Below are 72,089 nucleotides of genomic sequence, written 5' to 3'. Positions count from 1 at the left end.
AACATTGATTTTAAGTTTATTTCCTAAAGGTGCCTGCCAGGCCTTTACAGAATTGTTCTTGCAATGGTTGATTTTTGTACTATGAGGACTTCTTTTATTGGACCAGAAGGCAATGTGTCCCTGTATTTCTTGAGATAGAAATCTAGCTGAAGTTGATTTGTTTTAAAAAACTTTTTTGCATCTCTCCTTCCAAATAAACCACATCTTTGTTAGCATAAGCTCTAAAGATATTTCACTTCTAGGGTTATTGATCCAGTTTTGCTAAAGAGATAAGAAGGTACTTGAAGTGTCTATGTTAAGGGAAATTGGATTTGGATCTAGGTTCCATACTTCTGTGGCAAAAGGGTAGTGAAAAACAAGATGTTCAGTAGTTTCAGTTGCATTTCCACACATTGTACATTGTAGCTCTACATCTCTTACCTTCCCATACAGTTTAAAATTAGTATCTAAAGCATTTTGCAAACATTTCCATAAGAACAATTTAATTCTTTGTGATATATCTAGGTTCCATATTGCTTTCCAAAAGGATTTTGGTAGGTCTAGACTAACTATTTTAGTATTGATTTCATTCAACTTATCATATAAGGATTTTACTGTGTAATCTCCTGACTTTGTTAGAGTCCATCTTAGTTGGTCTTTCCTAAGAGTATGCAGTGAGTCTTTGAAGAGAGGAATAATATTAATTTTATTAGCTATATCTTCAGGTAAGATAGAGTTAATAATATCCATATCCCATGTGTTGAGGATTTGATCAATCAGTTGAGATATTAAGTTGATGTGTGTATATTGAAATGTGCAAATGTTCTCTAATATGTCTGGTAATCCTGGGATCCATTTGTCCTTCAAAATATTGATATCCTGACCATTACCCACTTTCCAAAAACTATACTTATATATAAGTTCTAAAACTTTACTAATGCAGTTCCAGGTCCAAGATCCATTGGTTTTAGCTTTGGCTCTAAGTGCAGAGGCTTTTCTAAAATATTTAGATCCCATTGTTTTTACCCAAAGAACATCAGGTTCCTTAATTAATCTCCATGCTAGTTTAGCATTCATTGCTAGGTTAAACTTCCTAGCATCCTTGAAACCTAAACCTCCTTTTTGAATTGGTTTTCAAAGGCTTGGCCAAGTTTTGGGGTAAAAACCCTTTTTCCCTACTTCTTTGCCCCACCAAAAGTCTCTCTCATTAACATTAATTTTGTTTGTTATTTTTTTGGAAGGATAAAGCATCCCATCTTGTAGGTGGGGATACTGGCTAAAACAACTCTGTTTAGGACAGACCTACTAGGTTGTGAGAGAATTATGCCTTTCCATCCTTTTGCCTTAGATTCCATTCTTTCTAAGATAGGAGAAAAAGTTTTTATTTTGGATTTATCTATAAATAAAGGAGTTCCTAAATAGGGATCTTTCAGACTTATGTGTTTTATTTTTAATAGTTTGGACATCATTCTTTGATGTTTTAGGGCTACTTTTTTCCCCAAAGAAGACTCCAGATTTTTCAAAGTTAAAGTCGGCCAGAAGCTTTACTATAGATTGCTATAGTGTCCAGCAGGTTCCTACATTCTACTAAATCAGCTTTGACAAATAGTGGACAATCATCTGCAAAGAAGAGATGAGATATTGGTTCAGGGTTATCTTTACTCCGAATAATTTTCTTATGTTCTTAATGAATAAGAAGCCTAGAGAAGATTTCCATGCAGATAATAAAGAGATAAGGTGAGAGGGGATCACTGTAAGGACCCTCAAGCTCGTCAACGCTATTAGACTAGTCAAGACACGTTTTTGCTGTTAATAACTCGATTAGTTTAACATGAACATTAATTATTAGAAATTAATATAACAACGATCTAGATACGAAACTAGTATCGTTAGATAGAACTCGAGAATGTTGCGAAATGGACTACTCGAATATGTCAATCGGATACCAGATGAAGGAGATATCATCAGATTGATTTGAAGGGAAAAATGGTATTTTCACAAGTAGACCGACCTGGGCTTCCCTTAGAAGAGTGAGTGGGTGCAATAGTTTTACCTTTGGTCATATCTACCTAACCGAGAGGATAAACTTGCTCTTATTCTCTTTCTTATTCTTCATTCTCCATTCTTCTTTCTTTTCCGTTTTTCTTCTCTTCTCTCTTGTTCTTCTTTCTCTGACGAAATTGTGAAATCAAATGGAAGCTCTGAGATTGATAAAAGGTGGACAAGATCATACTGTAGTCAGTAGTGATGGTGATGGTGTCCATTGTGATTCAGACTTGAAGGAGGAATGAGAAATCGAAGTTAGGGTTGAATCCGAGAAGATCAAATTAGGGTTTTTAGATTAAGACTCGAGTTTCTATGAAGTTGATAGGTAATTAAGTTGTAGATGGACGAATATCAAAAGGGTTTTCGTTCAATTGGTAATCTGAAGTGGTATTGATGAAGATTGAAGAATTAGGGTTTCATAAGATGAACTCCGAAGAGGATTGGGAGATGATATTAATGTTTTAGGAAGGGATTAGAGATGGGTTTGGTTGAATTGAGGAGTTAGAATTATGTATTGAACTCGAATCAGAAAACAGGGGATTAAGAGTTACTTTCAGGGTTTTTATGAGAATCAATATTTAAGATGAAGATTGGAGATAAAGGCTAGGGGGCGATTCTGTTAATAAGAAGGTGGTGAAGATACGGTTGGTGTTGCTTCAGAATTGAATCAAGCTCAGAGATTTTCGAAAGAGGTAAAAATAGTGTTCTTAAATGATGTTTATTTAATTGTATGGAATTGATGGATTGTTTCATGGGGTTATATTGAGATTGAGTTAGATAATGATAAGAGACCTTGTTATAGTTTCTTTGTGAGATGAAGTTGAAGTAGTGGCTGAATTGATGAGTTTGTGTTGAGTTCTCAATTGATATTGAAGTCAGTGTGGAACATGGTTGTGGTTATGAAGTTTTGTAATTGAGTTTGGAAGTGGTGTGGGTATGTTGAGTTGGAGTTATATGTGTAGGTGGAGTTGATAACAAGAGATTGGTGTTGGTGGTTTTGTTTGTATGGCAGTGGTGATGCTAAGGGATTGGTTGTGGTATTGTTGTGTTTCAGATTTTGTGGAAATGGAACTGAGTATTACCGACTTTCGATAAAACCTGCATTGTCTTCGAATCAAATTAATTTTTACTTGAAAGATAGTTGTTATTCCTAGCTGACTTAGTCCATCTGATTAATGATTTTTCGTGGGTTGTAGTAATGAGGTTCAAACTCTCGGACTTGTGAAGATTAAATTTAAAGATTTAATAAAATCATATACAAAATTATTAACAATGGGTGCGAGAGGTAACCAAGACACTAGATTCCACTATTATGCACAATTGAAAGATAAATATTTCAAAACTCCATTCAATTCTTAAGTCCTCTTTTATCTTTAATTCACTATCAATCATACAGATTCTCAAACATTATTTGTAAACCTTAAGCATAGATTATCAAGAGATTAAACCAACAATAACCTATCAAACTGAATAACAAATAATTAAGACAATCATTCAAACAATTTAAAACTCTGCAAAAGCAGCGATTAGGTGAATTATATAATTAAATGAAATAGTTACCCATTTATGTTGCGTGAATAGCTTCCTCCATTGCCTTGGTTACGAGGGAATTAGCTCATCATAGTATAAATGCTCTCAAAATAATTTATTATGTCTCAAAAATGGTTTACAAATGATGAGAAGAAGAGAAAATGGTGTAAACAGCTAATGTGCGACCCACAGGAAGCGTCACACAAGAACGATACATATGAAATGTTGTAGACTTTGGGAAACTACGACCCACACTCCACTGTCGCTGTCACTGTTGAAGAACGACAGTCTCTTACAGTCTATTGTTCTTCGTGTTCATCTTCATGTAGTAGCAGAAACAGAGTTTTGTTAAACTCTGATTTCGTCTTCTCTAGCTCTCCCTAGCTCCCAAAACTATCGACACCCTCTCTAGTAGACCCAAAGAGCCTATTTATACCCAACAACAGCTCCAAATCTCGCCAATAACTCCAATATAATTCTTCATTATGCGGGCGGTGAATAACAATATTTTCCGAATATTTTCTTACCAAACTTGGAATTTCTTGCGTAAACTTCCTCCCTCCACACTTGGTGGGCCCGGGGAAGCGTATAAAATTAAACGTAATAAAAACGGGCCTAGAGTAATACCGCAAGTGCACGGTCGTCGGTTGTAGCTCGTGCAAGTACGGGTCGATCCACCGAGACTGGGTGTGTTTGGAGTTTCTAGCTATTTTGGGTTCTAATTTGCTGTTGGGCTTTTGAGTGGTCAATGGGCTTTGAGTACCCTTCTGTTTTGGACTATGGGCTTAATGAAGTGATCTGGGCCTTGATATGAACTTGGGTTCAATGGAGTGAACTAAGCCTTGAGCTCAGTTGGATGAGCCTCAGGTTAAGCTAGGCTTTTCTTGTTCTGAACCTATTTCTGGGCCTTTGGTTGTGAACTAAGCCTTGGCCTTTGGTTAAGTTCAGTGGACTGATAGGCTTTGGGTTGAGCTGGGCTTTCACAGTGAACTTTCACAGTAAAAGTGAACTGGGCCTTAGCTTGAGCTGGGCTTCTGAATTGATTTGAATTGCACTGAGCCTTTGGTAACAGTGAGCAAGATAGTGAGAAGAAAGGAGCAGAACAGAAAAGAAACTAAAGACACAAAGAACAGGAACAAGAGTGATAAAGAAACAGTTGCATACCAAGGCCTAAGCCAAGGGCAGTGATGTGAAGAAAATAGCAAATGAAAGAAAGAAAACAGTAAACAATGGAATGAGTCTAAACATGAAAAAGAGCAAAACAAAACAGTGAAGACAAGAGGATGAACTCAACTGATCATGCCAATTCTTCCTTACAGCAGGTAAAGGTAAAGGTTCAAGCCTGCCTTTTACCTAAGGTGTTTCACCAATGGACAGTTGAATCACAACTAAAGTGTCAATCCTAAGCACTAAATGTCTGACTAAAGCACAATTAGTCAGAGAATTTGACAATGTCAATAAGGTATGAGTTGTGGTAATATCACATAGTTTTATCCTAACTACAAAGCATACATGATATGCACTGTGAGAGTAAAATGTGGTTTACCTTGATTCAATTCTATCCTAGAACATTTCACACATCTAAGAATGACATGAACAACATGAGAACATTACAAGACAGAACAGAACATACACATTAACAGAGAGCATACACAGAACAGAACATAATATGAACAGCAAAAAAGTGAACATTAACATAACAAAGTTCTGGACACTGGCTAGTCCAGCATGAGTCTTTACATCACACCCACAGTCCCAATTTATACCCACAGACCCCATTTCCCCAAAATACAAAATTAGGGTTCTTCATCCAAATCCCAAAATCAAACAACACAGAAATTAGGTATTTGATTCTACATAATTTGATAGTACAATTTGAACCCATGTTTATCTCTATTCGTCTCCAGGCTTTCCCTAACAGAAATTAGGGTTTTCTATAAAAATCCCCAAAAACCTAATTTGGACAGTTGAAATTAGGGTTTCGAATTTTACTCACCAAACATGTGATTTGACACTTCAATCGTCGACCCGTTATTTTCCTTGTTCACCTGCTCCATCCCATGCTTCAATTGCATCTTTCCAACTCGTCCTATTTTATTGATTTCTTCCCTAGGTTTTTAGAGAGAAATTAGGGAAGAAAACTATATAATAGAAGGTTAGAACAAGGGGGTAATGATGGAGAAAGATAGGGGTGATGATGGGGGAGGTGTGGTGGTGGCAGTGGAGGTGAAGAAGGTGGTGAAGTTGCAGAGAGGGATGGGGTTGCAGAGCAGCTCTCTGCAGACGGAGTGGAGGAGAAGAACTCGATGTTTTTGGGAGAAGGGGGTGTTTGGGTAGCTGGTATAGGGTTTGGTGCTCCAGTGTGTGGCGGCTTCATCAAATTTTGATGTTTTGTGACTCTGAGCTGCGGGATGCGAAGATGGTTGGTAGATCTAACGGTGAGATAAGAGATGAATCGATGCAACCGTTGGATTTTGAAACACAACGAAGTCAACGGTGTTAGATGATGTTAGGTACTGTAGTGTTAAGCGGAAGTATCGAGATTTGATGCGCAGGCAAAGGAGAGACCGTAGGATCTAAATGTGATCTAATCTGAAGGCTTGGAATTTAAGCGCTGTGGTGTTTGGCAGAGACTTCAGATTTTTATGCTCTATGAATGAGCGACCGTAGGATGACGAGTTGGATCCAATCTAACGGTTGAGAATGGAGGCGGGTATGGATATAGAAAATGGGTTTGGGTAAGGGTTTTGGTCCTTGGGTATGCCAAGCCCATATCTTCTTTAAGAACAATTCTTCCTTCTTGAGCCCATTCCTAACTTTTTGGTCTTGTGCTCCATTCTTTGCGGCTTCCTCGCGTAATTTCTTCCGGATTTTCACCACTCTTCAGCTCTTTTCCGCTCCGCAAGTCATCCAGACTTTATTTATTACCTAAAAATGCAAAATTAAGTAAGAAAAATATTTATTCTTGAAAACAATGAAAATACAGAATATGAGATAAAATGTAGAATTAATGCACAAAAGATGAGTTAAATGCCAAGAAAAATATATAGAAATATGCACTTTTTAGCACTCATCAAATACCCCCAAACCTGAATTTTACTTGTCCTCAAGTAAAACAAAACTAAGGAAATCCTACCTATACCACTGTCGCTGGTCTCTCGAATGCATTTAGCGTATGCACTAAGCCTTTTAAACCACTAAGTGTCCTTAGTGGACGAGTTGAAGTCTCGTGAAGGTTTGCTTAGAACGTACCTACAAAGTTCTAGGTCAAAATATAAGCTCAGATTCCATCAAATGTGACATGTGCAAGTCAGTTAAGCTCACGGCAAAATGGAGATGTCAATCTAGCTATCAAAGGCACAATCCTAGCACTGATAACAAAAAAAAGACATGTGATAAGAGTGTAAAGTGTATCTACACATGTGTAAAGAAAGATCTGAAGTTATGACTACTAATCACCAAGAGATAGTTTCTCAGGCTAAGAACTGAGGTCGAAATCTAGCTAGCTGTCCGGACTTTACGAGAATTGTGAATGAGTTGGAGGTATTTCACAATTACTCGCGTTGTACATCAATGGCATACACCCTCCTTGCTTATTACAATGAAACAACAAAAGATGACTCTTTACATGACTCTTATTTACATTGACTATTCTCTTTTTATTTTTGGAACAAGAGATGATGAAATTGATAAATACTTGATTTTTTTGTATTTTTCTGATATATTTTTTTTTTTTTTTTTTTTTTTTTTTTTTTTTTTTTTTTTTTTTTGCAAAAGAAAACACTTTTGATACAAATACAAAAGGAAACAAAAATTACATGACACTTTGCAAGAGGTAGCCCTTTTTGATGCACCCAGTTAAATTCGATGGTTGTCTTTCTTAATGTAACCTCCACCTTCTATCCCAACCAACCAAAGAACAAGCTAGTCAAGTTTCGTTCAGTATTCTAAAGTGATTGGCAATCGTAACTTCCTATCAAACACCTTGAAGATCGAGGCCATACATGTATTGGTAGATCGTGCGCGTGCAAATTTCTTATCACTATGTGAATTGTGCTAGAATCAGGGTGCCTAAATATCTAGACTAAGACTCCTAATAAAAATACATATTTGCACAAGAGTCAACATTTCAAGGTAAATGAGCTCCATTTTTTATAATTTTTTAATTTTTTTGAATTTTGATTTTTCAATTTTTTTTTGGAATTTTTCAATTTTTTCAAAAAGAAGAAGGAGTTCGTTTTCAATTATGGCAAATTATCGTGGTATCTACTCTATACCCCCAAACCTAAACTAAACATTGTCCTCAATGTTTCAAAATATGGAAAGAATTAAAATGCAACATATGGAAAGGGACATGCTGAGTAGAGTAAAAGGAGAGAGAATACCCGATTTCGGCGAAAGCAGAATTAAAACTCCGTTATTCAAGGCAAAAAAAATCCAACATATTTCAGCCGAGATCATATTGGATTAGAAAAATATATACAAAAGGAACAAAAGGGTTTTTAAGAAATTTTATCTACTGGATTATATACAAAAATTCACCATACACTAACAATCTAAAGAGTTGAGGATCAACCCAAAAGACAAAGTGTAAAGGTTTCAACAGCTTCACATAATAATAATATGGTAGGCATGCAAGTGAAGCTGTGAAACAAAATGAGCTACCCCCAAACCTGGATTTTACAGAAGATATAATTTTGAAAACAAAATCGCGCAGTTTCGGGGGTTCATCATGCAAAAGGTCTAGCTCAAAGTGAACTGTGCTAGGGACGGGCAAACATGCAATTTCCAACTGTGGTTCCTCAAATGTATTATACTTAGAAGCAAAATAGTCCAAGAGGACTTGGGAAGCACACAGTTCCAAACCTAGATTAGGGACTCTCAGAAAAGTCGGTTTGACAATATGGGTACAAACCAAATCTAGGTTGGGTGGAAGGCCATCAGATTGTGACTTATGTAGGACGATAGGCACATCATTATTAATCAAATCAAAATCTCCTAAATCATCTACACATGTCACATCATGCTCACAATCATCAATCAAATTAACAAGTTCACACTTAAAATCATCAACATCATCAACAGATTCATTCTCATGCATCGGCAAATCAGGAGAAATATCACAATGTGACCTAGGTAGAGAATCAGACACATCAAATATATTTTCATGCATATTAGTGTCTACAGAAGATTCAACTATTCCTATGTCATGCTCATCTTCACAGAATAATTGTACGAACCCCATGTCAATATCAAAATCATATGAATTACAATGAGTATTAGAAAAAACAACATTCATGAAGGTAGAGGGCGAGAAGCCATATGTTATTGAACCAACAGGTTCCACAATATTTTCATGTTCTTCTAACACATCATCATAATCATCATAATCATCATCATGGTAGCATGCATATTGGTCCTCATTAAAAGTGGTGGTGTCGTTAGTCGATTCATGTTCCTCTAAATTAGGTTCATATTCAACATCATTTACATGAATGGGACTAGACACTTCATTAGGGACAACATACATCTCCTCATGAATTTCATCCTTTTGTAGGTGAAGCAAAATCTGATCTAAATATGCCTGAATTCGTGATGTAGATCTATCGAAGTTTTCCTCACTGAGTCTGAAAGCTTCTGTGGTGGAGTCTAAATTCATGGGAGTACAAAATTCTTCATGTTCAAATTGTGGTGATTGGTACATGTGTGCATGGTCATTAGGGTTTATAAAAGATTGATCGCAACCCTCAGAGGATTGATTATGGTCCCAATGACTACCATTCTCACAATTTATGGGCATTTCATACCTTGGATTTTCTCTAGATTGCCTAAAATTATGCAAAATATGACAATTCTCAACAGGGTGGTCTAAACTACCACATGCGGGACATGCATAGATTTCAGGTTGCCTAAGAAAATTAGATGTGACAGATTCCTCATGTGATTGCATTTCTAAAGCTGCGATTCGAGCGTCTAATTGATCCATAAGAGATGATTGTGTGAGTGAGGCACTAGCAAAATGTTCATTTTCACGTTGTGGCAAACGATGAATGTGCGAATAGTCAGTAGGGTTCATGTATTGAAGCTCGGGACTTTGAAAATGTCCATAATAATTCCTATAACTATTGACATCATGGTCTGTGGGAGGTTCATAACGTGAAGTTTGTCCATACGCAAGTTCTCTAAGGGATTCGTTGTATTCCCCAACTGTAGAAAAAGATCTAGACATGATTGGGCTCAAAGGCTAAGTAAAGAGTTTACAAAGCTCAAAATTTGGTTTTTAAGGGATTGGACTTTTTGGAAAAATTTGGTTTTGTTGGGAAAATTTTGGTTTTGGCGGGAGACATTTGGTTTTGATGGGAAAAAGAAAAATTTTGGTTTTTAGGGAAAGATTTGGAAAACTTTTTGGTTTTTATGGGAGAATTTTGGTTTTGTCGGGATAAGGAGGAAGAAGAAAAATTTGGTTGTTAATGTGGGAGCAATATAAAATTTGGTTTTAGAATTTGGGAGCAAGTAAAGTAATTTTTTTTTTTTTTTTTTTTTTTTTTTTTTTTTTTTGAACTTATCCTAGCATAAATTAGCACAACCCATAAAAGAAAATAAAAACAACAATAATAATTACAAACCCATAAAAGAAAGAAAAAGAAGAAAAAGAAAAATTATTACAAGCCCAAATAAAAAATAAAGAAAAAAAAAATTATTACAAGCCCACAAATTAAAAATGGAAGCCCACAGGTTGGGTTCTCTTAATGGGTTTAGGCTTACTTGCTTAAGCACAGCCCAGCTGCTCAGTTAGGTTGCAAAAGCCCAGTTGGGCTTTGGATCATCCTAAGCTTTTGTCTTTGTTGAGGCCCAGTTGGGCTTGGCTCAACTTGTTAAGCTTGGCAGCAACTTCAGCAGGCCCAGTTGGGCTTGTGATTTGCTAGTGATTGGCTTGTGATTTTCTCCTCAGCAGCACAGTCCTGTTGGGCTTGGTCTTCAGCAGGCTCACCAGCTCAGGGCTTTGCAGCAGGAGCAGATCAACAGCAACAGGTGCAGAAGGCAGCAGCAGACAGCAACAGGGAGAGTAACAGCCTTAGTTCCACCAGTTCACCAGCAACATCAGAGGTAGTGCAAATGGGCTAAGCAGTTCACAGCAGTGCACTAAAGCAACATGCAAGAAGATGCTCTGATGTTGTGCAAGAACAACAAGCCAACAACTAGATGAAGATGTAAACAGCAAGAGATGCACGTGCAGCTGCAAGTTAAAAGCAGCAGCAAGCAAATGAGCAAGGAAAGAAAAACAACTTATGCGCCGCAACCGAGTCCCCGGCAGCGGCGCCAAAAACTTGGTGGGCCCGGGGAAGCGTATAAAATTAAACGTAATAAAAACGGGCCTACAGTAATACCGCAAGTGCACGGTCGTCGGTTGTAGCTCGTGCAAGTACGGGTCTATCCACCGAGACTGGGTGTGTTTGGAGTTTCTAGCTATTTTGGGTTCTAATTTGCTGTTGGGCTTTTGAGTGGTCAATGGGCTTTGAGTACCCTTCTGTTTTGGACTATGGGCTTAATGAAGTGATCTGGGCCTTGATATGAACTTAGGTTCAATGGAGTGAACTAAGCCTTGAGCTCAGTTGGATGAGCCTCAGGTTAAGCTAGGCTTTTCTTGTTCTGAACCTATTTCTGGGCCTTTGGTTGTGAACTAAGCCTTGGCCTTTGGTTAAGTTCAGTGGACTGATGGGCTTTGGGTTGAGCTGGGCTTTCACAGTGAACTTTCACAGTAAAAGTGAACTGGGCCTTAGCTTGAGCTGGGCTTCTGAATTGATTTGAATTGCACTGAGCCTTTGGTAACAGTGAGCAAGATAGTGAGAAGAAAGGAGCAGAACAGAAAAGAAACTAAAGACACAAAGAACAGGAACAAGAGTGATAAAGAAACAGTTGCATACCAAGGCCTAAGCCAAGGGCAGTGATGTGAAGAAAATAGCAAATGAAAGAAAGAAAACAGTAAACAATGGAATGAGTCTAAACATGAAAAAGAGCAAAACAAAACAGTGAAGACAAGAGGATGAACTCAACTGATCATGCCAATTCTTCCTTACAGCAGGTAAAGGTAAAGGTTCAAGCCTGCCTTTTACCTAAGGTGTTTCACCAATGGACAGTTGAATCACAACTAAAGTGTCAATCCTAAGCACTAAATGTCTGACTAAAGCACAATTAGTCAGAGAATTTGACAATGTCAATAAGGTATGAGTTGTGGTAATATCACATAGTTTTATCCTAACTACAAAGCATACATGATATGCACTGTGAGAGTAAAATGTGGTTTACCTTGATTCAATTGTATCCTAGAACATTTCACACATCTAAGAATGACATGAACAACATGAGAACATTACAAGACAGAACAGAACATACACATTAACAGAGAGCATACACAGAACAGAACATAATATGAACAGCAAAAAAGTGAACATTAACAGAACAAAGTTCTGGACACTGGCTAGTCCAGCATGAGTCTTTACATCACACCCACAGTCCCAATTTATACCCACAGACCCCATTTCCCCAAAATACAAAATTAGGGTTCTTCACCCAAATCCCAAAATCAAACAACACAGAAATTAGGTATTTGATTCTACATAATTTGATAGTACAATTTGAACCCATGTTTATCTCTATTCGTCTCCAGGCTTTCCCTAACAGAAATTAGGGTTTTCTATAAAAATCCCCAAAAACCTAATTTGGACAGTTGAAATTAGGGTTTCGAATTTTACTCACCAAACATGTGATTTGACACTTCAATCGTCGACCCGTTATTTTCCTTGTTCACCTGCTCCATCCCATGCTTCAATTGCATCTTTCCAACTCGTCCTATTTTATTGATTTCTTCCCTAGGTTTTTAGAGAGAAATTAGGGAAGAAAACTATATAATAGAAGGTTAGAACAAGGGGGTAATGATGGAGAAAGATAGGGGTGATGATGGGGGAGGTGTGGTGGTGGCAGTGGAGGTGAAGAAGGTGGTGAAGTTGCAGAGAGGGATGGGGTTGCAGAGCAGCTCTCTGCAGACGGAGTGGAGGAGAAGAACTCGATGTTTTTGGGAGAAGGGGGTGTTTGGGTAGCTGGTATAGGGTTTGGTGCTCCAGTGTGTGGCGGCTTCATCAAATTTTGATGTTTTGTGACTCTGAGCTGCGGGATGCGAAGATGGTTGGTAGATCTAACGGTGAGATAAGAGATGAATCGATGCAACCGTTGGATTTTGAAACACAACGAAGTCAACGGTGTTAGATGATGTTAGGTACTGTAGTGTTAAGCGGAAGTATCGAGATTTGATGCGCAGGCAAAGGAGCGACCGTAGGATCTAAATGTGATCTAATCTGAAGGCTTGGAATTTAAGCGCTGTGGTGTTTGGCAGAGACTTCAGATTTTGATGCTCTATGAATGAGCGACCGTAGGATGATGAGTTGGATCCAATCTAACGGTTGAGAATGGAGGCGGGCGGGTATGATATAGAAAATGGGTTTGGGTAAGGGTTTTGGGCCTTGGGTATGCCAAGCCCATATCTTCTTTAAGAACAATTCTTCCTTCTTGAGCCCATTCCTAACTTTTTGGTCTTGTGCTCCATTCTTTGCGGCTTCCTCGCGTAATTTCTTCCGGCTTTTCACCACTCTTCAGCTCTTTTCCGCTCCGCAAGTCATCCAGACTTTATTTATTACCTAAAAATGCAAAATTAAGTAAGAAAAATATTTATTTTTGAAAACAATGAAAATACAGAATATGGGATAAAATGTAGAATTAATGCACAAAAGATGAGTTAAATGCCAAGAAAAATATATAGAAATATGCACTTTTTAGCACTCATCAACACTCCAAATCGATTCTTCACGACCCAAAGTGATGCTCGAGCCATTCCACATCATCAGAACACGTCCATAACTCTCCATGACGCGTGATTATCATCCTCCAGTGCATGCTTGCCCTATTTTGAACTCGAGAATCAAAACACATATTCCAGCCAAATTTGATCGAAACCACTACCCAAACTTTGTTCCTTATGCAAAATCACATCTTTATGCCAATTTTCACCGATTGAATCACACTCTAACCCATTCATTATGACAATCAAAATTCTGCCAGTTGAAAACACAAATTCAAATTGTGAAGAAGGTGCCCCTTATCCAGAGTGCTGGGGTGCGAATATCAATTGGGGTGGAAATAGTAATTTTTCTGGGTTCCTCCGGGACATTTCTGGGACGCTTCCGTTGCATTTCTGGGGTGCCTACAGTACATTTCTCCGGGGTGTAAAACACTGCTTTTTGAGCCCATTTCGCCGCAAGGGCTTATTTCTCTAAAATTTCCTACAAGAACACAAAATAACACAATAAGTACTTAATCGAGTCTAACAATACAGAACATTGAGAACAAAATAGACACATAAATGCGTCTATCAAATACCCCCAAAATTATTATTTGGTAGTCCTCGAGCAAATTTATTCTAGAAAGGAAAATCATTTGAACCCCTAGGTGGCCCTAGTGGCAGAGTGTTGTCTCCGGAGGGTTTACCAGAGGTGTACCCACAAAACCTTTACTCCATACCCTAGCTATCTACGCAGAACCTTGGAAGGCACTAAAGAACCTCATTGGTTGGCATACTAATTGCTTATGGGAGGAAGAACCCTGATGCGAAATTCCAATTGTTGTACACGAGTTTGCACTCAAGCATACTAAAATTCATATAAAGTGACAGAGCTCTACTCATATAGTTGCACTATGGACATCATATTCAGAGTCAAACTAATCATATGGATAGAAAAAGGAGATGAAAATAAAAAAATGTAGATGGTTTTGATGTTAACCAAATGATCGATGTTTCACATATCTGTCCGAAGGCCACTGCCAGAATGAACCTATCCTAATGGACTGAGATACCGGTCTGACTAATATCAACACAACTGGAATATACAAGGGAACCAGTGGTCAATAACTTAAATCTAGATCAACAAACTGGCAAATACAAGGGAACCAGCAGTTGACTACACAGAACAATAACCATTTTATATATATATTTTTTAACTTAATGGCATGAATAGATCTTTTTGATCCAAGCACATGCTTCTTGTCAGCAGATTACACGATAGTTCCCACGAGTCCTGCATTCCATGCTTGCTTAGGCGACGGAAATAGGGAGAACACACGCATATTGCTATCCAAGTGTTAATACTTATTCCGATTGGTCTAACTGGTCCGGTCTTTTTTTTTTTAGTAACTCAGTCACTCTAATTCACCCTAGCAGTGGTAACAACTTGAATCATGTGCCCCACCTAATCACTTAGAGAAACATAGTTTAAAATGAAAAAATAAAAAAAAGAAATGAAAAGGACTCAACGAGATATGGTTCAACTATCATGTTATTTCTAACACCTGAGCTCTGTGCTTTTATGAATAGACTCTTTCGATGTTTCCATCTAATCAGATTGGTTCCTCAACTCCTATAACCAAGATGTTCCCATCCACTTAGATTGGTTAGTGAAAACCTTAATAGGCATAAATTTCTAGGCTCTGGAGTTTACTAATTGTAACTAAAAAGTTTCTCCCATACCCCCAAACTTAAATCTAACATTGTCCTCAATGTTCTAAAGATGAAATTAAAAGCATGAACAAGGAGAAACGGTTACTATTTGAAGCAAAAGAGTTAAGGAAGGATATTATCGTGTTGCACGAGATTGGGTTACCTCCCAAGAAGTGCTAAGTTTAAAGTCTTCAGCCAGACTAAGCAGGGATTAGTCACCACGTAGAATCATATAGAAGTAGTCGGAATAACTGTGGGTTATCTGGATCAAAAAGTATTACCCACAAGAAGAGGAAACTACAACAGATCAAAAATATGCCGAACATACCCTTGTTTAAGACAACTGCATCTAGTTGTGGCTCAGGTTCAGGTTCTATAACTGGGTCTAGATAACAGGTTTTCATCGGTTGGATTTCCTCAAAGCTAAGATCCGGTTCAGGTATTAAAGTCTGAAAAAACTCAACTAAGAACTTATAAGCAAACAACAACCTGAATAACTGGGGATCCTCTAAGTCAGTCAGATTTGACTCACACAGCTGACCACAATGAAAGAGGTGGTCTTCCTTAAGAAAATGTGTTGACCCTAATATCCTAAAGTGATTAGGTTTAGTCTCAAAACTTAATAACCGACACATCTTAAAATCAAAATTTCCCACAATTGGTTGAAAAGTTTTTGGTGGGAAAACAAAGTCAATCTTGGTATCATATCCTGGGTTAACCACATCAACCAGAGGATGGGTTTCTAACAACTGAGCTTCTTTCTGGACATCATTAGGTTCGGGAAAACGTGTATGAAGATAATCTTATAAGATGGTTGAGGCACAAATGTCAAGTCCTACAGGAGGGTACTTTCTAAGAGTTAAAGCACACGGAGAATGATAATCACCCCCAAACTTAGAGTTTTCTGTGTCTCTAGAAAGACTAGTCACAACTTCCCTAATTTCTAGGTCATCAGATTCCTGGAAATGGTCAATAGATTCTTCTAAGTTGGGTTCATCCTCACTCATTTCTACGAGTTTATCATCTTCTAAGACTAGTGTTTCTAAATCGCTAGATTCTAAAACAGTATTCTCAGGGTAAACTCTTTCCTCTAAACCATCATCACAATCATATAAAGGATTATCAGAGAAAGGCTCATAAACTAAGGTTTTAATCATAGTTACCTCCTCCGATTCATTGATAGGCACATCAAATAATGGATTATCCAACATACTGCAGGCTAAAGGATCATGAACTACATCGTATAAAACGGTGGTATCTCTAGTCAAATCCACATCCTTTTGAATAGGTGCATAATTATTAAAATTATTTGGATTTGTATTAGAAACAACACTATCATTATAAATCTCAATCAGAGTAACAAATTCCTGATCACTATGCCTACATATTTCATGTTCTTCATCAATACTATCCTCATCATAATCATCACTATAATAACATGAAAATGATCGAACCTTATAAAAATAAGTAGTGTCTTTTATTATAGCCTCGTCCTCTAAATTAGGCAAATATTCACTATTGATATCAAGGGTAGAATTAGAAACCCTATTTTGGAAATTTAGATTATTTCGAGCAGCATTAGCCAACTGTTCATTTTCTGCCTCTAGACGTGCCTGAATTTCACTGAGCATAACATTTATACGTTCACCACTCTCGTTTATCATCTCAGAATATCGTGTACACTCTTCTTTTGAACTATTCATTGCAACTAAACGTTTATACGTCCTTTCAATCCGTTGTTGGGTCTCTTCTAGAGATGGAACAGGTGCAGAAATATCATAATCAGGACTAGTTTCCAAAAACGAGTAATTAGTACTACAGTGTTCCTGATTTTCTTGCTCGTAAGACCAATTCGCGTGTGGATAGTAATTGGGCTCACTGTATGAACCATAACCTTGAAAAGGTTGGCGTTCCCAACTACTATTCCCACCATGGTCATAAAACTGATGATGTCCATATTCAAATTCAGGTCGATACTCATTGTATTGGCTTCTATCATACCAGTTCGACATTCTTAATTGCAAGGGAATTCTACACAACCACAAACAAGGCCGACTCGACTCTACCAAAAAAAACCTAAAGATTTCTAGCAAACAAAAAGCATGATGGATTCACTTAGATTGTCTTCTAGACCAGCTTCTATTCCTTCGAAAAGGAATTCGTTACAATTTGAGCACGCCCCTCTGGAATCAATCCGAGCTAATGTAAGTTGAATCGAGGCGAGGGAATCTTAGTAGAACTTTGATACCCAAGGCCTCACCGCATTAGAAGGCGGCGCAGTCACGCATTCAACTCACAGAAACCATCATGAACTTTGAAGGGTGCTTAAAGAGCAACCAATATTTTTCGAACGAGTTTCCTATTAAGCTCGTTACCCTATCGGTCTCGTTCTATTCCAAATTTTAAGCTTGGGTTCGCGGTAGGTTTCGTTTTCCTAAGGCGGGCAAGAAGGGAGCAGTGATGAAATCCGATCCCTTATCTTGTATTGGCCAGGCCTTGCCCTTTACTAGGAATTTAAAAACAGTCCAAATTCGTCCTCAATTAATGAATCACCTTAAGGAACACAGTAAACCCGCTGACAGGAGATTCGCGAGTGTTTCGATGGAATTACTTCCCGTACCATACGGGGGATGAACCGTTGAAGTCGACTCGGGACACGACTCCTATGTCATGTACGAACCCGAGGGGCCGAGACGATATAGTAATCGTCGTCCTTCCCAGCACACAGTTTATATAATTTTTTTTTAATAATACCCTTCCGTAGGGTTAAAAAAAGAATAAAGTCCAATTGTCCAGAATAAAGTCCAAATAAAAAGTCCAAAAATTACAAAAATTATGAAAAATAAAGCCTATTTACAAATCCTAAAAAAAAAATTATGTCTTTTTTTTTTTCTTCTCTTTTAGCTTTTAGGTTTAAGCTTTTTGTTCCCAAGTCCTTAATATTCCACTTCGAACCTGTAAATCAAAGACACAAAAAGAAACTTAAATTATGAACAAATAATAGTAAAAAAAATAATAAAAACCTAAAAATTCTACCTAAGCACAAATCCGCGTCGGCGCCAAAATGATTAATGATTTTTCGTGGGTTGTAGTAATGAGGTTCAAACTCTCGGAATTGTGAAGATTAATTTTAAAGATTTAATAAAATTATATACAAAATTATTAACAATGGGTGCGAGAGATAACCAAGACACTAGATTCCACTATTATGCAAAATTGAATGATAAATATTTCAAAACTCCATTCAATTCTTAAGTCCTCTTTTATCTTTAATTCACTATCAATCATACAGATTCTCAAACATTATTTGTAAACCTTAAGCATAGATTATCAAGAGATTAAACCAAGCATAACCTATCAAACTGAATATCAAATAATTAAGACAATCATTCAAACAATTTAAAACTCTGCAAAAGCAGCGATTAGGTGAATTATATAATTAAATGAAATAGTTACCCATTTATGTTGCGTGAATAGCTTCCTCCATTTCCTTGGTTACGAGGGAATTAGCTCATCATAGTACAAATGCTCTCAAAATAATTTATTATGGCTCAAAAATGGTTTACAAATGATGAGAAGAAGAGAAAATGGTGTAAACAGCTAATGTGCGACCCACAGGAAGCGTCACACAAGAACGATACATATGAAATGTTGTAGACTTTGGGAAACCAAGACCCACACTCCACTGTCGATGTCACTGTTGAAGAACGACAGTCTCTTACAGTCTATTTTTCTTCGTGTTCATCTTCATGCAGCAGAAGAAACAGAGTTTTGTTAAACTCTGATTTCGTCTTCTCTAGCTCTCCCTAGCTCCCAAAACTCTCGACACCCTCTCTAGTAGACCCAAAGAGCCTATTTATACCCAACAACAGCTCCAAATCTCGCTAATAACTCCAATATAATTCTTTATTATGCGGGCAGTGAATAACAATATTTTTCGAATATTTTCTTACCAAACTTGGAATTTCTTGCGTAAACTTCCTCCCTCCACGCTCCAAAACGATTCTTCACGACCCAAAGTGATGCTCGAGCCATTCCACATCATCAGAACACGTCCATAACTCTCCATGACGCGCGATTATCATCCTCCAGTGCATGCTTTCCCTGTTTTGAACTCGAGAATCAAAACACGTATTCCAGCCAAATTTGATTGAAACCACAACCCAAACTTTGTTCCTTATGCCAAATCACATCTTTCTGCCAATTTTCAGCGAATTGAATCGCACTCTAACCCATTCATTTTGACAATCAAAATTCTGCCAGTTGAAAACTTCATTTCCCGCCAAAAACACAAATTCAAATTGTGAAGAAGGTGCCCCTTATCCAGAGTGCTGGGGTGCGAATATCGATTGGGGTGGAAATAGTATTTTTTCTAGGTTCCTCCGGGACATTTCTGGGATGCTTCCGGTGCATTTCTGGGGTGCCTACGGTACATTTCTCTGGGGTGTAAAACACTGCTTTTTGAGCCCATTTCGCCGCAAGGGCTTATTTCTCTAAAATTTCCTACAAGAACACAAAATAACACAATAAGTACTTAATCGAGTCTAACAATATAGAACATTGAGAACAAAATAGACACATAAATGCGTCTATCACCATTTGACTGAGTCGGATCAGTTTGAGTCAATGAGTCACTAGACGTGAGTTAATGACCAGTTGTCTCCTTTGACCTTGGACCTTGACCAGTTGGTCGAGTTTGACCATTGACCAGGACTTGACCTTGACTGGACGTTTACCGTTAGTTGAACCCTTTGACCGTCAGTGACAGTTAACTGAGCCAGTTGGCCCAGGCTTTGGGTATTGGGCTTATTGAGTAGATTTGGGCTTAGGACTAGTTTTGCTAGTTTGATGAATTGGACCTCTTATGGTCCGAATTAGCATTTAGTTCCTTCTACAAAGTTGTAGATGTTCGTAAGACTTAGCTTATGGATTGTAGAATCAATCTAATTGAATTAGTAAACCTTAGCGATGCTAAAGATAGAGAATGTGAATCATAAATGGGCTTAGAACCATTAGATAGACTTGTATGATTCTTGTGTGAGCCATTGTGGCTAGATTCTTAGAGTTCTTGTGTGATTAACAGTTAGTTAATAACAACAATCGAATCAAAGGATGAACCAATGGATCGTGGATCTCGAGGTAGGCGAGGCTTGTCATCAAAAGAGGTGGGAATCGATAACGAACTCTCTTATATTCATTATTGTTTTACAAATCAATCTTTGTGTTGTGAAATTCATGCATATCTTTGTGTTCTCTATGTGGTATGAGATGTGTGCCGACACAATACTAGTATTCTATGGCTAGGGCGATACACCGCAATATTATTCTTCCTTTATATATATCAGTATTCTATTGCTAGGGCGATGCGCTGCAATATTACCTATTCGGTGTGGAATTGGCATCATTATTACTCTTCCCTTATGTGCGGCAACACACATCTCGTACATGGATGTTTACTGTTATTTATGGATGTCTTTGAAGAAGTTTTTACTTTATGTTTTCTTGTTTTTCCTTGTATTACCGACTTTCGATAAAACCTGCATTGTCTTCGAATCATATTAATGTTTACTTGAAAGCTAGTTGTTATTCCTACGGGGCACCCCTTTTAGGGATGATGTGCTCACCCATTCCCCTTTCAGTTTCAGAGACATATCGGGGTTACGCAGTGGAAGCTTTGTGGCGTTGAGTCTTCTGCTATGTTTATTATGTTGTATATTCTATTTGCAAACCATATGACAAGTGTATATGTATCATTTGAGAGAAGTTCTTGTATATATATTTCAGAGTGGGGATAGTTTTTGGGTTAATCTTTGTAGCATATTTCTTAATTGAATGTTTAAGTAAATGATTTAGATTCTTAGTGCCTCTTTATTTAGTTAATCTCTTGGATTAGTCAGCTGCTAGCTTCGAGGGCGCTACAATCACCTTCTATTAAACCTCTTGAAGGTTTAAAAGCTTCACCAAGTGAGCCATTAAGGAGAATAGAAATCGAAGTAGTTGAGATGCATTGCTCTGTGAGCAAGAAAACCTCTCTACTAAAGCCAAAGGCTGACAAGGCAGCCAAGAGAAATTTACAATTAACTCTGTCAAAGGCCTTGGACATATCTATTTTTATTCCCAGTCCTCCTGTTCTAGCTTTCTTTTTTTTTGAAGGAGTGAATAATCTTATGTGCTACTATAATGTTATCTGAAATTTGTCTAGAGGATAGGAAAGCTGATTGAAAAGGAGAGATAACTTTATCCAAAAATTGTTTGAATCTATTAGCTATTATTTTTGCTATTACTTTATATACTGTGTTACAAAGTCCTATAGATCTTAATTGACTGGGGTTTTTAGGTTTTTTCACTTTGGATATAAGAAAAAGATGTTCTTTATTTAGTTCAGGGTTTAAATTCTTGTGAATAAAAAAGTTCCGGATAGTGGAAGTAACCTGAGAACCAACAATTTCCCAATTATATAAGTAGAAGATGACAGAGAATCCATCTTTCCCTAAATTTATGTTTCTCTTTATAGTTCCTCCATATAGAGCCCTTTTTTATTTTTGTTAGCCTCTCACTGGTAATATTGGTCCTGCCGCCACTGCATATATAAGCACGTCTCCTGACGTCTACATTTTGGCTAAAAATACGAACATGTTGTGATATTCTCAATTCGTAATTGGAACTCAAATTATATACTACGAGAACAAAACGTATGGAAATATAGAAATGAGAGATGAGAGAATATGGGAGCTGGACTCTCTTTTAGTATTAAGTTTCTGTTCTTTCTCTAGTTTTTTTACATCAGAAAGTGGGGAGGCCACTCAACTATATACATCAGAAATTCGGTATTTAAACAAACAATACAAGTGTTTACAATGTGAGACTTACTTAACTATTAAGTTGCTAATGCTTATCCAATTTAGGAGGTTAATACTTAACAGAGAAGTAAATCTAGTGTCTGTCAGAATGTTCCGGCAAATGGTGGGTCACCCTGTAAGCCATGTTCACACAACACTCCCCCTTGGACCACCATTTCTAAAAATACTGCCTTGTTAAAGCTTTGCTGGTAAAACCCGAGCAAATTCGTTGCCTCGTTAAAACCTTGCCAGAAAAATCCGAATGAGATAAAAACTGGTCGAAGGAAAAAGAGTACAACTCTTGGATCTTTAAGGTGATGATGGTCGTCACGAATTTTCTCCCGTTGTTGAAACTGCATCAGGAAAACCACTTGGGACAAAGTATGAGCTCTTAATGAGGTTGATTACCGTCAAGAAATACCTCCTCCGTCAAAATTGCATTAGGAAAACGACTCGGGACAAAACCAAAATGCATGCGTCAGTAAAACCACTTGGGATAAAACCTGAACTTAGAATGAGGGTGTCGCCGTCACAAAATATTTTCTTTGACAAAACTGCGCCAGGAAACCAGTTGGGACAAAACCTGAACGCCCCACACCAGGAAAACCACCTGGGACAAAACCTGGGTGCCCAAAGTTCATAATAATGCTGACGACGATGCTAATGTTTCCTCGTTAAAAACCTCATCTGGAAAACCACATAGGACAAAACCAGACCAAAGGAAATGAGTAAAACGGACGTTGCATGATAATGGTGTTGGACACGCATATGATGCCTCGTTAAAACCTTGACAAGGAAAACCCATCGGGACAAAACCTTAGTGAAGGAAAAAGAGTACATCGCGTTTAAATCCCGCCTATGATTCTACGAGTTTACTCCCCCTGAAGCATGATTTCTTAAAGCGATTGGTGGTGCAAATATTATATGGCTTTCAGAAAACTGCTTAAAACCATTCGAAGTCTATGGAGGATTGACTGCAGGTCTTGCGCCGGGTGCACCACTAGCAATGTACACCTCGCATTTAAATCCTCCACCATTGCACACCAAATTCAGTTTTCCGCTTTAACTTCAGGCATAACAATGAAAGGCCTTTTGTAAACTCATAAATATCGTAGAATCAATTTCAGCCTTTAAAAGTGTAACCTGCAAAACAAAAGTTAGAACACAACAAGATAATGCATGCATTATATTCGTACATGGTATCTCTGGACCATAAAGTATTATTTCTACGTACGTATCAGATAGATCAATCACTTTCCACTTTTTAGTAGCACGATAAGTATTACCAGTATCAAAAATTAGATACTCTAGTCTGTGCTAGCATATTCTCGAACTTCTGGTCGAGAAATATTTCAATTTCGACGAGATCTCATAGTCTAGTTCAAGCGTGGATTTTATCGCAATTAAAGGCTTTTAAGAAGCCGAAAATGATCACATCAATTCATCCGTATTTTAACCTTATACTAAGAACTTAAAACACATACAAGGATTGTTCACAAAATTCTCCTCTTCAAAATGATGATTATGACTTAATTTCAAGTCTGACGTAATTCATAAGGTCAGGAGGCTGCCGGAGTTAAAACTAGAATCATTCAGGGATTCAAATACAATCACCAAAAACTAGTTTAAAAATATGCAATATGAGTCCTTCAGAGACTACCACGCTAAAGTGCATCAACATTGGGAGAATATTTTAGTATTACAAAACCAATCCTGGGGGTTCAGCAGGAAAAACCCTCAATCGCACTTAAAGCGATAATACTACTCTCTCTACACTTTATCTCAAACACCAAACTGTAACATTCAAGCCTCACAATTTTACGGTCTGAGTCGGATCCGATCTTTTACGCTTTTTGGAGAGATTCCATCCTCTATCTTATTTTGAGGGGAATAGATTATATGCCTACCAATCACGATGTTGATGTTCCTCTGCAGAGGGGTACATAACCACCATTGTAAATAGATAATCAACAACTGTATAGATCCCACACATTTATCTAATGCATGCATACTCAAAAAAAGTTTCACAGACTGGTACCAGCGCCACTTCAGGGGCATTATCATCTCCTCATCGTTAATGAGGTATATACTTACAGAGTGTGGATCATATTCCGATAGTCTCCACGAGCACTATCTGTAGTCTCTCTTTAAGAGCATTGCATATTAGAAAAGTGATTGGGCTCTCTTTTTAAGAGGCATATATGAGGCAGTTATTCAGGCCTCAAGCGTGTTTTAACACACGACTTGGTCATTATGAGATGCATGATTTAACCTGTTGTGACAACTTCTCGTGTCTGCATCCTCAAAAAAGTGACAAACAATATTTTGCCAGAGCTACTGCAGTTATTTGTTTTAATCATGAGTAATCTCCAATACCTCAATTACATCCAATATCTTGGTGTGAGAAAACAAATGAAATGTTTCACGCCAATTCTAGTGGCAGCTGAACATTCTTTGATCAGGATAAAGCTTAATCAGATAATCTATTTGATTGTCGACGTCTCTTACTGCAACCTTTAGGTGATGCCTGTCATATCCATGACTTGAAAGGAAACCCCTTAAATTTGTCGACATAATACGTGGCATCTCCAGGTGGCAGTCTTTCTCCCCATGGTTTTGGCGGGAAAAACCTTTTTAGATTATCAACATAATTCTCACCAACTTCTTATGGTTACATTTTTCCCCCTGATTAAAATGGGAGAACCTTAAAGGTTGTCAGCCTTACTCACGCCAACTTCTGGTGGCGCGTTGTCATGCCAACTACTGGTGGCATTTTAGCTTTCCTGATCATGGAAGAAATATTAACATCTCATTCTTGGAAACTTCTGGTTCCATAATTGCCTGATTTTCAAAGGCAATTCTACTCATGATAGTTTTTGGGTTTTAATTTATCTACACAAAGACTACCCAAACACAGTTTCAGGCTCGACAAGAGATGAGATATTTCACGTCGTTCCTTTTTGACGGCTTACTTCCTCCCCCTAACGGCGGGATTACAGTCTCATCTTCAGTAAGACATTACCATCTCAGGGTTTTAAATATCTTATAAACTAAAACCAACATATATAATTAGGTGACGCTATAGACAAAACACGAAATATAAGGTTGCTTCCAAAACAATATTGATGGTAAATAGTTGGTCGATCAATTAACTAAAAATGCTTTACAAAGAACTCAACTAGACCATGTTGAGCATGCACATGTGTTATTTATATGCTCGATATAATACCAACTTAAGTCAAAGAATCAAAAGCCTATAAATTTACCACCAAAATAAATGGACTTAACTGGAAAGTCCAAAAATGGATACGCAACCACAAGATTTGCACAAACAGTTTGGCAAAATCTAACATCACGTGTTAATATAACAAGAGACCATCTAGTAGATGCGTCTATCAATACGATAAAGTATTGAAATAATTTTCTACACTGCAGGGTGAATAAGTCCTGCATGTGCCACCTTGAATCCTTTCTAGGGATTAATGTGGGTGATTCAGCAACGGGTTACCATAATGTTAATGTTATTGTAATTTAACAACTAATTGTCTTAGGTACCAACAACACTATTTACATCCCCATATAATGGAAGTTTCAGGTTCTGTAAAGGATTTCCATGAGCATTTTGAATCGTCTACTCATCTTGGTAGAAATTTTGATGTCCATATCGACCATGCCAAAGCATGAAAAATCAAGGTCATTAAACTTCTGGTTAATGACACTGTGAGATTCTACTGATAGAATTTTTGTATGGCACACCCCATAAAAGAGAGAGCCTCAAGCTTCTCTAAACGTGCTTCTGGCAAAAAAACAAATGAAGTAACAAAATGCTCCATAAAAATGCTCATTTATAATTTCAAGGTGGTAATACCAAATATTTTTAAAACTTAACAGATTCTTCCAGAACCTGATAGAATATACGGAAAATACTACACCACCAGATAAAATGATATACGCTCTTCCGGAGTCGTCTATCATATTATTCGAACCCGAAATGACATTTCACATTTCCCAAAACCTCTACAAGATTACAAAAATGGTTTGAAAATTTGTATTTGTCGTTACTTGTATTTGAGACAAATATCTCCATCGTCTACTAAATATGGATAAATTACTTCAGGAATCCATATCTGTTAGTACAGGTAGACGAGAGAAAAATAATAAATCCATAACAGAAACGTTTGGTAACCATGTGCTACTTCGGGAACCCGAAATTTTATAGCTTATTCCTGGAACCCTTAGACCACTTCTGGAGCCTAATATGGATTACTACAGGAAACCACATATTATGTGTTGGACTGCTTCTGGAGTCGGAAACATCTCATGGATTGCTTCGGGAATCCTTTGTTTACAGAACAAGGAAATAAAGTAAACAGAAAAATAAAGGAAACATAAACATATATGGTACTAAAAGAAACAACAAATCTCCATTTTCGTCACCTTCGGGGTTGACGAGATATTAATTTCCAAGTGTGCACATGGATACAATCTTTGTGGCAAAAAATTGCCTCAATATTAGTTACAGGTCACTTCAGGGACCACCGATAAAATCCGGCTAACACTTTGTACCGGGTCACTTCTGGAACCGATTAGCTAACCGAGCAGCATCCAATATCCATATCGTATCGCACAATATTCCAACTTCAGGTGGAAATTTTTTCATTTATGGAGATCATTTAGTGAAGAAAATTTGAATTTGTGTTGTCCCTCTTGGATGCAAGAATTCTTCGCTCTAATCATATTAAAACTCTTAGTACCAAAAATAGAGAAAGAAACAACGAGATAAGTAATTATTCATTATGACTATATGAATTCACCGTTGATATAAAAATTCCCTAATTAATTAACTTATCCACAAATATCAACTCTTGGTTGATATCTTAATTAAGAAAGAAAACAAATTAGCCTTGATTTCTTCGTTTATCGACTAACTCATGGTACAAATAGGATTTTGTGGAACGGCCAATCCACGCATGGTGTCCTATAGGACCTACACTCACCGCAATAACAATCAAGTGAGTACAAAATCAGACAAGGCTATATATCAATAATGAAGAAAATAAATTAAATAGAGAGAAGAAGTGTTTGTCTGTCTTCTTTATGCTATCATCTCTCAGTTCTCTTCGTTTGTAGATTTGAGCGGATAGCACATCGTTCCATATGTATCTAAGCATCTGTCCGAGAATGATTTCGTGCTGATAACGTGTTGTGATATTCTCAATTCATAATTGGAACTCAAATTATATACTACGAGAACAAAACATATGGAAAGATAGAAATGAAAGATGTGAGAATATGGGAGCTGGACTCCCTTTTAGTATTAAGTTTCTGTTCTTTCTCTAGTTTTCATACATCAGAAAGTGGGGAGGCCACTCAGCTATATACATATAGCCAAGAGTATTAAGTCCGTATTTAAACAAACAATGCATGTGTTTACAATGTGAGACTTACTTAACTATTAAGTTGTTAATGCTTATCCAGTTTAGGCGGTTAATACTTAGCAGAGAAGTAGATCTGGTGTTTGCCGGAATGTCCCGGAAAATGGTGAGCCACCCCTGTAAGCCATGTTCACACAGCAGAACAAATGTTTCTCAGACACGATACGAATAACATTATATTCTAAGTGGGAAATAATTATTCATTACCATTAGAATTCAATTATAAAATTAAGTTGGATTAGGTGTGTTTTACTCGACCATATATAGCTGTGTCATGGTTAGTATGCAAAGAAAACAAGCACTAACTCGTAGAGATAATCAAGTTGGATTAGGTAATGATTTCATGGACCATAGGTGTTCGTTTCATATAGTTAGCATGCAGTAGAAAGAAAAATTTATAAGTACAGGCTCTTGTAATAAAGATATATTGAACAAAGATAACATACGACAAAACGAAAGTAAGTGGATCGACTACTTACTAATGTGCATAATCTAGAAATACATATGTTGTTGGTTATTTATAAATATTGTAGAGACCACCGAAGTTACTTTCAAGAGAATTGAGCAAGTAAGATGAGTAATCTCATTGGTGTCATTGTAGCAGTGGTTAACGGTTTTAGTCACAGAAATTAACATATTTAGTCGTGCATTGATACTGGTTTTAGCTATAGTTTCAAAGTAGGATAGAGTTACTATGTCAACAACTTTTAAACTGCTTTCTAAAGAAACTATAACGTTAGTTTTAATTTCCCAGCAAAGTTTCTCTGTTCCCATTAAAGCTCAGGTAGCTCATACATACAATGGGACCAACGCAATCTCTTTACCCACTAAAAGTCCAATGCAATCCTAGAAAGGTTCCAGCTTCTGATTGTAACACTCTATTTTCTCCACGCCCTTTGGACTTTGAGTAGGGAGATTAAAGACCTATAAGATGACTCCACACTGCTATAGGAGTACAGGGTACTAAATTGGCTGGTACCAATTCATATAAAACAAACCAATATCAACCACTTGATCTACTAGAATGGTAACCCTCAAGTAATTAATTTGATAGCTTCTGTAGCAGTGATGCATAACTAGGCAATAGAAGAAACAGAAGTAACGGAAAGCAGACGCTTCCATTTGATCAAGTTTGAAATCCGGTGGTATTATTACATGCTGGTGAAGAAAATTAGTTATCGTCCATTCGTCGAAGATAAGAAGAGGAAAAAATACGACAACAACGAACATGAACCATTTATTTTCTTCATTCTTGTATATATCATCTTGGTTAAATGGATCAAAATTCATAATGAGTGTTTTTTATAGACGAATGTTAATATTTCTAGTGCATTTTAAGTGGGAAATACCGGTTATTGCCCATTTAAATAAAATAAAAAGAAATTAAGTTGGATTAGGTAATGATTTGCTAGACCATAGTTGTTTGTTTCATAGTTAGTATATGCAAAAGAAAACAAGTATCTGAAAATGAAAAAAAAAAAACTAATTAATGAGTAATGCACTTGTAATAAAGATATATTGAACAAAGATAACATATGACAAAACGAAAGCAAGTGGATTGACTACTTACATTGCATATTCTAGAAATACATATGTTGTTGATATGTTGGTCATTGTTTATATGTATTTGACATACCACCATTATCACTTTCTAGAGTAAGTAGGATAAGCATAACAATAAAACAACGTAATCTCATTGGAAGAGTTATAGTAGTGGGTATAAAAATAATTAATTTTTAGTAAACTAAGATAGGCGATGTTAATTACCTGGTCTTGCATTGATTTTATTTTCAATTTGGGGAGAAAAATTCAGTCAAGCATGGTGAAAGCTTCAGTCAAGTTTTGATTCAGTCAAACACTAATCAAGATCTCATGGTTTTAACTTTTAGCTCGTCTCAAAGTAGGATTGAGTGACTATGTCAATTGTAAACCAACTCTCAACTGTTGGGAAAAAGAAAGAGTTACGCTGCGGACAACTTTTACTGTTGTCTTTCATTGAAAATATTTATGACAGCATTGAATTCTGTGGAATTTTCTAAGACATTACGACTTAGAAAGTAATCGAGTCACCACAAATTACTCACTGAATCTTCCACGATTTATCTAGAACTATTGGGAAAAAAAGGATTATAATTTATATGCATTTTATACTAGTTTCGGATGCGGATTGAAATATGACAACCAAATAGGAAAACCATCGGTCCAACTTTTGTTTCGATTGTACGTTGTCCTAGAACACTCAAATATACACCTTCCGCTAGAACAGTGATGGAAGTAGTTAGAGACAAATGGCGAATTCCCCAGTTCCATAAATCCGACCTTAAGATTTTTCCAAACAGACGTACCGTCATTAGAATTTTATAGTATCGTCTCTGGTTCCACTGGATTTGTTCGATGTACACATTCTACGTGTAGTTCCTGTGACGATTAAGCATTCATTAGAGTCTAAATTTTAATTTTGGAGCAGATTTACTAAGTTAAGTCATTGTTTGAAAATGCAGATATTAGGATCGAGACCAAGTCTATAACTATATGTCACTTCTCTTGGGCTTAACTAACTAATCTCATACTATATGTTGTAGTTGTTAAAACAATTCAAAAGTAAAACACATGTTCTTATAGTCTTGACTCTAGCTTGGGTTTTGATGATTCTTTCACACCAGATATTGATTGCTATTTCAATGACCTTTCTCTATAAATAGAGATTTTTACCTTCACAGAATTTACAAATCAAGTTAGACACACCAAAAAATTAAGCTGCAACTTAATCAAGTTTTGGTTACTCTTTCTTCAAACAAAATGAGAAGCAACACTAGTTACCTCCTCTTTCTTGGCCAAGTTCTTGTTTTCTTGGCTTTGTTTTGTTTTCCAGCCTTAGGTTCTGATCCTAGTCCTCTGCAAGATTTCTGTGTTGCCATTGGTAACACCAATAATGGAGGTACAGACGTACAGTTCTATGCTTCATTACTAATTTTCAATATTCTTGAATTATTTAAATATGAACAATTATTTGTATCTAATTTTGTTACCGTGTTTTGTTTTTGATTGAACAATGCAGTGTTTGTGAATGGTTTATTCTGCAAAGATCCCAAACTTGTTACAGCAGACGATTTCTTCCTCCCGGGATTAAACGTTGCAGGGATTACAGATAATCCTTTGGGATCGAATGTAACAGCAGCTAATGTAGCCCAAATCCCTGGACTTAACACTCTCGGCATTTCTATGGCTCGTATAGACTTTGCACCGAATGGTCTAAACGCACCACACACTCACCCTAGAGCCACAGAGATCTTAGTAGTCATGGAAGGCACACTATACGTTGGATTCGTCACGTCGAACATGGGCAATGTGAACAAGCTCTTTACTAAGGTCCTTAACAAGGGTGATGTTTTCGTATTCCCTGTTGGCCTCATTCACTTTCAGTTTAATATGGGAAAGACAGATGCAGTGGCTATTGCTGCTCTTAGCAGCCAAAACCCCGGTACCATCACAATCGGTAATGCAGTTTTCGGATCAACACCCCCCATTGACGACAATGTCCTTGCCAAGGCATTTCAAATTGACAATAAGTTGGTTGATTTTCTCCAGTCTCGATTTTGGATGCCCAGCAATTAGAAAGCCTTTATGATAATAATAATATGATCCTGATTGACACTATGTACTACTTTGCATCCATAGATGCTGTTTTTCAGAATAAATAAATATTAAAATAAATATAATAAATAAACTATGGAGGCATTTTTCGTGACTCTTCCAAGCTTTAAGTTTCCTAGTTGAGTTTCATGAATTACCCATGAAATGTAATCTGTCAGAGCGTCCACAGTGGTGCGAGTATAACCAAAGACCAAAGACTAAAAAAAAAGACCGAATTTGGGTTTAGTCCATCATGTGGCGTAGTGGGAAAAGAGTATATTTGATCGCGCGTTGATAAAGCTTACGCCTGGAATCAGGCGTTGATAAAGATAACGCCTGACATGGGGCGTTTGTAAAGATTCCGCCCGACATATTCAAAAATAAAATAAAATAAAAATAAAAATGGGGCGTTGATAAAGTTAACGCCCCAAGCAAAGTTTTCAAATGAAATGAGTAAAGATCATGACTATATCAACGCTCCAAGAGAGGCGTTAACATTATGTACGCCTGGGTGCCTGGCGTTAACTTTACGTACAGGCGGACATTATACCAACGCCCCATCCAGGCGGACATTATACCAACGCCCTGAACCAGGCGTTAACTTTACGAACGCGCGGCTACAAACGGACATTATACCAACGCCCGTCGGGTAGGCAGACATTATATAAACGTCCGACTATATTTGGGTTTGGTCTTGATCGCCGACCAAATTTGGTCTGGGTTTTACTCTTTGATCAAATTTTGATCGATGGTCCGTCCCACTACGCCAGCCCACTCGACTAAAAATTTGGGTTTAGTCGTCCACTGCAGTTGCTCTTAGAGCGTCCACAATGGACGACTAAACCCAAATATTTGGTCCAGTGGATAGGCATATTGAGATGGACCATTGATCGAAATTTGATCAAAGACTAAAACCCAGACCAAATTTGGTCGGCGATCAAGACCAAACCCAAATATAATCGGGCGTTTATATAATCTACGCCCCACCACCAGGCGGACGTATAGGCCACGCCCCAGGCGGACGTATAATGTTCGCCTGTTTTTTTTTTCTTTTGTGTGGGGAGTGGTTTATACCTCCGCCCCACTCTTTAAAATTTTGCATTTGCATGGGGCGGGCTTAATACCTCCGCCCCATTTTTCTTTATTTTTTTTATTAAATTTTTTTTTGAATCTCTCTGCACCGGGCGAACGTATAGTCCCCGTCCCACACCAGGCGTTGGTATAGTACACGCCCCACACCAGGCGAACGTATAATGTACGTCTGACCAAATTTAGTCTTTCCACCGTAGCGTCACACACCAGACTAAACCCAAAATTTAATCTTTTTTTCCCTCTTTGATCTTTGGTTATACTCGCACCACTGCAGTTGCTCTTACCATGTATCACTTTTCTAATCTCTCAAGCGACAATCGGATTTTTGGGAAAATTATGGAATGTAATCTGTTGTTCAACCATGTATCACTTTTTGAATCTCTCAAGCGACAGTTGTATTTTTGGGAAAATTATCATCTGGTTTCTTTTTTATTTATCCCAAGTGTGTTTGGTCCAACGGCAAAAGACGTTTTCTGTTTGGTCAACAATTTTTTTTGAAAATATCAAATAGATCAAAATACCCTTTCATGTTAATTTTTGTAGTTGTTTTATTCCTGTAATTATTTAAGTTCATTCTCTTTGATGAACTTTGTACTTCTACTTATTTTCTTATAAGAGTCATTATTTCGAGTGAACACATAATCAAAACTAAATCAAATCTGAAAACATGGTTCATCCTTTCAAATGAACACCTACGTACTCAAATTTCATTATTATGAACTAAAAAATATAATTCATTCGTTAAAACGAACATACAACAAAACATCGTTATTATGAACAAAAATTAGAGTTCATCTTTCAAATGAACACCTAACCAAAGTTCATTATTATGAACAAAAATACATAGTTTATTCTTTCAAATGAACACACAATAAAAGAAAACTAATTCAAAAATAAACAAAGGTCACTTCTTCAAAATAAACATACAACAAAACTTTCATTATTACGAAACAATAACAGAGTTCATTCTTTCAAATGAATACCTAATAAAAAACAAGCTAATTCAAACCTAGAAAAAATTCTATTCTTTAGAATGAACACACAAAAAAAAACTTCATTATTATGAAGAGAAAAAAAACAGAGTTCATTCTTTCAAATGAACACCTAATCAAAACACCCAGATCTGATAAAAAAAATTGAAGAACACAAAAAGATGATTTACAAAGATTAATGAAACTCACCAGAAAATCATATCAATCTCTATAAATCTTCAAAAAAATCTTCAAAAATCTTCGTAGTCTTCAAAATCTTCTTCTCTGTAAACAAATATTCGTTAGCAATCTTCATCTTCTTTGACAGCAGCAGAGAAAGTTAAAATTAATCTCCGGTAATCTCAGTAATAAAATCAATCTACGAATCAATCTTCGAGATCTCTGTAAATTAATCTTTGAATCACTGTAAACAATTCCAGCAACAAATAAAAAAAATAAGAGAAGAGAGAAAGTAGATATGAAAAATGGTTTCTTCTCTCTAATAAATCACACTCTTATTATTAGGAGGGAAAGAATGGATTTGAGGAGGAAAAAAAAATTGTAAAACTCTAAGTCAAACTTTGGTCAAAGAAAATCCAATAAAAAAAGTGGGAGTGTTATAAATACTCTCCATTTTGCCTGACCTTGCACAAATACCCCCGAAGGATAATGATTAAGTTTTTTGGAGCCAACTTGAGAAAGTTGCTTCCAATTTTTGGAAGCAACTGTTATAAAGTTGCATCTACTTCTGAAAGCAACTTGTGCTAGTTGTGTCCACTTCTGAAAGCAATTTGTGCTAGTTGTTTCCACTTTACAGAAAATAGGGGTAAAATATCTCTAAAATACCAGTCTGACCCAGACACCCTTGTTAACCGGAAATGCTATTCCAAGCACTCTTCACCACACTAATCACCACTCACTGCTAGGTGTTGCACATGTAGTGGTCCAATTTATTCATCCAGGACCCACCCTTAGAAAAAGGGATACACCATTTAAGAAATATAGGGTTCAGATGTTTTGAGCTATGAGTAGAGTGGTGTTTTGTGCTGTGAATAGCACCACCGCTTGTTAACCTAACAATCCCTCCATACCATGAATCCCACGTTTTTCATCTTCTTCGTCCAACTCTTATAAGTTCCATCGCTATATTAAGAAATCATGGAAGACAACCCGCTGGGCTAGGAAGATTGTCCTCTATACTTGTCTGATTATAAGCAACTGCATGAATCATAAATAAATCATGATATTTTTATGGGAACCCTACTCTACACTATCTTCCACCGCCCTATTCAAGAAATTTTAAGCAAATGAGATGAATTGATGAGCTACTTCACACCAGGATATTGTATTGCCAGGAGATTGTGAACTCACAATTCACCCCAGGAGATTGTATTGCTATACGGTGCAATATTCGTGCATAGCAGATATCCAAATGTGAACCAAAATTACCAATCTACATCACATATCAAGGATTTTATGGACATTTTATTAATTTTTCAAAAGGTCAACCCCTCTTACAAAGTTTTAGTTCCCTCCCCCGTAATCTTTCACTCTTCATATCCATTCTTTTCCACCATAAGACCAAACAATAATTTTTGGACCAACAACAATAAAAATAGCAAAAAGAACCAAACAGACAGTTGACTAATTCAACAAGACCAAACTAACTCAGGTTATACATAGTTTCTACTTTTATTTATCCATACTTCAGCACGTGCCAACATATTATCTTCTCGTTATCTTTAAACGAGAACCAAAAAGAAATAAATATCTTTTTATAAAGTCATCAAATGGATTTGTTTCACAACAATTTTACTACATCAAAAAAAGAAGAAGACTATTATTGGGGCGTCACACTCCATTAGAGGGGTTTCACTTGGATTCTTAGTATCCAAAAAAGAGGTTATGGGATATCCTAGCACATAAACAAAATGTCTAGATTATCCTTGAACTGAAATAAAAATTTAAAAACCTAATTTTTTCTATTCTAATTCACAAAAAACTGCTCCTCTTCCTTCTTAGTAATTTCAATTCAATTCAACTTCAATTCACTTCATCGTTGTGATTACGTCTAGGTTCGCCAACCGTAATTTCAGCTTTTGAAGAACATACGTCCAGGTTTGGATGAATTCAAACTGTAGAATTAGCTTGCATGTTGGCTTACATTCAGGTTTCTCTTCATTCCAACCGTATAAATTGAAATCACGTCCAGGTTCCTTTTAATTCCAACCATAGAAAATGAATTTACGTCCAGGTTTATCTTATATGCTAATCTAGACGTAATTCTTCATGGATGTTTTAGAAGAAGCTTCAAATTGGATTACGTCTAGGTTCGTGATGTAATTTTTCCAGACGTAATCTTCTACGTCTAGGTTCGCGAAGTAAACTTTCCACACGTAATCTTCTACGTCTAGGTTCGTGAAATTTTTTCCAGACGTATTCTCCCACGTCAGGGTTTCTGAAGTGTTTGGCATGACATATTACCAACCGTAATTCAATTTTGTCCTATTGGAAACCAGTTACGGTTTGGAGTTCTTCCAAAACCTAGACGTAAACCTAAATTACGGTTGGCAACGAAGCTAAACCCAACCGTAATTTTCCATGAAAGTCTAAAAATCTCAAACCTTTTGCGTACTTAAGCTAGTTTTGAGCGAAATTGAACCCATGGGAGATAGTTTAGAGGTGTACCTGTTGATTTTCAACCATTAGTTCTTCACTTTGTTGATTTATTTCTTCAATTGGTTGAAATTCATCATCACTTTGTGTTAAACCCTCTCTACCATCTAACAAATCATCCATCTCTTGGTCTCCAACATGAGGAATGTAAAACTTGCTTTCTCTATCATACAAAGATTCACCCACCTCGAATTGATAACTTGTTTCATCCATTTTTGTTGAGTGAATAAAAAAAATCTAGGTTTTGAAAGAAATCTTCAATTTTTTCTTTTTCTTCTTCCCTCTAGTTTTTTTTCCTACAAAAACTTTGCCCCAGAATTAACAAAATTCAACTTCTTAGTTTAATTAGATAATAATTAAATTAAATTAAAATTAACTACATAAGGGTTGTTTGGTCATTACAACATTATTTGAGATAAGGGGGTTTTTGATATTACTTATGGGTGACCCGTTTTTGTCCTATTAGATGACACCCCTCTAATGGAATGTGACGCCCCAATAATAGCCTTTAAAAAGAAAAATACAATAATAGTTTGCTCTGGTTTTCCTCACGCGGACTTCCAGACATTTTGTCATATCCCTAGCCCCGTATCCAATATCGGCCTGTCATTAGTCTTTTGTGTTAAAATGTATTTAGTAGTAATTAATTACAGTTAATTAGTTTAATTCGTTAAATTAGTGGTTAATGTTAATTGTAATGGGTGTGTCGGATGTGACCACCTGGGCTGTTGAGAGACGTTGATGCTAGATTGGGAGGGGATGGCTTTATAAGATGAAAGAGTCTGTAAGAACAATTTATGAAAATTATTAATCAAATTGAACTTTGTTCTTAGGTTGTGTTCTTCATTGAACCAGATAATAGACTTGATTCATGAGAATCAAGAGAGGTTTATCCTCAAATCTATCCCCCCTCTTGTCATCGTACTCAGGTACATGATAATTGGTATCGGAGCAGGAAATCCTGCTACGCTCAATACCATGGAAGTTGTAGACCTGGAAGCCGATTATCTCCAAAAATTCACAGAAGCTGAGTTGTTCTTCATGAGGATGAATTCCTTAGTATACATTCAGGCTAGAATAACGGAGAAGATGGAGAGCAAACGACCTCCTAATTTTGTAGAAGGATGCATGAAAATCTTATCTTATGAAATCAAAACAATACTTGCGATGGAGCGAAGACTATGTGCTGAGAATTCGGTAGAGAGTCTTGAACTACTCCAATCGGTGGTTAAATAATTGAAAACGATGAAGAAGTATATCATCCACAACAGCGAACAAACTCCTGTTGATGCAGATTCAGTTTTCCCTAATTTTGAATCGCAAGAAGTTGAAACACTTCTCACTAGAGTTGAAGACATTGATGATTCGACCAACGGAGTGGGTTTTTAACAAGAGGGGTCAGGTCAAAAAGGATATGGTTAACATCAACTACTACCCACAACCTTCTAATCAGTGAAGGTTTTTACATGGGGTAATTTGCGTTATCTCCCTTGGCGAAGATCATAATTTGAATTACCTTCCCCACGGAGATAAAATTAATGAAACCCTACTTTGTTACATTTTCTGTCCAAAGCTGGGTATCTGAGTCAGCAACTTTGTACAGGTGGAAAAATCGAACACGTGTCACATTCCTTACCCCCATCTGTTCATGGCTATTTTTTATGTCGGCAAGAACATAGTAAGTTCTGTTCTTCCCCATCTGTTCGGTTCGCACCCAAGTTTTCTTTCTTTCTCTTATTGTACCAGAAATCAAGAGAGAAGGTATGGCGGATCTATCCAATCAAGAGAACAAGCTGTTGATACATAGATCTCGAGCAAAGAAACTCAAGCTGCTGCCATCGTCAAAAGCAAGAAATTGAAGTAGCTTCAGACGAATTTGAATGGATTGATGGTGTTGTTCAATGCAATTATGAAGATCTTGACATGAGTTTTCTGGTAGAGGATAAATTAGATAGAAGATGGTGGAGAATTGATGGGATCTGTTAATGGTCGCTGTTAAGAAGATGGGGGTTTGTAAAGGATTGAATAGAGACGCTCGGAGCTGTACAGAATCTGGCAATGACAAATTAATTGAATCTGGCAGTTAGGTCTGGTGTTTCTGAAATGGATTGATGACTAGAGGGATTTGAACAACAATCAGAAGTAATAAGAGATGTTGCTGGGAAATTGAGATGTGTATGAGGAAAAAGAAGAGCATGGATATGGAATTTAAGTTGTCATTGATTTCTAGTGATCTGGCTTCAACCAATTAACGGCGGTCACAATAAGATTTTGGACCTTTTTTTTTCAATTTGATTTCTTCATCTTCAATTCCAAATATTCTGGCATAGGGTTATGTTGGTTGGGGTTAGAACTAACAGAGGGTTGTGTAATTGGAGATTAATTGAGGAGATTCTTCCAAATCAAACATGGCAATGGCTATGATTATTCTGCTTCGGATTCGATGCATTTGAAAGTGAATATGAAACTGGGTGTAATTGGGTTATGTAATCGGGTGGCTATGAATCAGTGGGGGTTATGTTACCGGGTGTTTTCTGTTTCCGGTTTGATAAACCGGAGAAGATGAGAATGTTTTAAGTAGTTGACTAATTTTTCTTTTTTCTTTGCCACCTGTACAAAACTGCTGATTCAGATAACAATGTTGGACGGAAAATGTAACGAGTGGAGGTTTCACTAATTTGATCTCTCTAGGGGAGGTAACTCAAATTATCATCTTCGCCAGGGGAGGTAACGCAAATTATCCCTTTTTACATTATTATCAATTCTTCTCGCGTTTTGTTTGACCGTGGTAAAGAGTTGGAAATTAAGAAGGGGTTTTCTGATTTTGTTGGGGATTATGTGTTCCGTTCTGTTACAAATGAATCTTGTTCTTTGGTTCCCAATGTGTGTTTGATTCCACTGGATAAATTTGAGAAGAAATTTGTTTATGAGAATGTTTTAAAACATGGGTATCGACTCAATTTGTTTTGTATGGAATCAATTGCATCTGTTTTGGTTAAGAATGGTAATACTGGTGATGGGGGTAATCTGTTTGGTAAAACGCTTCAGTTGAGTATTGTACGTCTCAAGAGCAAAGATGCTATCAATTACCAAATGGCTAGTGTCAACTTTACTGGTGGAGTAATTGATCGTGTGAGAGATATTGAACTAATGGGAAGGACTTTTGATCGAGGGAAGTTTTTTAAATGTATCAAGAGGTATTCTTATCACAATGCAAGCAGTTCTCATTTTGGTATTGGTATACTTATTTATTGTGTGATTTTTTTCCAATGGATTGATGTTAATGGGTAAATTGGATTAAGTATTGAGTCTTCAATTGATTCCGAGGCTTCATAATCAATCAGATTTTGGGTTTTCAGATTTGATAATCCATTTGTGTATTAATGAGGCTGAATTTCATGATGCTGTGAAGCTGTTTATTCAAATGCCAGACAGAAATAGAGTTTTGATATCTTTACGGGCATGGAGGGTTATAAAGGGAGAGGCACATGAACTACTTGTTAAGATGTCCGAGGGTGTAGTTTGGTGTTTGAGCAGTGGCGGAGATGATTTTATCTTGCAACAAAAAATGGGTTAGTTAAGTTACGATTTAGTAGTTGGTGAATGTCCCTATTTTATATTTGGTTCTACTCGTGGAGTATTTGATCGAGGAAAAGAGGTCGACCTTATCATCTGGAATTCTTGTTTTGCTAAATGTGTTCCAAAATTTGAGTATGACTTTTGTGGGTGTCTGAGATGGGGGTATAGTCAAGTGCTTGTTGAACAACTAGCTCTTATATATAGGAATCAACCCAAAGTTCTCAAGCTGTTGTTAATGAATTCACATGTGTGGGTGTTTGTTGTAACTGAGGACTATAGTGATAGTGGTAAGATGTTTATGAAAGTGTCTCGGAAAGGTGGTACAAAGTTGTTTGATCCAGGGCCTGGAGCAGTTTGAGAAGACTCTTTTGGGGTACATCTGCAGTTCGAGTTGCTCAATACTGTCGTACTTCAACTTACCTCATTCAGAGTTCCAAGGATTCAGTCTACTTCATTTAATTTTTTGGTTATAATAATTCTGCAAGGGGTATTTGAATTGCAGCGGCATGATCTTTTTTATCGTCTGTTGGTTTCTGTGAATCGTGGTCTTTGAGATGGGCGTTGTTAGGGACTATTATACACCAGCTAGGGGAATACCTTTACAAGTGACCCCAGTTTTAAGCTCAGAATTTGTTAATGTCTTTGTAAGAATAGTGGGAACTCATTTCTTTCTCCTGGTGACTCAAATTCCAGGTATTCTGAGTTGGTGGATTATTTAAGGTGTACATTTGAATCACCTGCATCGGGGAATGTTGAGGGTCTGGCCATTCACAAAGAGGAAAAGAAGGTTTGGTATGTGGAATTACTAAAGGGTATAATGGATAGCTGAGAAGGTGTTGACGTGCTGTATATTATGCCGAAGGACTTTACATTTCTTGCAGTGATTATATTCTCAAGATTTGTGTTTTTCTTATACCCTATTTTCTCATATCTGGAGCCTACGAGAGTTTCTCAGTAGCAGTTTGGTATTCCAGCTTGATTGGTGTAACTGAATGTGATTCCACAATTGATATGACAGTTCAATTCTAAGTTTTGAGGTGTGACAAGAAAGGAACTTATAGGGGAAATGTGTTCTCCAAGGTTGAAGTCCATAATCAACTGGCAACTACTTTCCTGAGATTATCCAGTTGGCACTTAGCTGTTAAAAGTGTACCTCTCAGTGAGAGAAATGATACTTTTATTTGGTTTGATGGTCGTTTGCTGTTTGATAGAGGAAAGCGGTTTGACTCCAAATTATGGTCGTCTCATTCTAAAAGCTGGAACTGTCCAAGTACTTCACAGGTGGTGTATACAACTACTCAAGTTTTCACTAATCTGCCACCAGTACTCAAGTTGTGGGTACCTCAGAAGAGGGAATTGGTTTCAAACCATGAAGCTCAGGATGTGATCTATAAAGGGTCTGCACCTAGTTCTCTTGTCGTGAAAGTCGTTGTTTTCTCCTCTCTTAGTGTATGCCCTCAGATGAGATTGCTACGTGCTGAAGTTTGTGAGCTGTCACAAGCTACTTTATGGATTGCAGCCAAGTGTTCGGTTCTTAATAAGCTTTTTGAAGTTCAAGGAGTGGATAATGTATGTTCTGCGACTACCTACACCTACATGCTCAAGACTATTGTTAGCAGAGGCACTTATGGTGGTATTAGATTGGCAGTTGATGGACTTAATGTTCTTACAGGGGAATTATACAACCTTAGGGATAAGTGTTTACTTGTTGCGATTCAAATTCCTAAGGTGTTGGCATGGCTTGATTACGTGCAGTGGAAATTCAAGTTACTTTCTACAGGTTGGTGGAGTGTAAAAAATGAGAGTCTAGTGGAAATTCAACTACCTATTATGAAGTTTTCTGATGCTACAGTAGTTCAAAAAAATAATAGAGAGGATTTGATGGTGTTCAGCAACCTTTTCTCAGCAAGCTTACGGAGCATGGAAAAGAGTTGTGGTACTATATGGCTTGGTGTTGAGCTACCTGGAGCACCTGGTTACATGAGAAGTTGTCATTTTCTGTTTGATAGAGGGAAAATTCTTGAGTGTACTCCAAGATCCTCTCTCTCGATAATAGACCGTCGTTCACTTCCTCACAATATCCACAATTCTGAGCAGCTTGAGGTTAACATATGGTTTGTAGCCAAATGTTTCCTTCCTCGTCAGCTTGAGAGAGTTAAAGAAATGGCTGAGAACCTATATCATCTCATTCAACTTGTGGATATAAACAGTAAACAGTTGGGTTCATTAGATGTGGTTGGACTTACTACAAGGAGGACGAGGAGGTTACCACTACTGTCTATGGAGTATCTATTGCGAAGCTGAGTTTTATGGCAGAGTGGCGGACATCAGTTCTTACCAGAGTTCTCGGCAAGGCCTTGCATCTCAGTTCTCCATCCTTGAGGACAAGGATGTTTTGGAGGGGAAGGTATTGTCATATCCCTAGCCTAAGGGGAGGATGCCCCGTATCCAATATCGGCATGTCATTACTCTTTTGTGTTAAAATGTATTTAGTAGTAATTAATTAAGGTTAATTAGTTTAATTCGTTAAATTAACGGTTAATGTTAATTGTAATGGATGTGTCGGATGTGACCACCTGGGCTGTTGAAAGCCGTTGATGCTAGGTTGGGAGGGGATGTCTTTATAAGTTGAAAGAGTCTGTAAGAATAGTTTATGAAAATTATTAATCAAATAGAACTTTGTTCTTTGGCTGTGTTCTTCATTGAACCAGATAATAGGCTTGACATCGTACATGGCACATTTTTTATTTATTCTCCCTCAATTTCTCTGCCGGTTATCCACTTTGATTTTCTCCCGAAGCTTTCGATGAAACAAGGTTGTTGATGCGAAAACGCTATTTGACTCGCTGTGCAACAAATGAATATATATCAGCGGAGTCTCGCATGGCAGAGGATGCGGAGAAAGGTGGTGATTTTCTCTTTATCCACCACACCAACTTAGTTCCAAGTTCGATCTACCTTCGTTCTTTTTTCTGTCAGCCATCAATATTAAGATGTTAGTATTGTTACTTTGAGTTTTATTATTTCTATCATGCCACATCTATTCCATCGTGATGATTTTTCACGTTTCAAATTTAAGGAAACCAATCCAAACCATTGATTTTATCCAAAAAATTCTCTCTCTACCCACCACAGCTCTCCACCCAGCCCCCACCCCCACAAAAAAAATAATAATTAAATTGAAATCCATGTTTAGGCCTTAAGTTTCTTCATTTTCTATATTTAATCCTCTAGGTTTTAGCATTTAGTCCCCCTATTTCTGAAATTGAAGTCCATCTAGTTTATAGAGAAATCTTTTTAGCCCCTCTCAAGCTTAAAAGCTGGCTCAGTTGCGTAGATCTCATTTATAAAAATGGCTAAATGGTCCTTGAAGGTTGAGTAAAATTCAAAATCTCGGTATACAGAAAATAAAAACCAGTATGGAGATTTGAGGAGTGACCAAGTGAGAAGAAATTTCAGAATCCTTCCTTGTTTATTAGTTTTCGGAAGTCATCCACTCCCAAAGGGTTTCTCCCGAAAACTTTCCCGCCACAAGAAAATTAGTGGGACCCAAAAACCGCCCCTTATAATTCTCTAGGGTGGGACTTAGGGGCTGTGTGTATCGGGAGAATTCATCAGTGGATGTATCATCATCCCCCGTTAATTCTCTCATCCCTGTGATTTGTTAACAAGGGTAATCTAGTTCTTTGGCACATCACTAGCCACGTACCGATTTGCTGGTATTTAGCGATTACACCGCTAGTCACCTGGCAAGATTGTTGTTGATGTTTGGACATCCTTGAAAATTGCGGAAATGTTATATGACCCGCTCACTAACAGCTGATAATGGGCGGTTCATGTAGCAGGATTGTGAAAATTGTTGAAACTACGGTCATCATCGAGAATTTGATGTAGAGTTTCTGCTTTCTTTTCATAACAGAAAAGACTAGCCCAGAGTAAAACCCGGTTGTTCTTTATGAGGGAGAAATGGGTTGTATAGAATCCTCAGAGAATGATACGTACTCTAAACTCCTGGTTGTTCCCCAAAGTAAAACCTGCAGTACTGAACTCTAAACTCCATCCGAAGAATGATACGTACCTTTTTGCGTCATCGTCACCGTTTTTCGTCAGAGTATCATTGAACAACCATACGTCCACACGCTCGCATAGTTATATATGAACAAGACATAAATTCGGGTTATTTTGTTTTTAGTACTCAGGTTTTGTCCAGTTTTTGAGTTTGGTTTAACATTTGTCCAACTTTTGAGTTTGTACTTGGAATAAATTAGTTGGACAAATATTAGACCAAACTCGAAAGTTGGAAAAAAACTGAGTACTAAAAACAAAATAACCTCATAAGTTCCCTCCCAACACCTTGATTTGATAAATGACATCCTCCTTATTGCCCTTGAAACACGGTGGTACAGTTGGGAGCCAACGAAATTGTCCCACCAATATACCGACCCATTTGAAAGAGCGGCCGGGCCTAAACAACCCATGACGTGAAAATAATATATTCAAAACCAGAAATTAGCTAAACTTGAAAAAGAATTGCAAGGAAAGAGATATAGTCATCATTAATTGAAAGAAGAATTACATTGGTTGATGGATGAAAGGAGGATTACCGTTCAACCATTCTCCAGTTGCATTAAACCTTCTACTAAACTTGGCAGCCGTATTAGCTAACCCATCAAAATCTCTGCTGAACAATGTTGCTTTCGCAAAAGAAAAATTGTTCAGTAAAACTAACACTCTTCCAGGATTGAACAATAAAACCAGCTAATCTGGTAGTATTCTTCTTGGGAAAAGATATCGCATTCTTTGTATCACTGCTGAAACAGCCTTTGCAAAAGTCCGCGTCTGACGAACTAGCTATAATTAATTACACACTGAACAGCGACATGATAGTTTTGTGAGATAAGCAAAGGCAAATGGTGGTGATGAAGACATATGAATGAATTGGAAATCGTGGTTATTATCGTCCAACAACTTTACAACTCTATCCAGAGCAACATCCGTCTAAACGAACATGTATGTATGTACCACATGTACTTGCGAAAATGGGTCATATGTCCAAAATTAATAAAGTGCGGGAGCAATAGACTTGTAAAATATAGGTCTGGCCGACAAAGACATAAGCAAATTTAGTCACATATACCCTTTACTTTAAATTTTATTCTTTATCATATCCTTTTCTCTCTTCTATTAATTTTCTTTTTCCAATTTAAAATTAAACGCGAGAAAGGTATTAACTTCCGAGATATAAATCGGATTTTAATAAAATTTATATTTTTGGAAAGCGCTCGAAAATCTCTACAAAACAAGATCCATTGTTGATATGAAATTCGAATAATTTTTTTTTATTTTAAACCATGCCGAGGATACATTATGCGGCCAGGTGCAAACTTGCCAAAAGTTATTTCCTATAAAAATATGCATTATGCACCCGGGTGCAACTTGGCAAAATTTATTTTTCTATAAGAATATGCATTATGCACCCAGGTGCAACGTGGACAAAACATTTTTCCTATAAGAACCAAAAAAATATATGCATTAGGCACTCGGGTGCACGGTGCACCTGGCAAAAACCTATTTATTTTGAGAATATGCATTATGCACTCAGGTGCATCTTGTGTATTTCGTGGATAAATATAGGTTTATCCGAAAAATCACTTACAATATATCATGCACAACCAAAATCACTAGTTTATGATTTCGAGCAATAACTCTACCACTGTTACCATCACATTCACCATCAAAACACCAACCAAAAATAATTATTAAAAAAAAAAAGAGGAACAACAATAAATAAAATAAAATATATATACATTATGCATTCGGGTGCAATCATGCCAAAATATATTTTTCTGTAACATATACACTATGCACTCAGATGCATCTTGGATATTTTGTGGATAAAACTAGATTTATCCCAGCAATCACCTCCACCTAACCGATGAGAGTATCAATTCCATTATCTCCGCGGCTTCTTTGGTCTTAATCTTCACCAAATCCTTTTTAATTGAATCTCTCGTACAAGTTGACAAGTAACGACAAACCCATAAAGTTTGTCCAAATATATAAGGTGATGTCGATGCTTTACCACAAAAATTCTTAAAAGAAATTATCCCTTGATTCATCTACACTGTTTGGATCAGCTTCCCGTTTTCTTTGTAATTCCTCAAAGCATACAACACTAGATGGGATACTTCCTGTAAGCCCATTATCATCAAGAATCAACTGTTTTCATCTAAAAAATTGCGATGCCTATTAACTCCAGATATCCATGTAGTTATGTTGCGGCATTTTTACGAACAGGTGGTGCTCGAACAAGGGCCTTAAAGGTGTGTGTCTAATTGATGTAGAGCAAGATATGGCAGAATCTTACTTGGAAGGAAGAGATCACCGAAAGAACATTCGTTAACCATGCAGGAATATCTGCATGTTTGTTATCTTTGTTAGGAAATAAGAGATATCTTGCATGATATCATATTTGGTTAGATTTCCTTTTATTTGCATTAATCGTAGAAGATATTGTCATTAAGCGTAAAAATATCATAAGGCCTATATATGGTCTCGTCTGAAGGAGAAGAAAACAGACTTTGAATGAAAGAAAACTCTTCCTTTGAGAAGTTTTATTTATTGTGTGATTTCTATCGTTTTGAGTACTAACATCCTACACCATTAGGTATTCAGAATCTGGGTATCGATCCTTCCAATATGGTTCGTGGTAGAGGTCAGGGTGGTCCTCGCGAAGCTACGGTTGATGAGGTGATGGAGAGAACGAGATACGATGAACTATCACGCACGGTTGAGCAGCTCGCCGGTCAGGTAGCAACCTTGTTGCAAAGAAATGAGCGCCGTCATCCTTCTCCAGATGAATCCAATTCTGATGGAACAGATGACGATACTGATACTGAAAACCCTTTTGCTGGGCGTGAGCGCGAATCTAGGAGTTGGGAATCATCCTTCCGCATCGAGATTCCTGAGTTTATGGCAGCGGATTGACACCAAAAGATTGTATCGACTGGTTTTCTACTGTGGAGGAAGTTGTGGAATTTAAGAGGGTGCCTGAAGATCGAGTGGTTCAGCTTGTGGCTACGCGCTTTCGAGGAAGGGCTGCTGTTTGGTGGCGTCAACTGAAAGCGTCACAGACTCAAAAAGGTAAAGCTTCTATTTCTTCCTGGGCAAGGCCTGAAAAGTGTATGCGTTCCGCCTTTTTGCCGTTTAACTATACCAGAGAACTGTATATTCGTTTACAAAATCTTCGTCGGGGTTTTCGATCCATCGATGAATATACGAAAGAGTTCTATGATTTGGTCACTCGGTCTGGTATTACAGACACCGAAGAACAACTTGTCTACCGCTACATAGGGGGTCTGCGTGAGACCTTCCAAGACACACTTAATATGTTTGATTATTTTTCTGTGTCTGAGGTTCATCAACGAGCTTTGCGATTGGAAAAACAATTATCTCGTAAGACGGTTCGAGCAGTTGTTGGCCGTCCTCCAGTTACTCTTTCACAGAATGCTTCCGCACAACAGGTTGTTAGTACGCCTCAAAGATCTGTCCCTAAGTGTTACCGTTGTGGTGAGCCTGTTCATTTAGCAAATGATTGTTGCAAGGCTGGTAGGCCTGGAAAATCTCTACTCATCGAGTATAATGCTGCTGATGATGTTTTTGCTGACGCTGAGGAGACAGCAGCTGAGTTCGATGAAGTAATTCTACCAAGGGACCAAGGTGACTGTTTGATGATCTACCATTTTTGTTTCTTACACCTAAAGCTGACACTGACGAGTCATGGCTACGAAAGAACATCATCCAGACAACATGTACCATTGAAGGCAAGGTGTGCCGTTTGATCATTGATTCTGGCAGCTGTGAAAACGTAGTGTCTGACGAGGCTGTTCGGAAACTCAAGCTTCCCACATAAAAACATCCTAGCCTGTATTCTCTTCACTGGATTAGCAAGGGATCCGAGGTAACTATTTCCAGGCGTTGTCTTGTGAAGTTTCCCATTGGTTTTGTCTATGAAGATGTCGTGTGGTGTGATGTCGTGGTAATGGATGCCTGTCATCTGCTGTTGGGTCAACCATGGCAATACGATAGGGAAGTGACTCATGATGGTAAGCTGAATACATACTCATTCATATTTAAGAATACTCGTGTTACGCTGGTTCCTGCCAATGTGACAGTGCATGTACCTGTTTCTCCCGTGGCCTCCAATTTTCTTTCTTGGCGTCCGTTTGAGAATGAGATGCTCACTGAGGGGATTGTGTTCATCTTGTGTGGTCTCTCTCGTGAGAGCTACAGCTGCTGTGGAGGTTCCAGCATGTGTCCAGGGGCTGTTATCGGACTTTGAAGATATCTTCCCAGTTGATCTTCCAGAGGGATTGCCTCCTTCTCGAGCTATTCAGGACCAGATAGACTTGGTGCCTGGTGCAGTGCTTCCTAATCGAGCTCATTATCGCATGAGTCTAAAAGAACATACAAAACTACGACGTCAAGTGGGGGAGTTATTAGCCAAAGGTCTTATCAGGGAGAGTCCCAGCCCTTGCGCAGTCCCGGCATTGCTCATTCCTAAGAAAGATAGTACATGGCGCATGTGTGTGGATAGTCATGCTATTAATAATATTACGGTATAGTATCGTTTTCCTATTCCTCGGTTGGACGATATACTTGACCAGCTTCATGGTGCTACGGTTTTTAGCAAATTGGATTTGCGTAGTAGCTACCATCAGATTCGTATACGTCCAGGATATGAATGGAAGATCGCTTTTAAAACGAGGGACGGGCTTTATGAATGGTTGGTGATGCCGTTTGGTCTCTCCAATACTCCTAGTACATTTATGCGCGTAATGAACGAAGTATTAAAACCATTTTTGGGTAAGTTTGTTGTCGTTTATTTCGATGACATCTTGGTTTATAGTACTAACTTGGATTTTCACTTGTGTCATCTTCGTGAGGTCTTAGTAGTTTTACGTCAGCAACATTTCTTTGCTGCTACAAAGAAGTGTGTTTTTTGTACGGATCGTATTTTGTTTCTTGGATACGTCATATCCAAGGATGGCATCTCGGTGGATGAGTCTAAGGTCGATGCTGTATGTACTTGGCCTTGCCCCCAAACAATCCATGAGGCTCGGTGTTTTCACGGGTTTGCGTCTTTTTATAGGAGATTTATTCCCTATTTTAGCACGATAGCAGCGACAATCACGGACTTCATGAAGAATGGTAAATTTGCATGGACAGAAGAGGCGACAACAAGCTTCATCTTGCTTAAGGAGAAGCTTTGTTCGGCTCCTATATTAGCTTTACCCAATTTTTCTTTGTCGTTCGAAGTTCACACAGACGCCTCTAAGGTTGGTATTGGTGCCATCTTAAGCCAAACAGGTAAGCCGGTCGCCTTTTTCAGTGAAAAGTTGAATGGAGCCAAGGTAACTATAACACGTACGAACTGGAATTTTATGCCATCATACACTCTTAAGCACTGGCGTAATTATCTGATTCATTCCGACTTTGTTTTGTTTACTGACCACGATGCTCTCAAGCACATAGGTAATCAAGACAAGATGAGTGCACACCAAGTTAAATGGGCTAGTTATCTGCAGGATTTTACATTCGTCCTCAAACACAAAGCTGGTGCTCAGAACCGTGTGGCTGATGGTCTTAGTCGTCGACGGAGTCTTCTCACATCCCTGCGGACAGAGCTCTTGGGGTTTGAATTGTTTTCCGATTTGTACAAGACTGACACAATTCTGGACACTGTGCACGCTGGCACTAATGCTCAATTCACGTTGTTGGAGGGTTTTCTCTTTAAAGGCACTCGCCTTTGCGTTCCTTCCTGTAGTTGGCGTTTGAAAATCATCCAGGAGTTACATAATGAGGATCACTTTGGTCGTGACAAGACCTTCCAGCTGGTTTCCACATCCTATTTTTGGCCGTGTCTGTTTAAGGAGGTGCAACGTTTCGTCTCTCGTTCTAAGGGGTCTTCTACAAATGCCGGCCTTTATATGCCATTACCAATTCCGTCAAAACCGTGGATTGATATTAGTATGGACTTTGTTGTGGGTTTGCCTCGCACTCAACATGGACTGGATTCTGTTTTTGTTATCGTCGACAGATTCTCCAAGATGACGCATTTCATCGCTTGAAAGAAAACTACGGATGCGGTTAATGTGGCCTTACTATTTTTCAGAAATGTGTATCGTCTCCATGGCCTTCCAGAATCCATTGTCTCGGACCGTGATTCTAAATTTCTTAGTCATTTTTGGAGGTGTCTTTGGAAGTTTTTGCGTACGAAGTTGAAATTCAGCAGCGCTTATCACCCACAAACGGATGGGAAGACGGAGGTTGTCAACCGTTCTCTTGGGAATTTACTTCGTAGTTTTGTAGGTTCTCACCCTAAACAATGGGACAAGGATTTGTTTCAAACAGAGTTTTCCTTCAACAGAGCTATTCACAAGAGCACCGGATTTAGTCATTTCCAGGTGGTATATGGATTTAATCCACGCTCATCCCTCGATCTGGCGCCTATACCAGATATTCAACGCATGCATGCCACTGCTGATGAGTTGGTGCGTCACTTACATCAACTCCATGACGCTGCTGCACAGAATCTGGTGGCGTCATCCACTAAGTATAAAAAGAACCGCTGATAAACATCGTCGTCACGTGGAATTTGAGGTAGGTGATTTCGTTTGGGCTGTGCTTATTAAGAAACGTTTCTCCACTGGTACATACAACAAATTGGGCCCTCGCAAGATTGGTTCTTTTGAGATTATTGAGAAAATCAACCCTAATGCTTACAGTCTGAAGCTTCCCAGTCATATTCATACGGTTGATGTGTTCAATGTGCGTCATCTCATTCCCTACCACGACGACTTGTCCGATGATGATCTTCCTAACCTGCCTAATTCGAGGGCGAATTTCCTCTTTCCCGGGGAGAATGATGTAGTGCAAGATATGGCAGAATCTTACTTGGAAGGAAGAGATCATCGAAAGAATATTCGTTAACCATGCAGGAATATCTGCATGTTTGTTATCTTTGTTAGGAAATAAGAGATATCTTGCATGATATCATATTTGGTTAGATTTCCTTTTATTTGCATTAATCGTAGAAGATATTGTCATTAAGCGTAAAAATATCATAAGGCCTATATATGACCTCGTCTGAAGGAGAAGAAAACAAACTTTGAATGAAAGAAAACTCTTCCTTTGAGAAGTTTTATTTATTGTGTGATTTCTATCGTTTTGAGTACTAACATCCTACACCACTAATTCAGCCTTTTCTATGCATTTATTCAAATCCAATTAAAACAGCCATCCATCATTGCCATCTTAATCCTTCACAGACTCCAAAAATTTGTTCTTCTAACTCACTTGTTCTAGTTAGAAAATAGATTTTCGAAAAACCAAAACAGTTCTTAATGCAACTACAAGTCAATTCAAAAACTCAAAAAAAGTAAAAATCGTTTGGACGAACTCATACTTACTTCGAATTGCAATTGAGAAAATCAAGTAAAGAGGCCTGTTAGGATACCGACCCTAAACCCGTCATAAGCCCGTGGGTAGAACTCAACTCGAAAACCGGTTGACTAGATGAGGGAAACTATTGACTTATAGACTACCAATTAAGCCCTATCTAACCAATGTGGGACTAGGATCCCAACATCCCACCGCGCTTCCAGACCCAACGTCCTCGTTGGCCCACTCTATCAACATTGACCCGAAGGTAGCCCTTTCTCTTATGGCTGCTTCATTCCCCTATCATAATTCAATGCGGGTGACAACTAAGCCCATACATAGGTGCCCCAACACTTTAATCTAGCCTATAGGTCGCCCCTTCCATGGAGCGGGCATGGGTCGTGGTAGTTGGCTCTGATACCAAATGTTAAGGTACCTACCCTAAACTCGTCATAAGTCCATGGGTAGAACTCCACTCGAAAACCGGTTGACTAGATGAGAAAACCCATTGACTTATAAACTACCAATTAAGCCCTATCTAACCAATGTGGGACTAGGATCCCAACAAGGCCACACAAAGATCACTTCGACAATTAATTTGCATCCCATCTCCAACCAACCAAACGACTGTCCACTCTTGTTATTCGTCATGCAACACTGCATCGTTAAGTTGTGATCACCATGAATCTGAATTACGATCGATACAAAACCAACCAGGATAAATCAACACAGACCAGGTTGTTGTACCGGGGGATGACTGCCAGTTCGAAATTAAACTAAGGAACTTAAAATCAAAGAAATATAAAATCAAAAATTGGAGGTCTACATCTCAAAATCAAAACTTTACATCGCCTTCTCTTTCTCTCGGTTAATAGCGATACTGGTATTTAAGGGCATGCTGGTCAATTGTAATCACACTTCTCTAATTGTTTGGGCAGATTACCCAAACTTGGATAATTAAAAAATATATTTGGAATCTTGGTTATTTAAACCACAACCATATTTTACTCGTATTTTTGACCTAGGAATTCAAATCCAAGACCTATTCAACCAAAAAACTGCATGTACTTATGTACCACCTTTCATTAGCTTTGGAAAATTAATCCTTCAGGCTTAATCTAAGTAGGTTGGGCTTGTTAAAAAGCCTGTGGTTGCAAGTGGAACGTGTCCTCATAAGGCCGAATCAACAAGAATCACCGATCCCACTATCCGCATTAGGTCATTCTTTCTTGAACTGGTGCTATTGTATTTCGGAGAAGATAGAAGTCTAGGCCGTTTGAGATTTCAAAATCAAAATCAAGTGAGATCAACATATCTCAAGGGTACAAAACCAAGTGAGATTTCTGTAAGGTCTATGTTGAGTTTCAGATTTCAAAATCAAAATCAAGTGAGAACAACATGTCTCAAGGCTACAAAATCAAGTGAGATTTCTGCAAGGGTTCCTGATGCAAGGCTGGACTGCAAATGGCGGCGACAGTGATTTTTGTTTCACTTAGGGTTTAAGACTTTAAGTCTCATTTTTACCGTGAATGGGCTGTTCTCATTCGGTATCTCTAGTCTACCTGTGATTGTTAGTAATTTGTCTTGGGCTTTGGTGAGGTTGTGTCTACCGGGCTTTATTTTCCTACAGTTTGTAAGGGATTCATTTGGTCCTTTTGGGTGTCCGTTTAATCCTTACTCTTTCATTTGAAAGTTTAAGTTTTATCTTTGTAATCAATTCTTATTTCTCCAATATAAACTCTATTTCACGATCAAAAAATAGAAAAAAAGAAAAGGAAGTCTAGGCCGTTTGGTGGGGTAATTAAGTAACTTTGGAGCCGTGTTAGGCTAGCCTTTAAAACCCTATCGAGGTTTAACATATCAGAGCATTAACGTTAAACATCAGTTATTCCAAAAAATGCTGAGCTAAATGTATCTTTAGCAATGGCAATTGGGCAAACATTACACTGGCACCCAAAGCCGCCAGACAAACAACTCACAATTTAATTTGAAGCTTCATGTTGCTATAGTTGTAGCCATCAACCATAACGTGAGATTATTAACGTCCTGGGAGACAAACACCACCCATTCATAATTTCATACAGCATCATCGTGGGGGATCTAGTTGTACGTCTTGAGGACACACTGGGGTTCCCAATATTGCAGCTGACAGCGTGCTTATCTACTGCGAATGAAACATTGTTCACATCATATAGTTGGAAGTGAACGGCAGTAAATGAGTGAAAAGAACATAATTGAATGCGCTTCAACCAAATGTACAAAGTTCCGTTGATCTTTTCTTATTTTGGTTGTTCCGAGGACAAAAAAAAAATCACATTTATGGATCAATATGCATTATTGGGTTTGCTCATGGCGGACTAAATTTGTTGGCGATATTTTAAAGGCGCTCCCACCACCATAATTCTCTACCAATCCCTAATACACGGTACTCATTTATCAGGGGTGTATCAAATTCCGTATAAGACAAAATATTTTATTCCTTTAGAATGGTACGCCTCCAAGCAAACTGTACACCCTATGAGCAGCCATGAATATACTGTACATGTACTTATCACTTGTAAAGTTGTGGAAGCCTTTCATTCAATTCAAATGATAATATTCACAGCCTAATTTCCGAGAAAATTTAATATGCATACAGCTAGCATTCTTTTGTGACTCTAGTTCGATGTTAGCCCTCCATGCATATAGTTCCCTTATCCATATAGGTGATTCATTTTTGGTATCTGCCCAAGCTTAAGCTTCAAATGCAGCTGGATGCTAGAGACGTTCTCTTAGGAACACTGGTAAAATCGTAGGAAACATTATTATTGGATGTAAATTTCACCTTACAAAGTGCATATTAGCTACTGACAAAGAAACTTAAAGATAAAAGAAATATACAAAGAAAGAACACCAAATACAAGAGAATTATATATAAGTGCATGCACTAGCTAGCTAGTTACCCAACGTTTACTTGCTAGTGGACTTGTTCTGTCAAAATCCGCAGTATCTCCTGATATTATATACTCCGAATTAGCAGTTTCAAAGCTTTGTATCTCAAATGCACTGCTCGGGAAAGATATCGGATTATGATAATCTTCTTCTGCTAAGAACTTCTCTTCATCATCAACGGTTGAAGGTTGTTGAAGCCTTTTCAGTCCATCCAAACTACTAGCCACTTCTTTCATGATCGGCCTTTTTTTAATATTCAACTTTAAGCATCTCTTTACAAGCTTAGCAATAACCATAATCTCATCTTTATCTCCTTCATTAACAACTCGACTTTCTAAAATTGTAAACAATTGATTCTGTTTCAGTGTTGATAGGAAATGAAATGCTAAATTTTGTTCAGTTCTCGTATTCGATATAGCTTTTTGGCCAGTTAAAAGCTCCACAAGAAGTACTCCAAAACTATAAACATCACTCTTATCTGTAAACTGGCCAGAATAGTAGTATTCAGGGTCTAAGTAACCCAATGTTCCTCGCACCATTGTTGTTATGTGTGACTTTTCTATTGGAATGGATCTAGACAGTCCAAAATCCGACACTTTAGACTTGAAATTCTCATCTAGGAGTATATTCTCAGGTTTAATATCTCTATGAAAGATCGGTATAGAAGCATCAGAGTGTAAATATGCTAGTGCTCCTGCAATTTCCGATGCGATTATTAACCGATCTTTCCAAGATAATGAAGATTCATGACCATCCACACTGTGGAGATGAGATGAGAGTGTCCCATTAGAGATGAACTCATAAACCAACAATGGGACTTCGGTTTCTAAACAACAACCTAACAGTCTAACAATATACCTATGGTTTATCTGCGAAAGAATAACAACTTCATTGATGAACTGATCAACCTGGCTTTCGTCCACGAGTTTAGACTTCTTGATAGCTACTATTCTACCATTTGACAGCATTCCCTTATAAACTGTGCCAAAACCTCCTTTGCCGATAATACGATTTTGGTTAAAATTATCAGTTGCTTTCTCTAAATCTTCTTTAAGAAAGATAGTGGAAGCATTTTCAACTTCCCCATCATTTGAGGAAATTTTTTGTTTTAATAACAATCCACCATTTCTCTTAAAATGCACTTGCTTTAAAATATTTTGCTTTCTCTTCTCAAGTCGATGGTACGATAAATATCCAATTCCAATTATAATTACCGTAAGGATGCCAATTCCAATACCTGCAGGAATATAGAACATATTTTTTAGGATGCTTTTAAGTAAATTATGTTTGTTCGCAATCAGAGAATAATTAACAGTGCTACTCTTACCTAATGCTGCCACCATAGCTACGGGAACCTTTTTAGTGCAACCGAGTCCTATTGTTCTACCATCGCCATGGTAACCAGTCGGACAAGAGCAACTGTAACTTCCTTCTGTGTTAGTGCAAGTTGTTCCTTTCCGGCATACAGTAGTACTATTATTTGGACTTCCTTCGCATTCATCGATATCTGTTCACATATATACATCTCATATAATCAATACATACATCATCTCCACCCTTGGTATGAAAGTAGTTTAAGGGGTGACATTTTCTTTTATCAAACTCTAGAAAATGGTTCGGAACAACTTAAAATTGCTATGGAAAAAATTAAACAATATTAAAATAACTACAAAATTTTATATCCAAATAATTTTTTCAGAAAATTTACGTTAGTTTGTACCTTGACATCCAAAGACAAGATATGGATTTCCCGTATACCCTTCTGAACAGTTACATTTATAACCAAGACCATTATATGAATCGGTACAAGTACTGTTTCCTCCACAAGCATACGGAATAAAGTTCCTTTGTGCTTCTTTGCATGATATATTCCCAATTTCCCAATCCAAAATCATAGGTACGTACGAATACTTCTTCTGTTTCGAAGTTATGATACCATCAAACCCTGTAAACTCCTTATCGACAACAACAGCCTGACTACAAGGATTAGATATCCAAGATTTATTGTTAGTATTTATACTCTGAACTTGAATAAGAAAAGATTTAAGTCCTTTAGGTATATCCGTTTGGCAACAACCGTTACCACTTGAACAAGACACCAAATTACTTTCATTTGAAGCAGCACAAAATGAGGCACACCCGCTTACATATTTTTTGCTATTTTCCAAACGGATGTAGGAGAAAATATCACAACCAATGGCCGTTAACTTACTGCGAGTACTTGAGAAGGTGAAGGGTGAATCTTCAGCTAAATATGGCTTCGGTTTAATGGGCCATTCGCCTTCTCCACTTTTTTTATTATAACAATTTAAGAGAGACATTCCATTGTAACGAATATAATCCATTGTGAGTTCGGAAACATCACTTAACAGCGGGTATGAATTTAGTTGTATCTGGGGAACAGGATACTCGTTAGTACATTTGATCTCAAATGCTTTGTCGTAGTAGCAATCTGGTCTACCAATTCCAAATGGGTAAGGAATACTTATGTTCCCACATTTGTTTTGGCAACCCAACTTTGCAGTACCATTGTGCGCACTACTCTCTGTTGGTGTTCTAGGTGAAGCTGACGATGACGATAACATAAGTAGGATGATCATTACAAACATGAGCAGTTGATGATATTGAAGAATAATAAGAGATTTGAAAGAAAGCATTGTTTCCCTAGTTCAGTATCTCATGGAGGAATGGAATGCAAGAGAAGAAGGAATACAGAGAAAATTGGAGAAGTATGACTAGAAATCAGTGTGGAAAGGGCTTGCAGGCGATCAGCTGAGTGTTTATGATCTTCTGAGTTGTGAGCTACAATATTATTCAAGTCAAATTTATAGTTAGATTTGGATGAAAATAATTGATTGGCAACTACATAATTGATTGCTCTTCAAGGCGATCAACCTCAACACAGTGCAAGTACTGTAGTAGTTTGAACTTTCCTAGTTTGGCTATTCCACGCCGACCAAAATCTAATCCTTTTATGGAATTGTATGCATCATTGGGTTTGGTTGATCAACTAGGATTGATGGTGATAATGACACTATTTTTGAAGATGCACCCCATAACACGGTAATTTACTTGCTAATTAAGATTTTGAAGGAGCAGATAGTATTGTTAACATCATATAGTTGGAACTAGTTGAGGGAAATAAATGAGTGGCATATACGATATCAGGAGACGCAAGCAACCTATTGCTTCTTCATAGAGATATCCTCCTCAACCGAAGGTCTAAAGGAGCAAGTAGTTGGAATCTGTCAGAGTTTTGGTAATCAATCCTCCTGTTTCTTATTCCATAAACTCATATAAGTAGAGTTTTGTATATTACAGGAAATCTGGGAGAAGTCAATGCAAATCCAATATTCTCCCAGAACAGAAAGGTAACTAAATAACAGAAAGGTAATTCGGCGAATCATACGTTCGGCCCTACCATTTTGAGAAGATGTATGAGGACAAGAGAAGCGAAATACTAAACCGTGTTGACTAGCAAAATTATGAAAAGAGGAATTGTCAAATTCGCGACCCATGTCACATTGGAAAGATTTAATCCGGCGTTCAAATTGAGTTTGAACAAAGGATTGAAACTCCAAAAATTTGGTGAAGACTTGGGATTTTAATTTTAGTGGAAAAACCCATAAATAATTAGTGAAATCATCCAATAGGAGAAGATAATAACGAAACCCCGTATCTATATTCAACGGAGATGTCCACAAATCACTATGAATTATATCAAAAGGAGCAACACTGGTAGAATGAGAGTCATAAAAGGGAAGACGAACATGTTTGCTAATTTGACAAGAATGACAAAGATTGGGGGAATGATCCTTATTACATTTAATAAAAGACTTTGTACGTAAAACATCTAAGACAGCCTTTCCAGGGTGGCCAAGACGTCTGTGCCAAACGTCAGGTGAACAGACGGCAAGAGAAAATTGGTGAGGTGGTGATGGGAAGGAGGATGGCACGGCAGATGTAGTGATGGGATAGAGCTCCCCGGAACTATCACATCGTAGAATAGTCTTCCTCGAGCTCAAGTCCTTCACAGAAAAACCATAAGGATCAAACTCAACAGACACATGATTATCAGTGGTAAATTTACGAACAGAGATTAAGTTTTTGATGATGGAAGGAACGACAAGAGTATTTTTGAGGTGAAGAGTGTGAGATGGGAGATTTATGAACCTAGAGCCACTAGCAGTTACCGGAATGCTATTTCCATTTCCCACCAAGACAGACCGTACGTTGCTCGAATGAAAAACATTATGAAGGGTACCTGGATCCGAGGTGATGTGTGAGGTTGCGCCAGTGTCCATATAAAAGTCATCATCAGGTGTTCGAATGCTCATGGAGCTGTATACTTCGGCAATGTCCGATGGGTGAAGGTATTCCGTGGTGGGAGTGAGGTACGCTTGTGGTGAACGGCCTGGGAAAGTGCTTCGACCACGGCCACGGCCACGCCCACGCCCACGGAAATGTCGTCCCCGGCCACGTCCAGTGAAGTAGTGTGGAGAAGCCCAGTACGGATCTGTTGAGTGGTATCCTGTAGTGGTAGGATATGGGCTTGGGGGAGTTGACAGGAGAGGCGCTTGCCAGTGAGAAGCCCGAGCAGTAGTTGTTGGGTAGTGATTTCGTGGGCCTGATGGAGTTGGAAGGAGAGGCTCTTCCCGGCCCAGCGAAATTCTGTTGTGTTCAGGACCCATCGAAATTCTGTGATGTTCAGGAGCTGACGATCGTGAAGAAACAGATGCAGGAGGCGGAGGACGGCGGCTGTTGGCGGCTGCAAGGGCAGTGTGGGAGCCGGAAATGGATAGATTTTCACGTCGGATCTCCTCAGTACGTAGTTGAGATCGAGCAGTGTCAAAAGAGGGCATCGATTGTTGAATGAAGGAGGCAACAGTGTTGTATTCCTCCGGAAGTCCATTAACAAGTTGAATAACCAATCGTTTTTCATCCATTGGAAAATCGAGGTCACTTAACCGATTTGAAAGTGCATGTAGTTTATCACAATAATCATCAACATTGTTACAATCAACAAACTTTAGATTTACGAACTTACTTTCGAGATTGGCGGCCCGGCTTCCTTTGTTGTCTTGGAAGAGGCGTTTAAGATGATTCCATAACTCTTTAGCAGTTTTTCCAGTTTTGAGAACGGTAAGCATCAAATCTTTGGCCATGGTGGAGAACATCCATTGACGACAGAGGGCATCAAGTTGTAGTATGGTGGCAGCGTCAAGGTCTGGTGGTGGAGTGGAATCATCAATAAGAAAAAGTAGGCTGTGTGCTTGAAGATGAAGTTGAAACAGGAAAACCCATGAAGAATATTCGTCCTGTTTGATATCTAGATTAATAGGGATCAAAACTTTGATGTTAGAAACGGCGAAAGCCGGATGTAAGGATTTTTTATCGCTTACCATGGATGATTTTTGTTGATTTAGGGGAAGAAGATGATGGATCGAGTCTGAGCTCGTGATACCATGTCAGAGTTTTGGTAATCAATCCTCCTGTTTCTTATTCCATAAACTCATATAAGTAGAGTTTTGTATATTACAGGAAATCTGGGAGAAGTCAATGCAAATCCAATATTCTCCCAGAACAGAAAGGTAACTAAATAACAGAAAGGTAACTAAATATTCTGACAATATATTGTCTATTAGAATCTTCTTCTCCTTTTACCTAATCTCGCAATAGGAAAATTCGCAGCTTTTACGGGTTCAGACTTGACTTATATCATAACAAATACTCCCTCCATCCTAAATTAACAGTCCGCGTTGACTTTGTTAAAATATTAAGAAAATCCTATAAAATATCACCACTAGCTCTTGACTAGCCTATTTAATGTTATATTATTACCAAAACTTAACTATTAACTTAAATTTGATAGTATTATTATTTTAAGAAATATTTTAAGAAAATAAAAGAAAATATATATTGCTTTTGTTACGGAATCCGCAATTTAAGAAATATTTTATAACTATTCATAAATGTTTTTATTTAAAAAAAATGACAATTAAACAAAGATATTAAGTAAGTTTTTCTTTATATGTGGTGATATTATTTAAGATTTTGATATTAAAAATGATTTTATGATTATTAAAAGTAAAGGATATATTTGATAGTTTAAGGGAAAAATATGTTTATAAACAGAGCAGACAAATAAAAGTGGACACACCAAAGTAGAAATTAGGACAGATAAAAAAGGACAGACGGAATATGTGAATTCATTCTTATCATGAAAGCAAGTGGTGGAAATGAAAAACTCAAAGAAAATACCACCATGCTAAAAAAAAAAAAAAACTCAAGTTAGCAAAACTCGAGAAAACACTAACATGTCAAATTGCAATTAAACTAAAGTGAAAGAAAAAAAAAAAACCTCAATCACTCATATATATACATATTCCACCGTAAATTTACCTAGCATTAAACTACCATATAAAATAAGTTTAGTTAGATTATGATTTTGAATTTCCCATGAGAACATGATTATCTCTTTTGTTGTTTTTCTTTTCTTTTTCTTTTTTGGTTCTTTGATTTTCATATATAGTCATGCAACCAACTATCTCGAATCGGAGAGCTTTTATCCAGTAAGAATCCGAGAACTTTTATCCAGTAAGAGTACGAGACTATTATAAACCAAGCCTCAACATTACAGAGAGCATTTTTTGCAAATTGTTGCTAGCATTCATCTGTGTTTATTAGGTTGTTTTATTTCTACACAAAATTGGTTAAAAAGACCAAAATCAACAATTTCTGGGTATGGACAGTTAGATTTTGATACTGTTTAAATAGAAAAAAATGTAAAAATAGGCAGGATGTAACTAGTTTCATCGTGCCCATTTTCAAATATTTTTTCTTATTTTTAATTTACACAGGATGTATCCAGTTTCATCCTTGCTATTTTTTAAATTTAAGCTAGGATGAAACCAGTTTCATCCTTTGTTTTTGGCCATTTCACCCAAACTATTTTTTACTTGTCCATTTGAACCGTGATTTAAAAATATTTGCACAAATAACCCATTTTCTGTTATTTCTAATCCCATAGGCAGTATAAATATGCTAATTAGTTACCAATTTTGATAGTTGACCATTTGATACAACACCATTTGTTTGTAGTAGGAATTACCAGTAGGTACTATTATAGTGTTCTTACCTATTGGCAGGTCCACCCATTAAAGCCCAGTAACCGGAGGTCCATAATTAAAAGAAAACATAAAAATGGACCAAATTTCTTAAGCTCAGGTCCTACACACGTGTGTAATCTATCACGTGCATTTTAATAATTCCCAAAATGGCCTTCACTATAAATATAACAGAAATAAAAGCCACATTTTCTCAATTTTCTTCTCAGATCCGTTTTCTCTCGCTCGCTCGCTCTCCTCTTCTCTGCTGCAGCCGCTTATGAAGTTTAGATCTAGGGTTTGTGAAGATGTTTCGTGGTTTTACAGGTATGTTATGTAATCTTTTCTCCAGTTCTTCTTTGTCTTTGATTAATTCTCAACTGAATCATGAAGATCTGATTGATTTCATGATGTTTTCACTTTCTTTTTCCAGTTTTGGTAGTTCGATTTCATGATGTTCTCTAGTTTTTCACGTGCTGCTGATTTTTAGACTATGAATCAACAGTACATATTTGGTGTACTGAAATATACTGCTCTAATTTTGTTTTTTTTATAGTTTTGGAGATTTTTCTTGTTTGATCCAGGAGTACATATACGGAATACTCAAATTAAAGTGTTTCGATTCTATTTTTCATAGATTCGCTACTTGTTTTTCACATGCAGCTAAATTTTAGATTATGAATCAGCAGTACATATATGGTGTACTAAAAAATTATGCTTTAATTTTGTTATTTTTGTAGTTTTGGATATTCTTCTTCTTCGATCTAGAATTATATATGTGGAATACTGGAAAAAAAGTGTTTCGATTCAGTATTTTATAGATTCATTACTTGGTTTTCACATGCAGCTGATTTTAGTTCCATTTTGTTTTTTTTATATGCTTTTGAGTTGCTTTTGTGTATTAATCATCGGTACGTATATGATATATTGGTGGATTTTAATGAAACAAGTTCAGATCTAAATAAAAAATCATGTTTTATGTTTATTTCATTAGTAGATCTGATATTTTATGGTTTTTGGTTTGATTTTCAGTTTTCTTTTGTGTATTAACCATCAATACAAATCTGACGTACTGTTTTCTTTTTTTGTTTACTATGAATCTATAGGTTTTCTCTTATTTTTTTGGTTGATCCAGGAGTACATATATGTTGTACTGGTTGAAACTTCTTCTGATTCTGTTTTATTCATACTTTTGCCACTTTTTTTTGGTTTGATCCATGAGTTCGTATGTGAAATACTGAAGTATGTGCTTTGATTCGGTTATATTCATGCATTCATCACTTCTTGACATGTAATTGAGTTTTTAGTTTATGAATCCGCGGTCCGTATATGTTGCATTGATAAAAACCTCTTTTAATTCTGTTTTATTCATAGTTTTTCTACTTTATTTTGGTTTGATCCATGAGTAGTATGCGAAATACTGGAATAGATGCTAGTTTTGTTGCTGTGTTTTAATATTGTTATATTCTGGTCACATTTACAGGTTCAATATGTCCAACGGATACATACTCTATATGTAAGCAGTGAGGCAGATACATACTTAGATTTGTACGTAGTGTAGCAGATATGTACTCAGATTTGTAAGCAGTGTACCAGATATGTACTCAAATTTGTAAGCAGTGTAGACACACACGTTTGGTAGTAATGGGTATTATGAACATTTCCATGTTTTAATTAATTTTGGACCTCCGGATAAAAAAAAGATCCGATTGGACCCTACTATAAATAACTATATGGACCTAGGACCAAACAAGAAATTTTCCTTGTTTATATACCACCATCACTCGTTCATTATGTACTTACGTTAAAATGAACATGTCTACTTGGATGTTGTTTTACTCCAAATTGATGGTAGATGAATTTATTGACCATGATACTCTATATACTTTTTCTTTCCATTCAAAGAAAGACCAATCCATTTGTATCTTTCTTATCTACAAATAAGAGTGCATACCTTGTTAAAACATAAAATTGGTTAAAAAGACCAAAATCAACAATTCCTGAGTGAAATAGACAGTTAGATTATGATACTGTTTAAATGGACAAAAATGTAAAAAATAGGCAGGATGTAACCAGTTTCATCGTGCCCATTTTCAAATATTTTTTCTTATTTTTAATTTACACAGGATGTATCCAGTTTCATCCTTGCTATTTTTTAAATTTAAGCTAGGATGAAACCAGTTTCATCCGTACTATTTTTTTTTTGGCCATTTCACCCAAACTATTTTTTACTCGTCCATTTGAACCGTGGTTTAAAAATATTTGGACAAATGACCCATTTTCCGTTGTTAAAATTCTCATCAACTTACTTTTCTAAGTAACAGACACAACAATAACTTGATTTTTTAGTTCGTTTTAGTAGAAAGATCAAGAAATGAGAAGTTCCATGAGTTATCTAGTTGTTGCTGCAGCCTTTTTGGCTTTATTTTCTTCCGTTGTCTATGCTAACGATCCAAGTTCCCTACAAGACTTCTGTGTTGCTGCTAAAAATCCTAATGCTGCTGGTATTTTTTTATTTTATTTTAAGATTATTTTGTTTTTGTCTTGTTTAGTTAAAATTTTCTTGTTACTGATGTATTTATTTCTAACTAAATTACTCGATGTTATTGATTTATTTCGAATTTGTAGTGTTTGTGAACGGTTTATTCTGCAAAGACCCAAAGCTTGTTGTGGCCGAAGATTTCTACCTTGCAGGATTCAATAAGGTTGGAATAGTTAAGAGCGCACAAGGGTCCCTTGTAACACCAGCTAATGTTGCTCAAATTCCGGGACTCAACACTCTTGGTATCTCTTTGGTTCGCATCGATTATGCACCAAGAGGCATTAACCCTCCACATACACACCCAAGAGCCACTGAAGTTTTAGTCGTCTTGGAAGGTAGTCTTAATGTTGGATTCGTCACAAAGGTTCTTCACAAGGGAGATGTGTTTGTATTCCATATCGGACTCGTACACTTTCAATTTAATGCTGGCCATATTCGAGCCGTTGCTATTGCTGCTCTAAGCAGCCAAAATCCTGGCGTTATCATAATTGCTAATGCTCTTTTCGAATCTAAACCATCCATTGATGATGATGTTCTCGCCAAAGCTTTTCAAGTTGACAAGAAAGTAGTTAATTTTATTCAATCTAAGTTTTAAACAAAAAGCTTCAGCATTTTATTTTGCCCAACTCTATGATGTTTTTTACAATGTAATTTTTCTAGTTCTATGTGGCATTTGATTTTTTACTATGTAACTTCCTTTAATTCTACAACTACAAGGCATTTGATTTTTAATTGCCATGTTGGTAGTTTTTGAATCTTTTATCACACCACTAGTTTTCTTTTACTGCATGACTACTTTATACCGCACGTCGTAGTGAATATTTGAAATTCAAAGCTAGTCGATATTTTATTCGGCTTATTCTAGTCTAGGTTAGGAAACATAAACTAAAACCTGACCACTATCCGAACTTCCGAAGTAACTCCTCTTTTAGCCAGCGATGTAGAGTGTTAAATAGTACCACATCGCCTAGGGAAACCTAGGATCCATGCTTAATAAGTCATGGGAAATCCTAACCTTGTAAGCCGGTTTTCGAGATTAGTTAGGCCCGGGGATTTCTAACATGGTATCAGAGCCAGGCCCCTCTCAACCCACCCATGTCCATCCGTGTGTCCGTGGTTTTCGTATCACCCGTTAGTGTAGCCCAGTCAGCGGCTGTCATACCCATCAGTTCAGTGTAGTCCTAGTCGCTGAGGGGGGTGTTAAATAGTACCACATCGCCTAGGGCAACCTAGAATCCATGCTTAATAAGCCATGGACAACCCTAACCTTATAAGCCGGTTTTCGAGGTTAGTTAGGCCCGGGGATTTCTAACATAGATAAGTGTTAAGGAGGACCCAATCAAAACTGGAAAAAGAAAAGAAAGGAAACAACAGCAACTAACCTAAACAACACAAACCAACCCAGAATTTAACTTCTTATTCCCGGTCAACCTCTGATCTTCCTCTATATAAGTAAGGCTTTCTTCTTATACTTAGTTTAATTAGTTTGAACCTATAGAATTTGGGATGGAAATAGATCATTATGTTGTTCTAGGGTTACCATCAGGTGAACAAGGGGCAAAATTTACTGATGCAGACATTCAAAAGGCTTATAAAAACAAAGCCCTAGAATTACATTCAGACAAACGTCCTAATGATCCTAATGCAACTATCAATTTTCAAAAACTCCAATCATCGATAAAATATTGCGTTTCCGTGTTCAACGCCAGGGACGACCGTCATCACAACATGATACAAGAAAACGCCAACGTCCGTCGTCAGAACGTGACTCAAGAAATCGTAAAAAGAGGGCTGATCTTCATGAGCGAAAACGTGCTCGAGAAGAACATGAGAAATATCTCAAGGAGTGGGACCAGTGGTTAGAAGACATGGAAAAAAAAGTAAGGAAGATAAGTTTTCTAAAAAAAGATGCGCCAAAAATACTTAGCAAATTACGCAAGTACGCCAAATCTGCTGCCAACTCTTTGTAATTCCTTCTACTGATGCTGCAGCAGTACGTAAATTACATAGTTTTCTTATTTTCTTTGTAAGATAAATTGATATCTTTTGGTTTTTGCTGCTTATGCTATGGATTATGTGTGAGTGACTTATGCTTTTATGTTTCTTTGGGTTTTAGCTTGGCATGAATAAATTTAGTGTCGATATATCAAAGACGTCGCAATTACCAGTATACCACAATTTTCCATCCTGAATATACGAAAAACATAGAAAACCAACCTCTATTTTTCCAGTCATCTTCTTAATTGGTAGATCATCCATTGATAATTATGTTTCTTTCCAAGGCTTTCCAAGTTAAATTAACAACATCGTATGCAGTTGATTCTTTTCAGTCTAAGTTGCATAGTTTTTCCTAAATACGCAAAGACAGTTTATTTGCACAATGAATTTTCGCCTAATTCTAAAAGGAATTTCATTTTTCGAATTTTACTTTACCTAACTCTTAATTCTTAAAAGCAGTTTATTTCTATATTGTCATTGATATCTTCTATTCCCTTGTGCTGAGTTTCCTATTATATTAAGTCAATTTCCATCCACCATTATGTACATAAGCTAATTGGATTTTAATATCAACAACATAGACACTCATCTTTACGGTGTAAAAGTTGCACAACAAGCGTACTCTATTAATTTATGTAAAACATAATCGCGTTTTGTGGCGATAGTAACAAAATTACATTGAAAATGAAGATCAACACGCCAACTCAAATATTTTTTTCTCTTTTCTTGATAAACTACACGCCAACTTAAATCATTTTGTAGACATACAATCCAAATGAAATTAATACAAAACAGGCATTCAAAATAGCTTATTTTTCTTATCACAATTTGATCAAGTCAAATCCAAATAAGAAATTAAATCAAATATCATAAAAATACTCTTTAAAGAGATCCATATGATACTCAGATTCCAAAGAGAGAATTAACGAAAAGCCAGCGTCACTTCCTGGTGGTTTTGGAGTCAGAAAAGATAGACCTGCAAAACCTATTATTCCAGGACCCATATATTCTGGTTGTCCCCATCCGAAATCAGCTCCATATATTGGCAGTCTAACCCAACTTATATTCCCAATATTGCAGCTCTTAAATGTTTGAGGACCTTTGATAAGGGTACTGATGTTTGGGTGTAATTCCAGAAAATCAAGAGCTGACCTAAAATACTCATTGTTTCCGGATTTGGTTATCATTTCGTGTATTATATTCACAGCGTAACTTAATGGTTTTGAGAGAATATCACCTGCAGTTGCTCTTGGTGTTAAATCGAATATGGCGTTCCCAAAATAACCATCCGGAAGACGTGGACTCAAACGTGAACGACAATCTAACGGGATTGATATCATGGTTTCTTGATCGTCTTTAAGTTCGCGTGCTTTACATGAGCAACGCCATATGTGTCCTGCAAGGACTTCATATGTACTGAACCGAAACTCGTCCTTATTGCATTTGGATTTGAGTTGATTGGCCTGCATAGTTGAAATATTGAGCTTGGCAATTGCAGTCTTGGGGTTTGATGAAGAATGTATGTTCATGGAAGGTGGTTTATGTTCAATATGTGGGAAAGATACTATTGGTGGGTCACGCGCTCTTAATAAGGTCCGATCAAAGAACGGAATATACTTAATGTCTTCTACTCCTCGGCATAGATCTGACCACGTATTGATGAAGTTAATTCCGGTGACCCCATCTACTATTGTATGGCTTATTGTTGTACTTAGACAAACACCGCCGCACCTGAAATGGGTTACCTGTATTGGATATGTCACATAAAAAAGGTTAAGCCACTTTATATGTAAAGAAATTGCTTGGTTTTTCTCCAAATTAGAGAACAGTATGCTATGAACCAAGATGAACAAAATTTAAAACTTGGTTACCTGAACCAACAAGGGTGGATACGAAGAAATATCATCGTAACAATCAAGATTAGGGATGAGAGGCATAAGCTGTTCATTAGGAGTGAATTCACCGAGATCCTTGATAAATGAATCAGTTTCTGCCTCTATAAAAATTACACCTTCACCGTTGCAATCAATTTCAGCTCTACCTTTGTCTGACTCGTTTCTCTTCAATCTCCCAGCAATCGGGTAGTATGTAACGAGAACTTTGCTTAAACCATCCTTCAGTACAGTAGAATTGAAGAAATCATCGTCAGAACTTAACGGACGCTTGTAAAAGTACACAGATTGTACGTGCATTAGGAATAGCTGGTCAATATTTGACGTCCACAGAGATACTTTTGGTGTTTCTTCTGCCGGTTTGACTACAGATGACTCTCTCACTCTAACTCTCATCATACTGATTGGCAATGTACCTTCGCACATATAAGAAAAAGTTCTAAGTACTGCATGCTTATTCAGAAAAGGAAAAAACTTGGTGGGAAAACAAGATTATAACTAAACATAAATACCAAGAATATCAAGAAAAGAATGAAGCAGAGGAAACTAACCGTAACTGATGGAAGGGATCGAGGTATTTCTACACAGTCGTGCTGAGTATATTTAACTTAGCTTCCTACGTCTTTTTATATATACTGCCTAATAGCATAATAGATATGATCAAAGTAGAGTAGGACGGTATAGGATTATGGATTATTGTGCACCTAATCTTACAAGTTATAGCTAGTTTTATTCGCAATAATATAATAGGGATATCTACTCCCAAATAAAGAAAATAATAACGTAACGGGTCATTTTCTTATAGGGGACAAAGCCAGACACAACACATAAGAGTGGTTGTCATGAGATTTGGCTTGACTAAGAAACCTACAAGCTCAAAAAGGAGTCACAGAATATCTCTCGAGATTTTCCCCGATATAGGTGTCACCTTGTTGCTACAAGTATCGTCTTCTTTCTTTCTTTGTCAACCAAATCACTATTTCTGAAAAGACATAGCCATACCCTGGGAAATTCTCGCATTACATATGAATAACGAGTTCCCAGTTGCAGAAGGACTTGATTTACATCAAAATGACTAAAAGAACCAAGTTGAGAACACCATACATGACAAAATTGCTTTCCCTCCAAATATTCCAAAACACAGTGTACATAATCTTACTCCTTACTGTTGGTGCAATAATCCAAAACAAGAAAAAATCAAATAAGCAAAAATTATTAATACTTAGCTCCTTTATAATGGAAGTGATCGATTTGATGAAACGAATGAGCTCCCCATATCTCCGCAACAGCAACAAGGCAAAACCTTGAAAAAAAAACAGACTGAGTCACGTGTTCAACACGTTGCCCTTAAGACATTAGCATCCGGCTACACTCAAGAGTGATACTATAGCCCTCACAGGACGGATATCTCCAGGATAAAACACCCTAATACACCTACTACTAGCATATGTAGTAGATGCTCAACTTGAGCTTGGCAACTCCGAAAAAACCATAAAGGAAAATCTCGAATGCTTGAGAAAACAATATAAAATATTTTTTTTCCTTGGGGGTCCCTCTAAATATAGAGCAACCCCTTTCCCATAGATTTTACAAAAATAGTGAATTTGTTTATATAATTGACAAATACAACTTAAGAAGAAAAACTCCCAGACGTGGGACTAAAAGGTTTATATAGTTTTTTAAAACTATTAAAAATTGTAAACTCCACGTAGGACTAAAAAATTTCATTCACAAAATAAAACAATAAATTATAATTTTTTATTAAAACTTTAAAAAATTATTTTTTTATTAATCGTTTTCCAACACATACGTCTTTCCTTGTATCTCTAAAAAATATTAGAGCACCAAGACTCAAAAGGCATATGAAGGGGGACAAGTCCAAGTAATTCTAGAAGCCTTAATGAAATAGAGCCATACTCCGTAGCTGTAAGGACAATTCAAAAATAGATGATTGCCAGTCTCGACCTCAGTATCGTTTATAACACGACCTTCACATTTAATACTCCCTCCATGATTTCACAACATTGTGAAAAATTGTGAAAAATCGACCTTAGCAAGAAACTGATCTTAGGAAGATTTGCGGACCAAATAACTGCAAATAATATTGAAATCATTAGTTACATTTGGTGAAATTTGGAGCAAAGAACTACTTTGTTTGAAAAAATAAATAAAGTACGCAACATACGGACAAAGAAATATATATCTACAATCTTACCCACTGAATCCACAGGTCCCGCCTTGGCCCAAAATCTGACGAAGGTATATGCGTGTTGCTGAGTATATAATTCCCGCTGGATTTTGTATTATTAATGTTTTGGAACATGATTAAGATCAGATGGCAACCGTTTCATCAAGTTTCTTAACAAAGATCACTTATCTGTTCATTTTATGCGAAATTTGTATGTCCGCCTCGTGTGCAGGGTTGGTTTTTTGGCACGGAATTTAAGTTACATCTCATCAAACGGTCACTTAATATTTCACCCATTGCCAGGCTAGCTCAGTTTTAGAAAACGAAAGTGAACACGCCAACTTAATCATCTGCAGACAAAGTACTTTATATAGGACCAGTAGAAAACCAATAATTCATCTTAAATAGCTTAACACGGACATTTTTTTTCTTATCACAATTTGAGATCAAATAATATCCTAACAGCCAATCCAATCAAACATTATATACACTAGTGTCTTGCCCGTGCGTTGCATCGGATTAAATTTATCATGCCAAGTTTGTTTTTACTTTTCCTTCCAAAACTTCCAGGTTCCAGCTGACAATTAGATTTTGGAAACTCTTGGATTCATGACTATTAGAACATGCCAAACCCAACTAAAAATGACATTTACAAATTCATATTTTTTGAATATTTAACTAAAAAATAACATGAACAATAGAAATTGTTTAAATTTGTAACTAAAAAATGACATTAAACTAAATTGTCCGAATCTTAAATAGATTTTTACGTATAACTTAGACGCTGACTAACATGATTAGCAGCTGATGATAACCTTCAAACCTTAGACATCAGTTCAAATCTTGACTGGCCAGTATAGAACAAAGTCATTTGCATATTTATGATAAACAATAAAAATTGTCTACACACAATGACTGATTCGGAACTAACACGGGTGTCAAAAAGAATCACACAAACAAAACTCAGATGATGTATTTACTGATACAATGGATACCATTATTTTCTTAATTGTTAACACGGTCAAGTCAACTCCTAATACGGTCCCAAACTCTAATTACAAAAGTTTTTGGGACCCAAACTCAAAGTTGATCACAGAGTTAGGACCTACGGTCCAAATAGATCTAGTTTTACTTAAGAAATAACCCCACATTATGGAACGAACTATAAAGTCACGTAAAAGCTACCTCATGACTGTAGCTAACTCTCTTATGAAGTTGGCATTTGAGATCCAAATCAACTATAGTGTACAACTGTACATAAAATCAAAAGTCATATAACCACAGTGTATATGAACTCACCATTCTGGCTCTTTCTCCCTTTTCCTCGGTAGCTTTATCATCATCTCTATTGCCAACTGCTTTTCTCGACCCCCCTGATCGTTTTCGCTCAGTTCTTTCAGATGTTCTCTCTCTTTCCACTACTATCTCATTCTTAGCATCTTTGTCCTTGGCGTGCGCGCGCTTTCTGGAATTGCTTACCTGCGATAATGTTATTAAATTTATATACTCAAACTACTCATCCACAATTGGAACAAAATGAAATCTCTAAATAGCTCGATGGCAGTTAAAGTTGGAGGAATGATTAGGGAAGAATATCAAATGAAAAAGAATTGCTGAGGTTGCCTAATTTGTGCATCTATCATATATTAATCTAGTGAACATAATGTGCTTCTGTAAATAACCCAAGTGACATAGTACTTAACTGACACTGGGTTAGTATTTATACATCTAAACCATTCCAAAAGCAGTGCGGATCATATTTCATCTTCTTCATAACCCATTTCCATCTAGAATAAAGTTGTCATTTATCTGCATAAAAGGGCAAGAATGCAAGAAAACAACATGACTAATCATTCCAAAAGCAGTGTGCATCATATTTCATCTTCCTCAGAAGCCAGTGTCATTTAGACCAAAGTTGTCATTTATCTGCACAAAAGAGCAAGAATGCAAGAAAACAACATGACTAATCATTCCAAAAACAGTGCGGATCATATTTCATCTTCTTCACAAGTCATTGCCATTTAGAACAAAGTTTTCATTTATCTGCATAAAAGAGCAAGAATGCAAGAAAACAACATGACTTTACACTCAAAAATGTAAATGGCGAAATCTGAACTTTTTTGAAAAGATCAATGGATTACCATGAGTCATGTTTGTGGTTAAAAGTTAAAACTATTACATCCAAAAATGTCATTAGTTACACATACTACTAATTTTGATAGTCATATTCCAGCATATATGATCTTAAATACAGTGTATTTGGCATATAGTCCCACCTCCAATGACTAGTATAAGAGTTTGTACTGTACAACCCTTTTGGAGAGCTATCTGCTTGCATACAACTTAATATGAAGTTATATAACTCTAATGGTCTTTTTAAACCGAAGCTTGTTCATTAATAGATACAAATGGGCAAGTAACCTGTAAATTCCAACTTTGTTTGTTGGGCATACAACATCCGGCAATACTGGGATCATTAGAACCTAGCTGCATGCCAAAAATCCTGCAAAAAATTAACTGGTTCTGCTAAAAAGATAAAAGAATTATTCAAAAATCGTTAAATAATTTATATAGTTACAGATGGATTTTTATTAGTATATTCACCTCAGGTCCTCAGTTATGTCCTGTTAACTTGTTTCTTTGCTTCAAGCATTAATAAAAATAA

The 72,089-nt window shown here is 37.1% G+C and overlaps 4 protein-coding genes across 4 annotated transcripts; 3 read left to right on the top strand and 1 right to left on the bottom strand.

The window, feature by feature from the left end:
- The first annotated feature begins 30,091 nt into the window (after nt 1-30,091).
- On the top strand, nt 30,092-31,122 carry LOC113350387 (germin-like protein subfamily 1 member 17). The gene is made up of 2 exons (XM_026594513.1): nt 30,092-30,312; nt 30,433-31,122. The coding sequence occupies exons 1-2, from the start codon at nt 30,174-30,176 to the stop codon at nt 30,987-30,989; spliced, it is 696 nt and encodes a 231-aa protein (XP_026450298.1). The 5' UTR covers nt 30,092-30,173; the 3' UTR covers nt 30,990-31,122.
- Nucleotides 31,123-37,438: 6,316 nt separating this feature from the next.
- On the top strand, nt 37,439-42,040 carry LOC113350386. Its single transcript, XM_026594512.1, has 2 exons — nt 37,439-41,577; nt 41,680-42,040. The coding sequence occupies exons 1-2, from the start codon at nt 40,787-40,789 to the stop codon at nt 41,705-41,707; spliced, it is 819 nt and encodes a 272-aa protein (XP_026450297.1). The 5' UTR covers nt 37,439-40,786; the 3' UTR covers nt 41,708-42,040.
- Nucleotides 42,041-63,178: 21,138 nt separating this feature from the next.
- LOC113354479 (putative germin-like protein 2-3) lies at nt 63,179-63,941 on the top strand. Its single transcript, XM_026597803.1, has 2 exons — nt 63,179-63,308; nt 63,433-63,941. The coding sequence occupies exons 1-2, from the start codon at nt 63,179-63,181 to the stop codon at nt 63,939-63,941; spliced, it is 639 nt and encodes a 212-aa protein (XP_026453588.1).
- A 2,263-nt stretch (nt 63,942-66,204) lies between these two features.
- LOC113352701 (shikimate O-hydroxycinnamoyltransferase-like) lies at nt 66,205-67,632 on the bottom strand. The gene is made up of 2 exons (XM_026596493.1): nt 67,216-67,632; nt 66,205-67,089 (listed from the first exon to the last, which is right to left on the bottom strand). Exons 1-2 carry the CDS (start codon nt 67,630-67,632, stop codon nt 66,205-66,207), a joined length of 1,302 nt encoding a protein of 433 aa, XP_026452278.1.
- Nucleotides 67,633-72,089: the final 4,457 nt, after the last annotated feature.

This window comes from Papaver somniferum, chromosome 2 (genome assembly GCF_003573695.1).
Source record: "Papaver somniferum cultivar HN1 chromosome 2, ASM357369v1, whole genome shotgun sequence".
NCBI classification, from domain to species: domain Eukaryota; kingdom Viridiplantae; phylum Streptophyta; class Magnoliopsida; order Ranunculales; family Papaveraceae; genus Papaver; species Papaver somniferum.
Note: the sequence above shows the minus strand (reverse complement) of the source record. Positions and strands in the feature narration are given on the sequence as shown.

Bases quoted from the DNA above. Each gene is read 5' to 3' on its own strand.
- LOC113350387 (XM_026594513.1), top strand. From the start codon at position 30,174: ATGAGAAGCAACACTAGTTACCTCCTCTTTCTTGGCCAAGTTCTTGTT. The intron at 30,313-30,432 runs GTACAGACGTAC...TGAACAATGCAG, and splicing joins TGGTAACACCAATAATGGAG to TGTTTGTGAATGGTTTATTC.
- LOC113354479 (XM_026597803.1), top strand. From the start codon at position 63,179: ATGAGAAGTTCCATGAGTTATCTAGTTGTTGCTGCAGCCTTTTTGGCT. The intron at 63,309-63,432 runs GTATTTTTTTAT...TCGAATTTGTAG, and splicing joins TAAAAATCCTAATGCTGCTG to TGTTTGTGAACGGTTTATTC.
- LOC113352701 (XM_026596493.1), bottom strand. From the start codon at position 67,632: ATGAGAGTTAGAGTGAGAGAGTCATCTGTAGTCAAACCGGCAGAAGAA. The intron at 67,090-67,215 runs GTAACCAAGTTT...TATCCAATACAG, and splicing joins ATCCACCCTTGTTGGTTCAG to GTAACCCATTTCAGGTGCGG.
- LOC113350386 (XM_026594512.1), top strand. From the start codon at position 40,787: ATGAGATTGCTACGTGCTGAAGTTTGTGAGCTGTCACAAGCTACTTTA. The intron at 41,578-41,679 runs GAGGACGAGGAG...GTTCTCGGCAAG, and splicing joins GTGGTTGGACTTACTACAAG to GCCTTGCATCTCAGTTCTCC.